This window comes from Rhyacophila brunnea, unplaced genomic scaffold (genome assembly GCF_057557595.1).
Source record: "Rhyacophila brunnea isolate RB1 unplaced genomic scaffold, BYU_Rbru_1.0 scaffold_23, whole genome shotgun sequence".
NCBI classification, from domain to species: domain Eukaryota; kingdom Metazoa; phylum Arthropoda; class Insecta; order Trichoptera; family Rhyacophilidae; genus Rhyacophila; species Rhyacophila brunnea.
In genome coordinates this window covers 15,565,820-15,637,908 of record NW_028232893.1, presented here as the reverse complement: position 1 = coordinate 15,637,908, position 72,089 = coordinate 15,565,820, and the positions used below count along the sequence as shown (strand labels likewise).

The window sequence follows — 72,089 nt, the reverse complement described above, 5'->3', positions numbered from 1 at the left end:
AATGTAAATCAGCATTTTCATGATCATTTAAATATATTATTAATGCTATCAAAGGGTAGATATTATTTAAAACGTCATCTTTATAAATATTGAGAATTAAACCATATTTTGATACATTAGCTGTCCGCAATTATAGAATTATTATTCTTTTATCAAAACGTGTATTATGCCCTTAATTTTATTATTAATAATTAATATTTGGAAATCTTTCCATTGAACTTTTCAACTGACTGTAATTTTTAAGTGACAACCGTTGAGGTTGTGCCACAAGGGCTTTTCTCTGGCGGAATCCAAAATACGTGAAGTCTTTCCTCATGATTACTTCAATGACCGAAGACTGCCGTGTCCACTCACGAACTCGAATGTTTGTTACTATCTTAGAAATCGAGAGCATTAGTTGTTTGTTCTCCCAAGAGGCAGAACTAACCTGCCATTGGTGATGCCAATTGGGAGGGCAATAACTCTGTTCAACTAAATCGCTTCGGATGTTGATATATTCCATCTAGTTGGGTATTTCCCGAGAAAATCTCAATCTCGAGATTCGGGATTTCCCGAAATGATGAAATTTTGAATTCTCGAGATTCGGGATTTCCAGAAAATAATTCTCGGGATTTTTCGAGATATCAGGAAATTAAAAAAAAAACCTGCAATCAGTATAAAAACAAATTCCAAAAAAATATGATTTTTTTATTTATGTAATAAGACAAACAAAATATAAGTAGGAAAACAAAAATAATTAAAAACATTACTTATTAAAATGGGGTTTCAAAAAACACAGACTGACAATCCCTGCGTCTGACAATCGCGTACGCGAGACACATTTTGAGACACAAAATTCCCTGAAGTTGCAAAAATTGCGCTCATTTTGAGTCGACGTTGGCTTTGTTAAATGCCCCAATCAGTCTTTAAACGTTTTGTGTTTTCTGCCCACTTTTTTCATGTAGAAAATCGCTTTTTTCAATTAATATTTGATAATAAAGAAATCCCGAAATGTTAAAAATTTCAATTCTCAAGATTCGGAAAGGAAAATCTCGAAAATTTCTCGAGAATTCCCGTCGGGAACCCCCAACTCTATACGTGAGGATGAGTATACGTGAACATTTTTTTATAAATTCTTAAAATAGGGTCTCCTTAACTCATCCGATGTACCAACTTCCTTGTACCTATATACTTTATATTTATTGTATTTACACATGTCTACTGTTGAATAACTTAATACTGATCTATCTCTTTTTTTCTGTACCTAATACTGTTTTAATAATATTTCTTTGTTTCTAAATGTCATGTTGTGAACCTCTTAAACTTACAATTTGTAATGTCCACAATATGTAAAAAAAAAAAAAAAAAAAAAATTGAAAATACGTGGTCGCGCCAATGTATTCCTAAGATTCGGCGGAGACATCGATTCTCAAAGCACAAAAGTCACCCTGCAGCATGCTACAAAATGCGATCTATGCGGTGCAGGTCTCACGGGGCGTTTTACGTGGGCGAAGTCGCGCGAAGCGTTGAGCGGCACGCGCAACTCAAACGTATAACCGTGTGTAAAAATGTTCGTAAACAGTATTTTTTTGGTTGTACGTTTATACGGTTATACGTTTGAGTTGCACGCACCGTTCATCGCTTCGCCGACGTCGCTCACGTAAGACGAGCCGTTACATGGCAGTAGGCGCGATACGTGGCGATGGTGCGAGGGTTGTGATGACTTGTTTTATACACCAACACTTGGGCGAGAAAGGGTGAAATATATAAGTCATTTCCCATAATTATCTAATATTATTATCACAAGACACGTCACATCGGTCCTTAACTATACTAAAGATGTTTACGAAAAACGTTATTTCAGTCGTAAGCAGATTGGGGTTTTGATGGTGTTAGACTGTGTTTTTCTTTATTAAAACAAATTTTAGAAACACTGATTAAAACATCAATATGAAATTAACGTTATCATTGAATATAATAAAATTGGAATATGACTGTCTGCAATGTTCCACGAACAACGTGTAATACTTTTATCTCAATACCACAAGGCCATCTCTTTATGATGGCTCACGGTGAAGTGTGATACGTATAATTTAGGTGTAACTTGTAAAGTTGTCATGTGTTATTGTAAGACTATCAAAATATGCATAGGCGATTGTAAACAGAGGATTAGAGCGGATCCTTTTGAGTTGCTCCACTCCGGGACCTAATACTTGCTCCAGCTCCGCTCCAAGGTCTACTCCACTCCGCGTAAAAAAAATTAATAGGTATTATATGTATATAAATGTTAAAAAAAAATAAAAATTAAGTAGTTTTGAAATTAGGCTTATTATTCGTCCTTTTCATTATTAATTCTATTAAACAAGACCGTCAGCAAGTCGTCTTTCATTATCTACCTCTTTTGTCAAAAAACTAAGGTTATTTATCACTTGGCAGTGTTGCCGCATTTTAAATAAGTCTAGTATGTATTGCAATGTGTCAAATATAATTAAATATTTTCATTTGATTTTAGGACGAAAATTTAATAATAAAAAAGCATCCACAGCGGTGGAGCACTACAAATTTTTGATGCTTCGGCTCCGCTTCTGCTCCGGGTAAAACCCCATCACTCCACTGCTCCGTGCTCCTGCTCCGAGCTCCGCTCTAACGCTCTGATTGTAAACGACCTTTCCAAACAATTGACATCGAGAAACTATCATACAAAACGTATGCTTTTTGCATGATATAGATTCAAACCGTTCTCTGGTATTGCCAGTATCAAAATTATTCCCAAACTTAGACAAAAAGCCAATAATAAACTTCAATTTGCGCATTCCACACAATGCACGGCAGCTGCAAACTTTTAAAGCGAAATCCTCCAAGAAGTCGAGTTACAGCAGTATCAATAACTTTCACAGACTCAATAATTTTGAAACTCCCTCCCGGATTATCCAACTCGGATTTATATATATGCGAGTTTGAGAATGTTTTATACATTGTTTACCTTCTGAATTATTAATTCAGTATTGCCAGTGTTACGTGGAATATTATTGTTCGACGTTTGTTTACAGAAATGGCAACAGTGTAATTGTAATTTAACCCAACTCATCAACTTATAAATAGGTTGGTTTGTATACTGTGTATCAATTTAATTAACACTGATTATAACATTATGAGGGTCCACATCATGGGACATGGCACTTTGCAAAAGGATGTTGCTGTCTGAATGGGAATGGCTGAAGCAACATTCAACTTGATGCGGAATGCCTGTCACTTCAAAGGAAATACCGCCTATTCGACGCTTGCATTCTGACAGTACGGAAGCGAGTCATGGCACCTTATACCAGACCTCAGAGCAACCATATACCGATCTTTGAGAATAGATTTTTGCAGCAGATACCGGGTGTCGTCTTCTTCTTCTTCGACCATGTCCGATCCTATTAGGATCATAATATGAGCTTCTACAGAGTAGAGGTTTTGTATTAACAGATTTTTTTACGAGAAATGGATATCAGCCACTTGCTTAACCTGTTAGGTCAGTACTCTGACTCATACATAAACTGAAAAACAAAATGTGTACACTTGGCAGACCCAGGATTCGAACTTGGGACCCACGACCAATGACATATTATAATTGTCCATGACGCTATAGGCCGGTGCTTAAACCACGCGGCCAACGTGGGTGTGCGGTAATAATATTATATCTTTAGAAGTAACGATTAGGTAAAGCGTCAATTATATTGAGCTACTTTACGAGCTGTTTGTTGGCGAATTTACAATCTGCCTGTAAAGTCGCCCAGTGTAATCATCGAACAAGCTAACAAGCAGATTGTAAACACTCTACCGAGAAAAGTTGAAAGCCGGTCAACTTTACACGCTACACGCCGGCGTGTGGGCCTACTGCGTCTGCGCAGTAGAGCGCAGTAGCAACCTCCCGTTAAAAAAACGAACTACGTTATGTAAAAATAGTCGCTGGCTTGTGGCTTCTCAGCGAATGGAAAGTTTTGTGTGTCATCATCATAATCGCAGTAGCTGAATCGCCCGCTATTAAATTCGCCAACAAACAGCTCGTAAAGTAGCTCAATGTAATTGACGCTTAAGAGACCAGACCAAGCAGCTTCTATCATGCTGAGAGTGAAGAGGTGACATTGGACCTGACTCAGTTACGTGCTACTAATTCCTTAGTATAATTTAAGTCTGGCTTGTCTGTTCTTTAAGCAAACCGGATTCCAGCATCATGAAAGGCCACTGAATACCATTCACAGATTGTATACTGAATATACAGTGGAGCTATGGGATGCTGGCTTGACCTGGGAAGATGCATAAATACTGACGAGTGACAGGGATTCTTGCAAGGCCCACTATTTTTTTTTATAATCAGGCTGTGACACGAGATTCTAAACTTAGATGGTAGGTAGTACTAGTTATTGCTTATACTTCGAATGCAATACGGTAAACTATTTTATAGAAAACTAGCTGAAGTACCCGGCTTCGCACAGGGTCGCTTCGTGTTTATATTTATCTTAGATATTTAAAAAATATTAAAAGGTAATTATTTTTTTAATATTAAAATATCTGTGTAATACAATATGGCAATATGAAAATAATTCTAATAGGAGTAATTGTCAAACAAAAGACCACTAAATTAAAATCGAATCCAAAATATGCAAACGTTATTAATGTTATTAATATGTAGTAAAAAAAAATCTAAATTGGATGGAACAAACAAACAACAAACTTTGTATTTTACATAATACTAATTTAGAAACCTTCGCAGGTGCGCACAACAACTGACAAAAGTTTCATCGCAATCGGATGAATGGTATAGGAACGCATACGAATAGAAGGAGGAGAAGATGGTTGTACTAATGCAGAAACCTTTGCGGGCGTGCGCACAATGACTGGTCAAAATTTCATCGCAATCAGATGAATGATATAAGAACGCATACGAATAGAAGAAAAAGAAGACAAAATCGTTGTATCAATTCAGAAACCTTTGCGGGCGTGAGCACAACACTTGGTCAAAATTTCATTGCAATCGGATTAATGGTATAGGAACGCATACGAATAGAAGAAGAAGAAAATGGTTGTACTAATTCAGAAATCTTAGCGGGCGTACGCACAACAACTGGTCAAAATTTCATCGCAATCGGATGAATGGTATAAGAACGCATACGAATAGAAGAAGGTAGAATAGAAGAAAAAGAAGAAGAAAATAGTTGTATCAATTCAGAAACCTTTGCGGGCGTGAGCACAACACTTGATCAAAATTTCATTGCAATCGGATGAATGGTATAGGAACGCATACGAATAGAAAAAGAAGAAGATGGTTGTACTAATTCAGAAACCTTCGCGGGCGTGCATTCTTGCTAAAAAACATAGTTGTTTAACAAAAAATAATGGTTGTTGATCGGGCCAACCTTCTACCAACACCAAGTACACTCTAAAACCTCGAAACAGTCGACGAGTTTGTATATCTGGGATCGACCATCTGTGGAAAGGGCGGATGCGAAGCGGAAATAAGAAGGCGCACACAGATTGCAAAAAATGCGATGACACGCCTTACCACTATGGGAATTTCGATTGCCACAAAAATGATGCTTGTGCAAACATTAGTGTTCTCGATATTTCTATACGGAGTCGAGTCGTGGACCCTGAAGGCAAGAGAACGGAAGGCAATTGATGCCTTTGAGATGTGGTGTTGGCGCCGAATGCTTCGCATTTCTTGGACGGAGCACAAGACGAACCAGTCAATCATCCAGAGACTGAAGTTGAAGGAACGGCTCTCGACGATATGTCTGAGAAGAATTTTGCAGTTTTTTGGACATATTATCAGGCGCGGAGCGGACAACCTGGAGAGACTGGTAGTTTTGGGTAGCCTCCAGGGAAGGCGAAGCAGAGGAAGAGCGTCTGCGCGATGGAGCGACCAACTGAAATAGCTGACTGGCGGCACCATCCATTCTGCCCTGAGAGAAGCGGAAGATCGAGAAAGATGGAAAGTCTTGGTCGCTCAAAGAATGGCGAAATTTAAATGTGGTCACGATCCTCAGCCATGAGTGCACGACCAAGAAGAAGAGTCCATAAAATTACTATAATACACCCAGACTTATTTTCAGTGACGTCCCTAGATAAAATGCCGCCCCTAGGCAGCGCCAAAATGCCGCCTCATTTTTTTATACATTATTTTTATCATCCTTTCATGAGTCATATATCTAAGAAATGTGTTGTATGGATGCATTACTAACAAAATATCAGACTAATTATTTGCAAATCTGCACGTGTCGTTTCTGGACCACCCAGGACGACGAAGGGCAACGGAATTAAACTAGATAATATCACGAACCCGATAAAACCAGTGAGCCGATTTTTGAAGTTATACTTCTTTTGGCGCGTTTAGTAGGGGTTAACTTGAGAACTGCGCGCGCACACCGTTACGAAAGTGCGACATGACGAAGTTAGCCGTGATCGGGGTATACCCAACGCGCATGTGCAAATCAGTCAGCTGTATACAAATGCAAGGTACTCAGCATAACACGTGGTTATTGTTATTTTATTTTGTTTAACTGTGTAAAAATAATTTAACTGTGTATAAATAAATATCATTTTAATTTGATTTTGCTTTTTAATTTCTTCAATTATTTTACCGTATTTTCTACTTGGTTGTTTTATTTTTGTTTGGTTACGCCAAAGAAGTATAACTTCTAATGCGCGTACGTAGTACACGCACCGATTTTTTTAATGGAAAGATACTTTCATCATTACTAAGTGTAGTTAGTTATTTCTATATATTCCAAATGATTTTCCTCGATTTGCATCCCTTCGAGTATCCGCCGCCCCCAGGCAACGCTCAATCTGCCTTCCCCCACGGGACGTCACTGCTTATTTGCAACCACAAAGAATATTTTTAACTGGTGATAAACAATCAGGGTCGTTTTAAGCAGACGGTTGCAGCGGACCCTTTTTTGAGTTGCTCTGCTCCAGCTCCACTCCGGGACCTAATACTTGCTCCAGCTCCGCTTCAGGGTCTGCTCCGCTCCGGGTAAATTGTAATAATGTATTAAGAATATATACAAATTAAAAATAAATAAAAATTAGTAGTTTTGAACTAGGTTTATTATTCGTCCTTTATTATTATTAATTGTATTTTAAAAAAATTCCGAGAGAAAATCGTCTTTCATTATCAGACTCTTCTGTCAAAATAGTGAGGTTATTTATCACTCGGCAGTGTTGCCGTATTTCAAATAATTCCGGTGTTACAAAGTATCAAAATATACCTAATATTTTCATTGGATGAAAATTTAATAATAAAAAAAACATCCGAAGCAGTATAGCACTACATATTATCGGTCCTCCGGCTCCGCTCCTGCTCCGTGTAAAACCCCATTGCTCCACTGCTCCGTGCTCCTCCTCCGAGCTCCGCTCCAACGCTCTGGCTTTAAGAACTCCATATAACCTAGGCACTTTTATATTCTATAATCTAGAGACCTCAATCTAAAAAAATAATAATTTTCAGCATAATGGAAGATCGAAATTTCCTCTTAATTCGTGGTGACCACGATCAAGTAGCAGTCAGTGCCGGGACAGTGCTAGTAATGTTTGTGGCATATACCTACTTGTATACAAGGTAAATTTAAAAATCTGATTACAATCCATCCCCACGGTCGGTTATGCGTCAATTACATTGAGCTACTTTACGAGCTGTTTGTTGGCGAATTTAATAACGGGCGATTCAGCTACTGCGATTGTGATGATGACACACAAAACTTTCCATTCGCTGAGAAGCCACAAGCCAGCGACTATTTTGACAGATTTACAGGCTTTACAGGCAGATTGTAAATTCGCCAACAAGTAGCTCGTAAAGTAGCTCAATGTAATTGACGCATTGGATTAACTGCATTGAAGTGTTGTTGTGAAGACAATCTAAACTTAAACAAAGTCATGTAAATCGGAACTCGCATCGTTCACTATCACGGATGAGGGTGAGTGTTCTCGAATCTAACCTATCGATCTGTATATGATAACTGAAGGACTTTCAGATTTGAGTTCGACTCCCACTTGATCAAACATAAATTATTGTTTCTATATTTTTTCTAGTATGTTATATTATAATCGATTGTTTGTAATAGCTCCGATATGATAAATTAAATTAGAGTTATTAAGGTCTTATTCATTTTTTTAATGCTAAATCGGAAATTTCTATGATTAACCTGTAGTATATTTATATTATACCTATTACCTAGAACATTGAAGGTTTTAACAGCTTGACAAAGTAGTGCTATGCTAAGTTATATGCATCACAAGAATAGATTTTTAAATATGTATGACATACCTACCTACGTAAAGCATCACCAGAATGGATAAAATCCCCGCTCTCTGAAACCTTTCAGAGTTTCGGACGAGGATTCGCTATAATATGCCGTTGAAAATAAGTTGACTGAATACCTTTCAACGTGGCTGTCAGCGAGGGTTTCCCGATGCCTCCTTCCCTCTCACTATTTCGTGAATCCCTGATATTTTGACAGGAGAAAACGGCCGATCGGTACCTATATTACTATGTAATGTTTACAAACAATTTACGCTCGGCTACTTAAATAGGCATTATGTGTGAAACTTTATAAAACACAATAGACTTTCAACATTATATTGCATATTATGAAAAGTTGATAGTTAAAAGGGTTATTGATAGGTTATTTAAGGGTGTCCTTTTACAGGCTCAGTTCTAGCATGAGTAATATACATAATGTCTGATTAAGACACAGGCGCAAGGCAATATGGATTACTAAAGGGCGCGAAGATTATTATATTCAATTTAAAAAACGGTTGAAGATGGAAATTGAGGATTGATTAGTATTGCAAATAATATCGTGTTACATGAAAGAGCTAAATTATTTGTAAATAATAACAACTTTTCAGGCCAGTTTGATGACTAATAATCGGTAACCGGACAAAACAGAACATGAAAAAATAGAATAGTGACGACACAGAACAGACAAGGTAAAAATAAAACATTCATTTTTGCCGTATCTATCTATTAATAAAACTTAAGTTTATAAACGAAATACATATAATTACTTTTTTTTAAATATATATCGTAATCACTGCATGTTGGGCATTGGCATAAAAACCTCAATTTATCTGCTTGATTTTGGTAATCATGCACAACTCCTAAGAATTATTAATTTCGTTGTACCTAGTCACCCAAGCATTTTGAACATATTACCTATATTGATCAAGACGAGATTTACCTAGCTTGGCGGAAACACCGAGTTGACTCCCATTTAATTAAGGCTTTTCAGCAATTATGAATGCTGAAATTATAGGATATTTTTTTACGGCGTATTAAAAACCTTTGTTATTAAAAAGCTATACAACAAATAGAGATATGACAGTTTAAATATTAAAGGTTGTATTGTTCTATTTATCGCTGTGAAAAAAAATGTTTTTTTCGCGTGCGGCGCTTAAAATCGTTGCCTGTCCAAATCTTAAGTAGTACCTAATGGGTAACTAGATGTCCAAAGACTGTTTTTGCATCTGTCCGTCTAATCCTAACGTAGATAGCAAAACATTTGTCACACTTTATTTTTTTCGGCACTCCGGCTCATAAACTTTTCTATTTCGAGCGCTGGCTTAAATCTATATACAAACGTCGAGCTCCATAAAAAAATATATTCGTTTCAGATACCTACCTCACATACATTTTTAAAAACCTCTGAAAGTTTGATAACTAAATCGGAGCTGGAAATAACATATCACGACTCTTATTCACGAGAATGACTCAATCATTCAAAGGGATTACAATGTTTATGTTTTATTCAGTAACCGTTTGCTTTGGAGTACGGGCTCGAAGATCTATGTACGATTTTTAGCTATTCATGCTAATACTACTACAGCCCAACCCAACCCATACAGACGTGGGTAACTTTATATTATGTATTATCAAATACTAAGTATCCATGTGGAGTTTATTTCAACGTATATAGCAGTGGTAACGAACCTATGGTACGCGATATGATTTTGCATGGCACGCGTTTGAAGAGAAAAAAATATAATAATAAGAAATGACAGATCGCATTGTATAAAAAATACCAGGCAAATGCTCTTCGAGAATAATTTAAATATATAATTGGATAGGTCGATCCTTAGGCATAAAGCCCACCAAAAGCGTCGGATCGGGGCGATCACTGCGAAGTAGGCCCGTGAAGCGTAAAGACAACCGAAATGACACTCCTCCCACCCGAGCATTACCTTTCACCTATGTAATAAGAGGCACGAGAAGCACAAAATAATAATTATTTTCAGCGCCTCACATAACAAAGCAATAAAATTATTATTTTATTTCTCGGCGGCTTGTAATTCATATGTACGATGACATAATTCTACTAGCAATATATCACATACCCAGCAACTAAACAATAACTTCTTTGTTATTAAAATAATGAAGGCGCCCGTCTATCGACAATGCGTCCAAGCGGATAAAATAAAATAGCGCGCGCCCCTTTTGCTTGCCGTGTTCAATGGGCTTTGACATATTTCACAACGTAGTATTTTCGTTAATTCGTCCCGCTGAGAAGCCAAGCAACGCGTGAATCATGGGGCGGGCGGGCACAGCGCTTCGTCAAAACCAGTGTGCTCTGCCATATTTGATCACGTTGTATTTTCGATGATTCACATTGAATATGCGCGAGCGCCCCGCACGCCCGATTGTATGTGCCTGGCGCCTTAGACTTTATGCGTTACATATAATATTATCGCACTAATATCATCAGGCGACAGGGAATGCCGAGCCGCGAACCTCTAATTTTGATCGATTTACAATGCTTGAGACCATTGTAGCTAGAGAATGCCTCATCTGATCGGAGCAATTATTCTGGTGTCAATTTGTGCGTAAATAATCAAAATAATTAATACATTAACAAACAATTTCATTTTTACCCACAAAAAAATACTGCACCAAATAAGAAACAAAAACTTGGTGAAGCTAATAGTAGTAATTCTGGCAGACAGTTTCGAAATTGGTGGACCGAAATGTATGGCGTAATTGAAAAAAGTGATTAAGCTATATGTGTGCTGTGAGTGGTATCTAGAACATCATCATTTTTTTAATAGAATTTTTAAAAACTACTTTTCCCCATAACTACGCTGCACCTCAGACAGTTGAAAAATAATATTTCGGAAATTTTGGCACGCGTACGTAAAAATGTTCGCCAACCCTGGTCTATTGGTGGAGCTGGTGCTGAAATACCTAACGGGTGTGGAGTAATAGGCAACCGATCTCGAGTATGGAAGAATATGGGATAAACTTAAACACGTGTCAATAATACGCCATTCTAAGCGTGTCCTTCGTCCTGACAACTGCTCTCGGGTTATTCACTGACGCTCATTCAATATTGCTGTATTTGAAGGTTTCAACCAGGGAACTCGGAAATAATGGGAACTGAAATACCCAACGGGTAAGGCGATAGCTGGTAACCGTGTCGAGTAAGGAAGAATCCGGGTTAAACTTATACACGTGTCAAGAATATGTTGTACGTCTAATACTGAAAACTGCTCTCGGTTTATGCATTTACGTTCATTTAATGTTGGTGTATTACACACGCTATTGCACGTGCATAATACGTGCTTCATTTTAGTAGGACACTCACACATTCAAAACCCCTGCTTCAACGTATTGAATATTGCCTATCGGTATTTTATTTATTATCTCTTCTTTGGTTTCAACACACATTAATACAATCATCAAATACTGGTCTATAATACCTATGTGGCTAATTTTCGTAGGACACTAACACATTCAAAACCCTGGGTCAAAATGTAGTGTATGTTTAACATAATAGGAATACTATTTATTAATCTGTTCTGTCATAGGTACGTACCTACATATTTAGTTTATAAATAATAGTAAATAACTTTATGTAAAGAATGACAATGACTGGGTATCGTATATGGTATCGTATATATATAAATAAAAAAACGATATCTTGTTATACACGTTTTTATTTTTTTAAGTATATAAATCGATGTTTTTGAAAATAAATATAAAAAACATTTTAACCATGAATTAGTTTAGGGAAAACTAAATTAATTGTAATAGTAAACATGACCATAAAATAATATGTAATAATATGATGGTATCCTTTAGCGAATTCACATTTATAACTTTTTAAAAAATGATTTTTTTAATGTTTTAGATACCTACGTATTTATTATCAAAAAATTTCTAAAATCGCAAGCTTTTGTGTTATACCAACTGCCCTTGGGCGGACACAAACATAATAAGTCATTTAATTACTTGCTGAAGATTAGGATATGAATATTTTTTAGCGCCGCAGGCGACAAAATCTCATTTCTACAGATAAAAAAGAGCATTATTATTTTATTTACCACCCATATGCAGTACACGGTCAACCTTACCCTACATACGTCACTTGTTCTTAGGTACTTACCTATTACATATTTCGATTTTAGGATAACCATAATATTGCAATATTCACATATCTAATGCTCCCTTCACAATGGCCTAAGCAAGTTAAATTTTGGTGCACTTTAATGTATGTTGAATACCGATACTGTGTCTATAGACGACGAGCATTTTCCGGCCATGGACCACGTACCGCGAATGTCACCCTTCACAGTGGTGACCGCGTACATTCACCTTGCTTTGGCAATTATGACGGGCAGAATAAAATAATAGCGGGTGTTCAAACCAATACACCCCGACAACACTGCCATCTATTTAGAGATTTTTGTATTTACTTTATAAAACATCGACTGTCTTGAAGGTGTTGATACAGGGTATTAAAAATGCATTCATAGATGTCAGTAAGCGGGATAAAATTAATAATAAATTACCTATTATACAATAAAAACAAATACATTAAATTTATTATACAACACCTACATAATTATTATTGAATAATTTGCGGTTGGTATTTTCATCAAACATCAATATTTATTACAACAGGTTTATTTAATCAACAAAAATGTTAAAAATATTCTTTGAATACCTAAACGTAAACGTCAAAGTCCATGTTTCGCATGTTTTATTGACGTTTCGTACGGCGAGTTGATGTTTTTGGGCGGCAGCAGTTGCCTGTTTCCTAATCTATTTTTGATACTGAAGTCAATTAACTGAAAATAAATCTATGAAGAGTAAATAATTAGAAAACATTCCAATTGTTCAATATTTCTTTCGGTTTTTAAATAATACATAGTTAATACAAAACGAAAACATTATTTCTTTCGTGCGCGATTCACAGGTGCAGCTGTCAGTATACATTTTTATTTTAAACCGAAAATATACCTACCGCACGCTAACTTGGATTATCACTGGATTGAGGAAATATATTAGTGCCTATAATATAATTTTATAGTTTGAGCGTTTGATGACGTAGGTGCGTGTACTGATATAACATTTTTTGAGAAAATTAATAAAAAAAAAAATACAGTCGGTTGTTTTCATTCGAGTGAGATACCTAGTGGTGTTTATATTGTGCGCAGAGGTCACGCGATATTAATGTGCATCGTGTTAATTATTGCTCAAGTGTTCAATTATTATTAGGCAGTTTCTCTGTGAAGTTATTTAAGTTTTAACATGGATAAAGGCGTGAGGAACCCGTTTCGCAGGCCATGGATGGACGGCACAGGCGCAGCATCAGCCGCTCAACCCGGATCTATTGCCCTAAAAGGAATAGTTGCAGGTGGAATCACAGGAGGAATTGAAATCTGCATCACATTCCCTACAGAATATGTGAAAACACAATTGCAGCTTGACGAAAAAGGTGATGACTAAAAAAATTATCGACAACTGCTCACCCAATTAATTTCTCACCTCATGCATCTCATTAATTGGTTACATTATAATGTGTCTTTTCCAGTAACAAAAAAAAGTTTAAAACTGTCAGAAACCAATAATTTCTAAAATTAAAAACAAACTAAAACCTAACACAACCTACTTATTTCTTGGTTACCGTAGGTTGTGTTAGGTTTTTATTTGTTTTTATATTTCAAAATACCACTATCATAAAAACGATAAAATGGTGTAGGTAATCGGTACTGTATATTTAAGTAGGTAAGTATCTAATATTCTAATATATTAGGTAAATCTTTCATGCCTCCCTAATTTTTCATAGCTTTTTATTGCCAAAAAAATTCTTTCCATCAAGAACTAAAGTGTGTTAATATTTTACCCATAAATCTTTCCCAATGACGTAGCCATTACAAAAATACTTCCGGGTGTTTTTAAAATAGATTTTCATCCAATGTCATATTTTATTGGATACCTATGTGTATCATAGACAAATAATCTCTTTGGATAACTCGGCCCACGTGTTATGTTTTAATAAAATAAAATTTTAATGAACTGAAGTGTTTGTCATATAAATAATTTCTGATGCTATATACGTAATGATCGTGTTTTGGTAGTTAACTAATGGGAGAAGTACATCCCCCTCTAAATTCGTCATTCAAATCACATGCTATTTTTCATTGTGTGTAACAGAATAGGCAGCTTAACAAATTAAGCGAATGGCTAACAACTATTCCTTATAAAAACCAATCCATGAATAGATTTTTAATGCTTATATTTGCCTCCCACTTTTTTTTTAATTTTCTCTACAGTCCGATACAGATCTTGGCCGCCCCGTGAAGCGGTTTCGTAACAGATTTTTTTTTTTGAAAAATTGATGTTAGCCACTTGCTCAACCTATTAGATACCACTCAGCAATCACAGGCGTTATGGAACTGGGGAGCAGGTGTTATCGTACCTTTCAATTCAAATTCCACAACCTGAATAAAAATCACATTTGGTTTTTCCAATAATTTTATGTACCTACATAGATACCCTAATATGTATTTGAATCCAGGCAAGGAGCCTAAAGCAATAAGAGCATACTTCAGTGAAATGACAAATAATTTAAGTCTGTGCATGGCTACCACACCGTTACAATTACACTGGTCGCTAAATGATCCTCAATCTCCCAGCAACACAAATGCATGATAATCTAAAAAAATTATTTTTATCTCAGTACTTAAGTAAGAAGTAAGTAGGTACATACTTATTAAATTAAAACTTATTGTGCTTTAATATCATTATATTCATTCTGGAACAAATATTCATTGGAATGTTTGCTTTTTCGTGAGTAAGAATAGACCTTTTAAGTCATGTTTTCAGAATTGTGTTATTATAATTATTAAGTACGGGCATGATACGGCCGATGTTAACATCATGCCGCTATCACTAAGACAGTCTGGCAGACTTCGCAGTGTATTTTTAATTGTAAGTAGTCCTGGCAAATTGAAATAATTTATTCAGCAATATGACGGTGGCCGAGCGGTTACGCGTCGGGTTTACGACGTCGTTAGTCCCGGGTCTGGCAAATTCACATATCGTTTTTCAATGTGTGTTTGAACCCAGAGTATGGACTTCATAGGTAAATTCATCTCTCGTAAAAACAAAAATCTGTTTAGAGCGTACATAAGTGAAACGGCAAATAATTTTCAACAGTATGTGGAACGAAATTTCGCAGTCATCGCCAATCGGAGAATGCCAGTCGAGGTGTGAGCACTTCAATTTGTTTTATGATGGTGTCGGAAAAATATATTCTTAAATCGTGTGATGACTAAAAAACGTTCCGCATGTACTTGAAAAAGAAAACATGTCAATGAATATACTATTATTATTACGAATATAATAATAAACATAACATGAAAAGGACGCATGTAGAATTTTTATGACAAATTATCTTTCGTTCAGCTCGCGTCATTTGTACAATCCGCACATTGCCTAGTCGCGATCTTTTTAGACCATGCTTAACATGCTTGCAGTACTTAATACAAACTTTTGATTTCATTTAAGTAACATGGTTTTTAAATAACTTCTGAATATTTGATAATTCTAAAATATTCTTAATACTTATCTTTCAAAAGAATCATATTTTGTTTCATCCATTACTTGAACGTCTGTTACTTATGCAAAAAAAGTGACTCGAAACCCTATGATTTCTTGTGTTTCACTGATGTTCACACTTAACCAAGTATACCTTGACGCGGTCAAGTATTAGGTCCAATTTAATCATTCTTTTACTTTGATAAAAACATCGTTATCACCAAGACACCTTTGCACCTATGTTTAACAAATGTATTCGTGTGATAAAATCCGCACAACTTTTCTATGATTGATTCCTATACATTGATAAGATTGAATGAATAGGTAATAGTTCCCAACTGTTTGTTATTGACAGTAATTATGACTGATGGGGTAAGAAAATAAAAGTGCACGGTTTTTCAAAATTAAAAACTTGTCAAGAAACATTTCAAAAAACTAAGTCATACTTATTCATGTACATTGTTTCTATATATTGAAAAAGAATATTTTGTCTTGCAACTAAAATCTACTGCAGGTACGACACCCTGGTTGTCACTTTAATATAGTATTACATTTATTTTATTGGTAAAATCAGTATAAAAGATTTCTCAGTATGTTATTGCCCATAATCTCTTGTTTGAAGTCAAAGTATGAACTTAATACGTTGAGCAAGTGGCTGACATCCATTTCTTGAAAAACAAAAAATCAGCACCGCGATTTCCTAACTCTCGTCTCGTGTGGCACCAGACGAGATGACGTAATTGTGACGTCACGCTCGAGGCATGCCGACCGCGCACAGAATAACCATAGAAAATTTTATTATGATACACCTATATGTGTATGGTGACAATGAATAGCGCCGCTGTCTGACCACTCGCTATTTTCTCGAATGCTATTATCACTCCGGTAGTACGTCATAATGATGTCATATGACGTCATCTCGACCGGGAAGCTTGCACTCGCAAGTTCTAACATAGGGCCCCTGTTGATACACCCCCCACTTTGTAAAGACCCATATGATCCTCTTAGAATCGAAAGTCATCGTTGAAACTCCAAAAATGCTACTTTACATGAGAGACAAAAAACATTATTGTTTCGCATAAAAATATATGGTTATGGAGTTAAATCATCCATGTTTTAACAATGTTACATTTTTTTTGGAATTACATGATTTGCAAGACGGGTAGCTATTAACAACGGCCACTAGATGGCTTTTAAAGTCAATTTTCGATTAAAACGGAGTTTCACATTTTTCTAGTATCAACGACGATATTATGTTGATTTTCAAGCAAACCTGGTATAGTAATTCTAGTTTTTTTATGAGAAATTTTAAGCTGCTGTTGCAGTGCGGTGTCGAAAAATGCTAAATTTAACGCAGTCTGCCAGATGCGTATTTTCTAAATAACAATGAGGTATGAATTTTTCACTGAAGTTGTGGAGACACCTTTACAACAAATATACAGTCCACGTTCAGTTTGGGATCACATGCATCATAGCAATCCATTTCATTGGGTGAGAACAGTTCCATACTAATCAACCGACACCTCATTGGCTACATACCAACTAATACCAATATGTCAAACATTGAATGACTCCGATTGCGTTAAGTACGAACTGTCAGAAATTGTATAGGTATGTATCAAATCTATACGAATTTGACGTAGTCCCTATGGTAGATAAATCAATGGTCACAAAAAATGCTCGATCTGACCAGAAAAACAATATGTTGGCAAGACTAATTGGTAACTAAGTATATCATTTTAGTATTTGCAAATTAATGTACATAAGTAAGTACTTACTTATTGATACCTACTGCGTTTGCTAAATAATTTCAATTGTCATAACAAAAATAATGTATAAGGCTCCATCTATTTATAGTTCAAAATCTTTGGTTCTATTACTTACTTACTTATTATAATTATTTTGTAGTTCAATTCAATCATTTTTAGTGCTATGCATTATCCCCAACATGGACTTTTCCATACCACGATGTTCTACTCTTTCTCTCTTAATATATTGTGATTACAGAAAGTACACACTCCACATTCCAGGCACAAATACATATCACAACATTTAATTTAAATATGAAACATTTAAATATAAATATTTGATTGATTATAAAAATATATACGTCGACACATGTCATAATAAAATTTTGCATTTACTTACTGCCAAAATTACTGAACACTGCCAAATGAAAAATAAGTTTTTGCAATAAAAAAAAAGAGCCAGATAAAAGATCAGTCAGAACTGAAAGGAAAATGATATATTTAAAAATCTAGAGCTATTTTTATTTACACGTGGGGCGGTTCAGTGTTCATTTTTTTCCTATTTAAGGAGTTGATTATTAGTGCAAATAAGTCATCTACCTGCCAACTGTGGAACAATTCCTCGTAGTCCAATGCGCAAGACACCGGCTTCTCATACCAGAAATTCTAGGTTCAATTCCCAGTCAAGTCACAATAAGTCATCTTCTTCTTCTTCAGCCATGTCCGCGCCTTAGCTGGAGCATACGGACACCACACGGTGCCTCCAAGTATCCCTGTCGCTAGCCAGTCTTCTTGCTTCATTCCAGGTTATGCCAGCATCCCACCATATACACTCTTTAGATAGTATTTAGCAACCTTCCAGGACGCCGGAATCCAATTAGCTTGAAGAACAGGCCAGCCAGGTTGAGGTTCTCTTCTGGTATCCGCAGCACGTGGCTGAGCTAGATTCAACGTCGCCTCTTCACAGTGAGCGTAATAATAGGATTTTGGCTCGTTCTCTTATCTCCTCGTTACTCTTAAAGTCATACCACTGCGTCGTAAGGTACCGTGATTCGCTACCATAAAGCAGAATACAATTTTGACTGAGTATAGTCGCAAGTCCCAGACACTGCATTGAGCTGAATGATGTTCCAGCCATTCAGATTCGTATAACTAGCTCTCATTGCAAAATGCCATGTCTCGAGGTATTTGAAGCTGTCGACGCTCTCGATGTTTAATATATGTCTTACCCCAGCCTCGCTCTCTCTAAACACGTTTTCACATGTCTCTCATGCGTTACAGATTATTCAAGACAAATATAATTAGTACATACTTAATTCTAATTATTTATTTGTTAAATTGGATAGTTACCTGTTATAACTTCATTAATTACCACATCAGTGGTGAAAAATAGCCTTATATGTTGAGTACAATTTAACTATCAAAAAAATTGCTATTAGTTCACTAAATTTACTTACTATGAACCACCTCACCTTTTTGAAATTTTGTATTTGATCACAAATTCTGTGCATTTATTTTAGTCACACTTTGGCTACAATATTTTGTATTTTTAATTTTCCATACCTATCTCGAGTATACAAGTAGGTATACAAGTCTCTAAACTAGTGGGTATCTTATAATGTGTTCCATAAATACTTTCATTGAACTTTGTGCCTACATTTTTTTTACATTTCCCACTTCAATTCGAAACAACCTTGGCAACACTGCTGCTCAACAATTTCTCAACAAATTTTAATTTATTGAAGCAAAAAAATATTAATAAAACATTACATACTTACTGTTAAATCAGAATTATTGTCATTAATTGGTAACATGCATTTTGTTTCCTACCACTACTATATGTTTCATCGTCATCAGTAGTGGCATCCCATGGGGGTAGGCAGGTCATGCGTTGCATAGGGACGGCAACGAATATTACAACTTTTGAGAGCCGATGATGCGGTCGCTTTATTAGAAAGTATCAACATCTTAGTTTGGAGAATAGTTGAGGCAAAAAAAATCTTGACAACATAACTATTGTATTTTACATGTACAGGCAAATTTTTCACAAGGGTGCCTCCAAACTTGTCAGCGCCACAGGCCTCCACGTATCTAAAATCACAACTGTTTGAGAGTAGGTGTGTATGTTAATTTAAAGATTTTTTTGTGTATTTGTCTGTATATTAGTATTGCCTAAAATATATAATAAAATAGGTAAACGGATAAATATGAAGTCTGCTTAAGGGGAACACTTTACCTAGGGACGTCACTACTGCTGGATGAAAGCCTCCCCTAGCACATTCCACTCTTCTCAGTTCCTAGTTCCCTAGTATGACGGCATTTGTCCACTCACCAAGCAACATGTCCAGTCCATTGCCATTTCATCTGCTTGGCGACCTCTAATACGTTGCGTACTCTCGACTACAACCTTATTCGTCGGTTTCTTTTGTAGTCTCCGTATTATACCCAACATGCACATTTCTCTATTTTTTTGATTTCTCTTACATTAAAGGTACTTGTTACGCATGCATACATGAGCACTGGTAATACACACACTTTACACTTAACCCTTTATAGGACAACTTTTTTTTTTAAAGATATGTGCTTAATTATTTTTTTTATGTATTCTATATTCATTTTGATGAACAGAAAAAATATTTTTTTTTTGAAATGTATATAGTTTTTTCGTAATTATCGATTTCCCAGCGGTCAGTTTTCTGACTGGTGTCCATTTAGGTAAAAAAAATATTTGTTCACAAAATTTTTTTTTAATAATTTTTTTTAGGAAAAAATTATAATTTCATTTATTTCTGTAACAATAATAATTACTTTATCAATTTTATAGAAATTTCTCAAAATAATAAACATTTCTAAGGCCTTGTTGGCTTTTTCTTTTGTTCAGATAATTGATACGGCATAAAACACGGTATGCAAAGGGATACTTTGCAATATGTTACTGAGCTTCGTATCACTTTCAGCATAGTGCTGCAATAACCACATCTACGAAGTGTACATTTTTCTGGATAATGATTTGAATTGATATCGTCAGGAAATGGAGGTCGACCAACCCTTTTTCGTGAAGTAAAAGATCCTATCAGCTGATCAGCCAACTTGTTTCTAAAGTGAAGATGTGTAATAGGTTTTTTTTTCATTATCCAACACACATTGGTATTCTGTTATTCCTTCAAATAATCTCAGGGATGCGTCTTTACCCATGTCTTCAAGGTCTTTCGCACTAAAACCTCCGCTTCTCCCATTTTCCATCCTCAGACAATAAAAACAAAATTTTGTTCGGCAATATAGGCTTCTACTTATACATATAACATTCCATAACTATTTTATTTCATTCTGAGATATGTATTTCAAAAAATTATTACAGTTTGAATGAAAACAAAAACAATTATTTTTACCCGCGATTTTTATGGAAAACATTTTTTCAAAGAATGACACATATCATCAAATAACTCGATAGCGACTAATTATCCACAAAAACTAACTAGTAATTGTAAAAGTTCACTATATTGTTATATGAAATTAGATGTATTGTGGTTTAGAAATTATTTTTAGTGTTTATATTATGTAAATCAAAAAGGATCCAAATTATACAATTTGAGGTTAGATTTTCGACATGCCACTCAATAATTTGATATTATTTTACTATACTATACATACAAAAAACTATATATTTGTATGTATAGTATAAATGTGCATACTTTTTTTTCAGTAAACAAGTCACAATTTTCAAAAAACAAGAACTTAAAAACACTGTTGTTGAAAAACTGGCAGCTATCATGTCGCTAAATGGACACCGGTCAGATAACTGACCGGGACACATTTTTCGTAATATACTCAATATGTGCGAACTTCAGGGCGATTGGTCGGCGAAGACCTCTGTGCATTATCTGAGAATGATTAAAACCCATAAGGGTGTTTATAACTTGTAAAATTATAGAAATATAAACCTTAATGTTGCCGGTCTCAAAACTATCCGTTTTTCGCTTATGACCTATAAAGGGTTAAGACACAATAGGTCACTTTTGAAGATACTATTCAGGCACTTCCAGTTTGGTTCTGCATGCAATCTCATCATACATAACACCTTCAATTGACATTATTGTACTTTGAATCTCTTGAAAAGATATTACTACATATCGTCGTTGCGCCTTCAAAACCGGCAATGTGTATTTTTCAAAACTTTACAGGAAAGGCTAAAAACAATACCTATCGCCGACAACATAGAAATATTTTTTAAAGCGATTCCAGAATACCTTTTATCATAATCATTATATTTTTTCCTTCGTATAGAAGGAATTATTATAAATTTTTTGGTGCAAAAAACCTATTTTGTGAAATTTATGCACATAGCCGATTTTGAAGGCGCTACGACGATGTTAAACACTGAAATTTAACAGTATATTATAATACATATTGAATTTTTTAACAATTTCAGGTAGTGGACAAAAGCAATACAAAGGAATAGCAGACTGCGTTCAAAAAACCGTAAAGAGTCATGGAGTACTCGGATTATATCGGGGCCTTAGCGTTTTACTTTACGGATCAATTCCTAAATCAGCCGTCAGGTTTGTAAAGCTACCTTATTAAATAGAATGTAATAAAAATAAAATGCAGAGTATGTTGAGCTCTATATTTTGGGCAAACTGGTAAGGATTTAGCTAAACTTGCATACATTTGACGCGTACATAATTTTTAACATTTCATAAGGCAATTATTAAAGTTCATTGGTCAGCCTTTTAAGTTTTATATGGTTAGGGTGCAGGTAAGTCAATACTGACAGATCATTGCAGCATAAAAAATTCAAATAACCTTATGTTTCCATTGTGCAGATTTGGAGCATTCGAAGCGTTCAAAAAGCGAATGGTGGACGAGCGAGGAAACCTGTCGGTGGCAGGGCGCCTCCTCTGTGGGTTGGGAGCCGGTGTCAGCGAAGCTTTGCTGGCTGTCACCCCCATGGAGACGGTCAAAGTCAAGTTCATCAACGACCAGTTGTCTGGCAATCCAAAATACAAGGGATTCTACCATGGCGTGTCCACCATCATCAGACAGGAAGGTGAGATGTAATTCTTCGTATCATTTTCACTCCATAACCAGTACATTCAAGGGTGTGTGCAAAAATTCCAGGCGTGCACTGCTAATAGTTCTTTAATGTAGAGAGACACATACTGTGGTGTAGTTGGTAGACTGGCTGTCTCTGAAGGCATAAATTGCGAATTCGATACTGAAATTGGAAAATGACATGCATGTTGTGTTTTTTAACGTGTGCATTATTGAATTGTGGAATATAAAAAGATAAGCTAAAATCTGCAATATTTTTCTGTTCTCTCCCAGTTCCAGTATATCCTGAGACTTGAAATTTGGTGTACAGGTTCTAATGCAGTAACAAAATATTCTATAAAAATTTTGAGACGGTCCGATACTCCAAATTTGGGATGAAGTCCATACGGTGTCCTTCAAGAAAACTTAACTTTTTTGTTACTAATCCTATCAATCTAAAATCTTCACTAATAGTTTCCTCGTGAACGGCTTCCAAAAAAAAAAAAACATTTTTTCATTATAGTCAATTTTTTATAACATGTCACTTGCCTATCTCTTGTTTACGATGAGAGCTTCTATAAATAATAAAATATTATAGGTACTTTTGAATAATATGGTATCCTATTTTTTACTTCCATAAATGTTACGTCGAATAATCCATGGAGGGAAAGTGACAATGATATTCGTGTTTGTGAAGTGACAAGCTATGTTGTGGGTACTATTTTAGTGCGCATATAGCAGTGGAGAGGGTTGGAGGTAGGCTGTTAACCTGATAGCTGCCCGTAACGTAACGTTTACGTCATGCACGGCGGTGATTCAGGCGCCCGTACCGTACGATATACGCCGAGCCGTTCTACGCGCTTGTATGAGTCAAATATTTATTTATTTAATTTTAAAACGTGTAACTACATTTCTGATCAGACCTTGCAAGCAAAAAACATTTGTACGGCGCATACAACGCGAGAATAAGGGAATTTCCCGAGAGGCCAAATCAGGGTTAGCTCAAAATTCCCCTGCACACTGGGATATCTTGTACAATAGAGCAGTTGGTATGATTCGATAGTGATGAGTCAGTTGTCGCCGGAATATCATTTAGTCGGGATGCTAATTCGGAATGCTTTCTTATTCAGATTTGCGTTATAATTGGAATGTTTTCAATGTTTTTACATTGAAATTTAATTTCTATTGAGTGACCAAGTGTTTTTATTTATATTTCATATACAATTTGCGTATAAAAAAGTGTTATATTTACGAGTTTTGTTTTAGATTTTACCTACTAAACTTGAATGAAAAGAAATATTTTGGATGTTTTTAGATAGAAATTGACAAAGAACTAAGTGTTGTGACTATTTTTTATTTGTATTTCGGATTCGATTTGCGTATACAAAGTGTTTTATTTACGAGTTTAGTTTTACAAATTTTATTATTCAAAATGGATGAGATCGACGAAGTTGGTGAAATCGATAACCTTATCGAAACAGTTGAATCTGAAGACGATGGAAGTGATGATTCGGATGTCGAACTTGAGGAAACTTTGGAAGTCGATGAAAGTGAAATTATCACACCGGAATCCACTGAAAGACCGACATTTGAGTGGAAATCGGATATGTTTGAGCCACGCGCATTTTCCTTCGATGCTAACGTTTCGGGATGCAAAGCTGATAATTTGACTTCGGATGCACTCGAAATGGACTATTTCAAATGTTTCATCGATATTTCTTTTGTTGAAATGTTAGTCCGAGAGACCAACAGACAATTTGTATTTGCCACAAAAAATATCACAGTTTTGAGTGATCGTCTACGGCGATGGGTAGACTGCACAATTGATGATATGTACACATTTTTGGGGCTGTGTATGCTAATGTCAAGGAATTCACGGAATAAAATATCTGAACACTGGTCTATCCACAGATTGTTATTTTCACCATGTTATTCCGAAACCATGTCCAGGAATCGTTTCGAACTGATGCATCGAATGTTGCATTTTTGTGACAATGAAACGCAGGTTCCCGGAGATCGACTATATAAAATTAGACAGGTCCTGAAGGAACTGAAAATTTCTTTCAAGCAGTACATGTGTCCATATCAGAACATATGTATTGATGAGAGTCTTCTCCTTTTCAAAGGCAGACTTTTATTCCGCCAATTCATCAGGACGAAGGCTAGTCGTTTCGGAATAAAAATTTTTGTAATGGCTGATTGCAAAACTGGTTTTGTCTTAGATGTAATCATTTATACCGGAAAACAAACTGAAATTGAGAAAAATAATTACATCGGTATATCGGGCAACGTGGTGGTAACGATGCTTGGACCATACTTGGAACTAGGGCATACATTGTACATTGACAACTGGTACAGCAGCCCAACGTTATTCAAGTATCTTTATGATCACCGGACGAATGCCTGTGGAACCGTAAGGAGAAACAGAATTGGGATGCCCAAATTTACTAAGAAATTGAAAAAAGGGGAAACCGATACATTCCATACTGACGAAATTATGGCTTTGGCGTGGAAGGATAAAAAGGATGTTACAATGTTGTCCACAATTCACAACAATACTTTCAAACCTACTGGAAAAGTAGACTATAAGACTAAAATTCCGATTTCCAAGCCGGAATGCATTGTTGATTACAATAAAAACATGGGTGCTGTGGATCGTAGTGATATGATAATTTCTTCTGTAAATTCGACAAGAAAAACTGTCAAATGGTACAAAAAACTTTTTTTCCATTTGATAGATTTATCTCTGCTGAATGCCCATGTATTGTTCCAACAAAAAACTGGAAAAAAACAACCGCTGGGTGAATTTCAATTGAAAGTCATCGGACAACTGATCGAAAAACATAAGTTAGAACCAAAAACTCTTTTGAAGCGAAAAGCACCCTTACCCTCTAGGCTAACAGAAAGACATTTTTTGGGTAAAATACCACCTACTAACAATAAAATTAATGCGGCAAGAAGATGTTATGTATGTGCCAATACAAAAAATCAGAAAAGACGGAAAGAAACTAGGTATTTGTGCAAGCAGTGCGACATTGCTCTGTGTTTTGAACCGTGCTTCGAAATTTTCCATACACAAGAAAGTTTTTAGTGATTTTAATGTGTTTAGTATACTTCTTAGTGCTATAAGTATTTATGGTGACATTTTACAAAAATACTATAAAATTTATTTTTCAAAATACTTATATTAAAAAAAAAAAAAAATCAACTAATTCTTGTAAGTGCAGTGTTGTGACAACCCTACCATACCTGAAAATTTTCAGACATTTTCACGAAATTGTGTATGAAAAACTTTTTCGCCGAACTTCAATTGAGGTCAATATGTAAGTGCATTATATTGGACTTTTCACTATTCTTTTAATTTTTTTATAATATAATTAATTCCTGGGCCCTGGGGAGTATACCTAGTACTTTCAGCTGGGCTGTTTAAAGGTTAAGATCAATATAAATAGTACACACTAAACTTTGTCAATCATACATATTTGTTTTCGTTGAACTATGATTACAATTTACAGATGGTGCTGGTTAGTTTTTTTTAGATTCATTAAAACACAATCACTGCTGACCTGTTAATTAAAATTTAATTACCACATTCATGTTAATTATATATGTAATGGCCAGTCGCGGTATCAGCACTAAAATAGTTAATCCCTGCCTAAACCAAACCATAATTGATGGAAATATTCTTCTATCTATAAAATATCTAAAATTTTGTAAAAAATACATAATTTTAGATACCTACTATTATCTACTATGGCTTGGATTAGGCAGGGTTTAATTGAATTTTAAAAAAACAACCTACACATTGCAGTCTTAGTTCAATGAAAACAAATACGTTTGACTATCAAAGTTTAGTGTGCACTATTTATGTCGGATCCTAACAGCCTACCTCCACCCTTTGCGGCTGGCGTATAGTGAAGGTAGGGTAGGGGCTCTGGTGAGAGAACGAATAGGGCAAGTTATCGGCAGTCATCTATAATGTCACACGTTTATAAAATATGCAACACGCTGTTCAATTCTTAGTTGTGATTTAATGATTTTGTATCGATATCAAATTAAATTGATCAATTCATTCAACACCAAACATACATAATATTATAATTTTTCTGCAGAATATTGTAAACATTTCAACACTTGTAAGTAAATAGTGTAATAATTTACCTAGCTATATTATATAATTTCCCTGAAGGCAATCTGTCATTGCACTGACCTCTATTAAGGTTAATTTGAAATATCCACATCGCTGTACCCAACATATTATGAAAATGGTCATTAGTGATTAACAGAATGCTGCAGTAAGGGAATAATAATCTACTTGTTATCTTCAATTAGAAGGAACTTGTTTTGTTAATATATTGTAGACATTAATGCATTTACAGAAAGTTTCCAAACAATTTTATTACTATTTGACAGAAATAATAATTAACACTCATTTGTTTCAAAAATTGATATTATGTCAGTTTTTTGTTTTCATTGTATTGTATTTTGAAATTAGAACAATGTGTCTATTTTTATTAGCTGAGCAATTAATTGCAATAGAATGATAGATATTATAAGCAAAATTAAAATTGATTTTTTTTGATTTATAATCGAATCTAGATTCGAAATGGCCACAATGTTGAACCTTTTAAATAAAATATAAAATACAGCAAAACTATAAATTACTTAATAAACATAAAGTAAATTTTAATGATAAACATAATCAATAAATAATAAAGAACATACATAATGTCGTTGCACCTTCAAAATCGGCTATGTGGATAAATTTCACAAAACAGGTTTTTTAACGGGATAAATATTTCATAAAAGAACTACTGGTTATAATTGTCATAATTAAGTAGAATGCTTGTATCTCAATTGCAAAAGCACACTGGCGCGAATCCAGCGGTTACAGGTCCATGTCTCGTCAGGTGTCGTATTTTTTTCAAAAAAGATTTTTTCCAGTGGTGGGTATATGCATGAGATTCAAATTATGTATCTTTAATATATAGAATGTTACATTCTCAAATTTTAATTTCAAAAAAATAGTTTTTTACATTATTTAAATAATAATAAAATTAAATACTTTAACGAAATCACATTTTCTATTATTTGTTGGTTTATCTTTGACTAAAAAATTTTTACATTTTTAAATATGTATCGATTAATTAAATCAATAAATTGTATTAAATTGCAAGCCTTGTATTTTGTTCATTAGGTGCCTCTAGCAGCCAGAGCAATCCAAACAATTGAGACACTCAAAAAATTGCAAGACTCCGAGATACTATTTTTCATAACTAATGTCTAATGTCTAATAAAACAAGATATTCTAATAATAAGTATCCAATCTTCACAAAAAAAAATTAAAAGCTATGTCAAACAAAATTTACATCGAGAAACATGAAAACAAAAATTTGAGCCAGACATTCTACGCCTCGCATAAGCGCAGAATGTCAACTACATAGCTCCACGTAAAAATTTTGATTGCGATGCGTTTAATTGTAAGCATAATTAGATAGTCAAAAACTATGTTTGCAATCAAAAATTAAAGCAAATCCGATGATTTATTTTTTGTTCTAATGTGAAAATAATGATAAAAAACAGTGATTATTTTGAATTTAGTAGACGAAAAATCAAGATTTAATAAACCATAATATGATATTGTGCATTTTATAGTCATACAATTATGGATTATTTCGCAACTAGATAGCCTTAAAAATTCTTAATAAAATTTGAAAACTGCAGAAAAAAAATAATGCATTTTTTATGCATTATTTGTGTTGTCTAAATCTACACCCATATAAGACGCTATTTAAGAATCATCTGACTGTATATTATTTAACTATCATAAAAGTCACAAATCTTGACACTTGACTTTCACTCATCCATTGATCTGTAGCACAGTAGCAGATCGTGGAAAAAACTAGCGAATTTTTCACCATAGACTTTCGGCTCGTCAATAAATCACCTGAACTTCTAATGGTGAAGATGTTAGTATGCTACATTGAGCTACTATGAGTGACCCACACGCAAATATCCAACCTTTATTGAATAATTCACTTCAATTCGCAAGAGATTTCTGTGATAGTCAATTTTTTTTATATCTTACTGTAATAAATTAATGTAATTGTGTATTGTTTGTAGGTATTGGCGGTGTGTACAAAGGTGTCGCGGCGACTGTGATGAAGCAGGGATCCAATCAAGCGATCAGATTCTTCGTGATGGAATCACTCAAAGACATGTACAGAGGAGGAGATCCCAAGAAGCCCGTTCCCAAGTATATCGTTGGTGGCTTTGGTGCTCTCGCAGGTATGTTCAATAATAATATATCTTCTGACAAGTTAAAATATTTAAAACTTCCATAATGTAGGGTGTAGAGGTATTCACTTTTTTTCTTTTACAAGTGCAATGCGAAATGACTAACCAATTTAATCATTAGCCTTATAATAAATTATTCCAATTATGTCCCGTGTGACTTTTTGATGTGTCCCGCAGATTTATGTGAAATCTGTATTATTTTTATTCTTCATATCGAATATTAAAAATTACATTGAAAATTAAATATTCTCTGGCAAGAATGAATGTTCCCATAAATATGCAATTTGAATTATTAATAGATTTGCAAGAAAACGTGAAAGCAAAAGCATCTTATCATGATAAGAATTTAATTGAATTCTACAAAGGACTTTCACTTGAGGTATATCCAAATATAGTTAAACATGCTCATCAAATGGCTTCATTATTTGGAAGTACCTATATTTGTGAAAAAACATTTTCTACAATGAGCATTAATTAATCAAACTTAAGATCAAAATTAATAGACAACCATATCGCATCTGTTTTCCGTATTCACACCACAAAATTTAAGCATAGATTGCAGGGTTTAGTTTCAAACAAAAAAAATTGCATAAAGCACATGGTGAAAAAAATTAAATATTATTTGTTAGTTATATTAATAAGTACTTATATCAAAATATAAGCTTACACAATGAAATATTTTTTTTATTTTTGCCTTAAGTTTTTTAAAAACAGAAAATATTTACAAAAGAAAAGCCCCCGCCAAATATTTTCGATTTCAAAATTGTCCCTTTGACGAAAAAGTTTGTGAACCCCTGCACTAAATGTTACATACAAAATGACAACTAAATTGCTTACCTGCATTAATAATTGTTTTTTTGACCTATTTTCTTAGTTGTAAAATACTAAATACTTTTTCGTTCTTTCCTCTTGTAAAAATGATATTTATAATAAATTGTGGGACATTTTTTTTGAAATGATGGTTTCTTGAAAATTTTCCAATTTTTAAAAAATCTAGCATTTTATACTGCCATCTGGCTTATTTTCTTACCCTATCTAATATTTATAACACTGATAAAGATGTTTCTTGAACATCTTTGCGATTTATTTTTAAACATTTAATTATTCATAAAATATATAGCTCTGTCCAATACATAGTTAAATGAATTTATTAAATTAATTCTTTTTCTCATTTAGGTGCCGCCTCCGTATTCGGCAACACTCCAATCGATGTGGTGAAGACTCGCATGCAGGGTCTCGAGGCAGCCAAGTACAAGAGCACCTGGGACTGCTTCGTCAAGATCTGGACGCAGGAGGGCCCCCTCGCCTTCTACAAAGGCACCGTTCCGCGACTTAGCCGCGTCTGCTTAGATGTCGCCATAACCTTCATGATCTACGACTCGTTCATGGACGTGTTCAACAAGATATGGCCTTAGACAGACGAGTTGAAACGATTACGCTGGTGGCAATACTTAACGTAATGATGAACTGGTTTTATTATTTTTAAATTACTATGGCGATATCTGACAGGCCGTCAACACACACACGTCTGAATGAAGTTCTTACTACAATCGCTGTAATACTGATAATTTGTGGCTTAGTAGGGGAGAGCAGGTAGGATTCGTACACTTTTTACTCTAAGCCGTATAAAAAAAAAACTGTAAGCTATTTTAAAATAACTTCAATGCTGCTATATACCCGACATATTTGGTTTTAATAATAGTGAAGTGTAGTTTAGATACAAACCAGCATGGCGAAGTTACGGTAACTTTTTTGAAAAATGGAAAACATATGAAACTACCCCACACATGGGGTAGCTTCGTACATAGTGTGGGGCACATTCGTACATAATGGGGAACCTTCGTACAGTCAAAGAAAATGCTATTTATTCAATGTAATATAATCATGTATTGAGATCAAAGTTAACACAGAACCAGCCTTCATGTAGTAATAATTAACAGTTGTTGTTTTTAAAGTGCGTATAACTACTTAATCATAAAAACATAACACTTTTATTTATTTTTTTGTTAATAAAAGAACGAATAAATCAACATTATAAAATTTACCATTAGAGTAATAAATCTTAATCTTATGTATTTAATATTTGTACTATCCAACATTATATATAGATAGGTCTTTTTCGAAGCTAAATATGTGAGCTGTTCTTGCTGTAAAAGCAGATTTTGATAACGGCAATATACATACCACATCTAATATGTAAACTGTTCCTTCATCTTTGGTAGTGGGAAAGACAAATTTCCAGGTATGAGGCTTCTTCCTCAAAAATGAAACTTTGTATTCAACGGGACTATATTTTTTAAGCACTTGCCCAACATAATATAAAACGGTCTTTTTTTCTCGAGCTTTGTTCGATGCGATATGAGCGATGTTCTCTGACGTAATTGGAGTTTCATTCTCAGTATCCGATCCTTCAGACGTCTCTTCGATGGGAGAACAAGAACTTTCTCTTAAACTCATACTAGCCTCATCCTCACAATCAGTCTCATCCTGACTATCAGTCTTTACAGTTTTATTTTGCCTCTTTGGTTTAGTTGTCCCTGAAGTTTTCTTCCGTCTCTTTGTTTTGGTTCTTGTATCTGATAGTAAATGTAATGATCGCTTCATCTCCTTAGCCCTTTGTTTCCTCTCTTGCTCTTGCTTTTTCAACTTTTTTGCTTTTTCTATTTCTTCTAGTCTATTTTTTTCAGGGGTATCTGTATATATTCTCAATTTACCTGGCAATGTTCCTTTCTTCGACTTTTTTAACACATTTCTGATCTCTCTGGGATAGGGCCGGATAATTTCTGGAGTTATTAATCCTACAGTTGATGAAGATCCAGGCGCAGTTGTAGGTAATAGCAAGGAGGCTGAGCTCCGTGGAAAATCTTGTTGACTAATCTCTGTTTCTGCAGGTTGAGTTTCTGGCACATTGGCATCTTGGCCCGCTGTAGGAGTTGATTGTCCACCTTGCGTGGATTCTAACGGCTGCATCTTGCATCATTGCATCTTCATCAACACCTCCTGCTCTTGTCCCCTTTTTCACATATATTCGCGGCATGGTTCTGTAACAATAATATTTTTGGTGAACAATCTTTCTACTGCCATGCAGTTAGGAATGGGGAGCATTCATACAGTACGAATCTACCCCACTCATAACTGCACAAAGGTACCCCAAACAAGCGAAATCAACAAATTAATTGAAAATAAAAATAACCGTTTTAGTTAGCCTAAAATGACTATTTAGATATCACTTCATAAACTATACTAAGTCACTTATATCATTCGTGCAAAACTTATAACAGCTAAGCGTGTTCAAAAGTGAATACAAAAAATACTTACATAGAGCGAAAACACGTATCAGCGTGCTCCGTCGAAGCCGTTGGGCGCACTGACATACACTATGCGTATGTCATGAGTCATGCATACAAACGTGAGTACGTCAATGAATTGGATAGTGAAGATATCACCACTGTACGAATGCTCCCTGTGTACGAATCCTACCTGCTCTCCCCTATATCATAATTATTCAAACAGATGTCAATGTGTGTTATTTTTTAGATTATGTAAAATCGACAGTGGCTAGATATTTGAGCTTAATTCGCGAAATCTCAGAGCGAGGAAACTCGCTGAAGGCATAGAACCGGTTAATACATTGGACGTTAAAGACGCGCCCAGCGCATAACGATTAGGTGGCCATTCAATATAATTAGCATGCTATTTAAATGTGGTAATTAAAAAGTAACAATGCTTTTTTTGATTGGTTCATAATAACACTGGCAAACGTTCGAAACTTTCTTACCTGTTGATAATGTATTTGTGGTGATTTGTGACATGGTTTGAGACAGAATTTATCTTATTTTCCGCAGTGGGGTTGGGGTTCACACTGATAAAATTCTATCAACCAAAAAAATAATTATAATTCAAAATTAAATAATTATTGACATTGTCATTCACTTCTGTTCAATCTTTAGTGTGTTGGTGAAGTCAATTGCATACAAAGATGTTGAAGAGAACCATCTATAGCAGTGGTGAAAGGTGGAGGTAGGCTGTTAAGATCCAACAGAAATAGTGCACACTAAACTTTGTCAGTTAAACGTATTTGTTTTGATTGAACTAAGACTATAATGTGTAGATAGTGTTTGTTATGTAGTTTTTAAAATTCCATTAAACCATAGTAGATAATAGTCAATAGATAGAAGAATATTTTGAATCGATTATGTTTTGATGAGACTTAATGAATTTTCAAAACCTAACCAACGCCTTCTGTAATATTATGTATTCTTAATTCAACGAAAACTACTTAATAAGTATAATTTCTTTTATCGTGTTAAATGTCAATTCATTGTGGAAGTGCATTGTATAATTGATTTCATTTAATAAAACACAATTTTTTTGGTACAATTTTGATAAAAAATACCTGTTTTATAAAGATCATTCAGTTGAAAATGTCCCTAAGAGGCGGACGAAACTGGTCCAGATTTATTTCTTAAAAGTGGAATAAGTACTAAAGGATTTGAAAAAAAAAGTTTTATTAAATTAAATCAATTATAAGTATAACTGAACAAGTGTGCACTATTTTCGTCAGATTGCCCATAGCATACCTGTACTATTATGGTTTGGTTAGGCAGGGGCGATAACGAACTACAATAAGCCTTTTGCTAATACATTAGAAAGCATTGAGTATTTTTGAAGACCTAAAGTTTAAATAATTACAAGATAAAAAGAACTTTTTATATACGACGTTTTTAAATTTTCTGTTAAATTATTATGCTCAATATGCTCAAACTTGTACTTGACATAAAGTAAATAAAAAACAAACAAATATAGAATACTGAAATGTCATTTCATTTTGATTTCCATAGTAACGCACATATATATTAATAATTTAGTTGCTAGGACCACCCCATTAGCAGCCAATAATAGTCTTTTACTTTTTACGGATTTTTCTGAAATAACTTTTCATAGAAAACAGAATTAACTGAAAATGAATTCAATTCTGCTTAAAGATGGCTAAAAGTATCAAAAGAATGCATTGGCATCGTGTTCTGATATATTCTAAAATTTTCAAATGTCTAGCTAGTCGCTTGAAGTTAGTTAAAAATCGATTGCAAGATTTGTACTGGACAAACAACCACCGGACAAACAAGAATACGAGCTAATAAAAACGTTGTAAAATAGTGATAGTTTTGATGCTCATACATTCACTACGAGCCATGGATGTTTCAAAAATTTAATGTCTGTAATAAACTACACAATATTGAAGTAACATGTGAGGCTGTCAGTGGAGATACAGAGGGAAGTATAAATGTTATCAAGAGTCTAGCAGAAACCATAAACAATGAGATTTAGAGGATTGTTTGCTTAAATGTATGCGCCTATGTAGGTCCATTTTATTTTTACCTATCCTTTGTAACTAATACATATTATTTAAATAATTGCATAATTTTAAGTTTTATTTGACTCACATGAAAATCTTCGGAATGAATAATTAATCACGTAAGTCGGGGACTTACTGTAACTAACTCTTGTTTAACGGTTGTCTGTAAATCAAAATACATATTGTGTGATTTGTTGTTATCTTGTCAACCACATAATTTTCATGAAAAAATCTGTGAATCGAATCTTTCAATTCCGTTACATATAACGAAAGTCTATATAATGAGCGTCCGTTATGCATAAGCTAAGTATACTCAATATCAGAGTTGTTTTTTGTTATTCGCTGCTTTAGCTTGTTATCTATCCCCTTCATTCAGACGGCAATCGTTCTGTTGTCCCAACCAGCATTGCCAATTTAGCATTTTTCTTGTCAGATCTAGCATTTTATCTACCTTGCAAAAAACGCATCTGGCTTGTAGCATTTTTTGATGCCTCACAACAGCTTTAAGTGTGCTGAAAATACGCTACATATTTAGTTTATTTATTTTCATGCGCATCAAATTTCTGACTATCGGATAACTACTTAATGCAGGTAGGTCTTTACCTATTTTAGTAGCGTGAGAAATAAAACAACATAATGAAACACTTGAAACAATAGAAGCATTCATGGCCTTATAGTGAAATGGTATCATATAATTCAATGTGTGCTTTTTTTTTTTTTTTTGTGATTTTACCGAGGCTTTGACTGCGACTCGCTGTCATATCGCCTCTTCTTTTCTAGAAGGGGATCCTTCGATCAGGTCCTCACTCCTATTCTGTTAAATGGCTTTATAATTATTTTGTCTAGCTCTTCCGTCTTTCTTTCTTTCTTCTTTAGACGCCAGTGTTTTATGCACCAGAATCGCTCTCCTCCGTATCCATCCCTTCTGTATTTTCGATACATCGTGTAATCATTTAATTTCAGATAGTCTAATTCAGACCTCAGCCAAGTCTCTGAGATTAATGCTATTGAAATTTTTTGTCTTATTAAGTAGAGTTCTATATCATCCTTTTTTTGCTTCATACTTCTGGCATTCCATTGTAAAATCCTAATTTGTTTTTTATTATCCATTTTGCTCCAGAACCTCCCCTAGAATTTCCTTTAAGTGTCCTTCTTTGAATTGTTTGCATACCCAGTCCACTGCTTTAATTATTAGTTGTTTAATGATCTGCTGCCAGTCTCCCCCTTTCAGCAAGACTTTCATAATTTCTCCCATCGCGTTAACCTCTGTCTTCCCCTTTGAATTTTTCTTATTTTTTGTAGGCTTTACGCTACTACCTGTAGATATTATTGTTGAGCCTGAAGCTTCTACCACCGCTTCTTCTTTCTTTTTGTTTTCCTTAGTTTTTTGAATTGTTTCGCTTTCATCTCTTCCTACGATTTTTTTTTGTTTTAATATGTCAGCATAGCTATTATTTAACATATTTTTTTTTGCTTCCTTGAAAGGTATGTTCATTTTTTTCATTGCTTCTTTGCAATCCTTTTCCTCTTGCCACTTTGGGCATTTTTGGCTGTTTGCCGCGTGGTTACCTTTGCAATTGATGCACGTAATTTCCTCATTTTTTTCGCAGGTTTTGTGGTTTTCACCACACTTAGGGCACGTTTCTACTGTACGTCCGCAATTGTTCGCGATATGCCCATATCGCCAGCATTTGTAGCATTGCATAACCCTGAATACATACGGTTCTACAGCAAAAGAGACTCCATATATCGTCACCGTTTTAGCAAAAGCATCTATGTGCACTTTCTCAAATTGTGCAGGAGAAGGATAAAACTGAATAAAAAAATAATGCTACATTTAAACATTAAAATTATGAAGAATGCTTTATTATAATAAGAAAATGGTCTAAGATTATTATTTTGTTTACAAAAATCTTTTATTTTTAATACAAAAATAATAAAAATACAGTTTGTGATGTCACATAAGTTGTTTTGACCGTTTTGTAAATACACATAGTTTAATTTATTCATCAAAATCTGAATAATAATAAATTCATGAAAAACTGTTACATAAATAATAGTTGAAATATACATAGTGCGTTAGTGATAAATTGCAATATCATTTTATTAATTATTAATGCAATAGTGAGATGATATTATATTTATAAGTTCGTTTACTTTCTATTAGCAGGTTTAAATGTTAGGTTATCGTAGAAATAGTGGTGATTCCTGAAGATGTATGTATTTCGACTGCGATATTGGCAATGATTCATTATATATATTACAAAGGCAGTCAAACGGTTGCACTAATAAAGTTGAGTTTGTAAAAGATTGTTCCATCTGGTAGATACTGTAACATTTTAATATCATATACAACAGGATCTCCGATTCGTTTTCCTGGTCTGATTGAACTTAATCCAGATTTAATCTTATCCATAATTCTTAAAAATTAAAAATCAATGACATTAATTTTATAAGGTTGTTTTGGTCTTGCTAGCCGCATACGTGCTATATAATCAGATGGTGAATATATTGGAGGCTTAAAATACTTTTCTTAGGTGGCATGTGCACCATCAGCCTCTATCATGGTGTGGCCTTTTTCCAGAAAAAGCTGTTGAATCTCGATGTTTTTTCTCTCTAAATAACTTAGAGCAGTAGCGAATAATTTATTTCGGTTTTGATATCCACACCCATCCGATATTAGAATTATTTCATTGTATTTTCCTGCTTTCGATGAGATGAGACAAATTCATTAGAAGATACATTATGAAGAATGTATATGGTGAAATTGTGTAGTTGCAGCTTTTGTTTATAATACATTTGTGCCTGTGTTTTGGACATAGCAGCACACTTTGGAGATCCATTGTGATTACTAACCGTCCAGTAATACTTCTGGTACTCTCCTTCATTTCATTTTTGGTCTTCTAGCATCTTTTTTTTTTTTTAATAATGTGGCTATTGTATTCCATTTCTGAAACATTCTTCATTTTATAACTACAGCAGATGGCAGTGATGGCACACTGATCTTTACGTAGTTGGTGGATACTGATTTTTTGGTGGTAAATATACTGGAGTATATTCTGCTGCTTTATGACCATTTTCCAGAGACCATTTTTTATATGCATCATGCATTTGTATTTTGGATCGGAAACACGATTCCACATACACCCTGGAGGTATTTTCTCTGCAATAATGGCTGGGAACTTTGGAATTAGATCCAACCATAATGTAACATTTTTCCACAAATCTCTCCGTTTTGAGTTTTGGTTGCACTACCAATTATTTATCTTCAGTCAGATTCTTATTACCTGTCATTGTTGCTTTCAATTGGCCACTGTCATCGAGACGTTTGTAGTTGTTTATCCAACTTTTAAATTAATTCTCGCCTATACCCTACCCTATTGACCATGTAGGCATCTTCCAGAAATTATTGAATATTTCCTGTCTCTCTTTTTGAGAAAGCATCTTTCAAACCGTCGTGCAAGACCATAATGCATAGCATATAACATAGAAACAAACTATGTGTAGCCAAACTGTAAAAAAACATTACACTCTCGATATCAAAATACCATCTTACTTATATGTTACTATAATATACACATAGTTGTTTTTGTGAACCGTGGTTTTTGAACCTTACACATAGCTGTTTTTTATTTTTTGAAATAACTTCGGAGCGAGTTTACCCAACACATAGATCATTTTACTGGCCTATAGAGAAAAAAATAAGGAATGACTTGGTATTTAAAAGTCATTTTTGATAAAAGTGACACATAGATGATTTTGCTAAAACGGTGACGATATGTAAATTGTTCTCGGCAATATTTTCTCCCCAAATTTAATACTGACTGACGAGGTCTTTGTCAGCTCTCCTGTATCACCTTTTCTTGTCAACCTCTTAAGGTTGATTACTTTTGCATCACTTTTGATTTCCATTTGCAGTTCTTGGAGGTCCATATCAATATCGACTTTTCTTATTACTCCATAAGAGCAGGAGTCATTCTCTTTGGTCACAAAACCGAGATCTTTGAGTTCTCCAGCTTGTTTCACTTTATCTGCTTCTTTTTCGTCTTCTACTTGGATGTACGTCTTTAAATTTTTATTGTAAATTTTCTGTACTTTTACTCCTGCCTTATGCAGCATCTGCGCTATTTTCAATTTTAATGGAATTTTACTTCCCGTCGCTATCATGACGATGTTTTGGTTTCCCTTTGGAGTGACCCCAGAGTCTCTTCTGGGTTTTTTTCCAGAGGTCACCGTCTGCCATTCTTCTTCTTTTTCTCCAACCACTTCCTCTTCATCATCGTTTCTTTTCTTCTTCGTTTTTTTGGTTTCATTCACTTCCATCGTGGTGTTTTCCATTTTATTGCTTTTGCCGTTCACGCGGTCTTGGAATTCGCGCAACAGTGTGAACAAAAAACAGTGTGGACAACCCCTCGCTTCACAGCGTTTGACGCACTCCCCGCACAAAGTGCACTATCCGTGCAACAATAAATATTTTTCACTTTTTCTCAAGCACTGGCACTGATTGTCAAAATCACATGGGACCACACATGTTGAGTTTATTGTCAAATTCATTTACAAACAATATTATTTTTGTTGTATCCCGTATTTATAACCGTTCGCGAGTATCCAGGCGAATAGCGTCCCGAATACGCAAGCGAAGTTGTACAACCTCACTCCACCGCTGTTGGCTTCCGACTGCAATGTGTGCTTATGTATGTGACATCAGTTTAACGATTATCGGAATGACATGAAACGAAACTTGAATGCCGTTGATACAATATAGGCGTTTGTTGTCAATTTTGAAATATATTTCTGTTAAAATGTGTGGTTTTTACACATATAAACTTTTTTTCAATTTTTGCACTTTTTTCGATACACGAAAGGAAATGTATTGACTTCGTTCTTGATAGAATAAGAAAATTTACTTGCAATTTTATTTTCACAAAATCTAGCGTTTTTCCTGCCAAATACATAGCTTGTTTTTGTACCCCGTCTGGTATGTTTTTGTCAACGACAGTTGGCAACACTGGTCCCAACGCCGAAATATAAATTCCTAATCGTCCCATTCCCATTCAGCAACTATTCCCATCTGATCCTTTTTAAAAAAATTAAATCCTTGTTCTTGATTGCAGGTGCCCATGAATTGCCGCAATGAAGACAATGGACAATTATTAATAAAACTCACCGAATCCGACTTGTGATAATGCTGGCCATCCATGAAATAAGACCTAATTAAATCATAAGGAATTTATGTACTATCAATGTTATCGGCAAGATAATGTTATATCGGAGAAAAACTACTTTTTGCGGGTTGTAGTCTTTTGAATAGAATACATTTTTTTTTAAATTCAATGTTAAGTACCCACCCTACATAAAGTTCCTATAGCTTGCATGGAGTAAAAAAAAAATATAAAATCTTCCACTGAATAATGGTACATATTGGTTATACTACATCATGCTATCATAAAAAATATATCAAATTTATATCCGCCAACTGAGTCTAGCAGAATACGCAACCGGTTGTAATCAGTTTTTATCTACTATATATTATGTGCAGGCATTCTAACAATATGTCATATCAGACATTTTTGTGAAAATTTATATTTTGCCAAACTATTTGGCGTATGTGCTAAAAAAGTGAAATGCTTGCTGAATTACAGAAAACAAACTTGTTTTATAAAAACATTCAAATCCTAACAACATAATTGGCTATTTGAATAATTTCTTCCTACATACATGATAGTATTATGTAAGTATCTGTATTTTAACTAGTTTGTACATTTTAACCTTTCCTGTCTTGAAAAATTCTGTTCGTTCCGGTAATGTCTCTTTCGGTTACCGTACGGAATTGACAATATTACTGTTGATAAGAGAGAAATTTAGTTAAAAAGTATTTACTGGATTGAGACATTGATTTTGAAAATGATTCTAAGAATAGTTAGAATATGAAAATCACGACGTGTATATTAACTGAAATAATTGCAATCAAAAGGGTTGCATCACCTAATGTAACATTACTGCAACGGCTAGGTTAAAACACACAGAATCTCAATCCAATTGACAAAAAAATCTTTTAGTTTTATGTAAATCAAATGTTTATATCAGTTTTTTGGTTCGAATGCCTGTAAATTCTTAATATTATTTAAAATTTTGAAGAAAATATAAAATAGTTAATTTTTTAACATTTTCACTTTGATTTATACACTCCCGAAAGATCAAGATGCAACGTGTACCTAAATAACAAGTTAATTCCTCACCGATATAACAGAATTGTACAATGTAAAAATGGCGAAGAAAAGAATTATTTCTAATTTTGAAAAATCAAAAATAAAGTGTCTGCATAAAAAGTGCGAATTCACCACCATGAAATCTATATACAAGCAATTTTTTCTGCTATATCAACGGTGCCTATAATTTTTATAAGAAGTTTTATATATGTCATTATTTAGTGATATTATTTTGTTAAAATTGTTTATTATTAATTGTATACCTAGAGTGAAGGCTTTGTGAATCAAGTAAATCGTAAATTCCATTGACAGTGTTGCCTGAATAATATTTAATCTGCGAATATTCCCCGTGTGAATGTAATTTATTAAATAATTGAAAATACATACATAGTAATACACTAGCAGGGCAACGGGCGATCGCCGGATGCCGTGCTAGTAATAATATATTAAATATTTTTTTATCTCTACCCAATACAGAAGACACTGTGACATAAGAATATTCCAATCTATAGTTATTTTTGTTAAATATTTTACTTGTTGTTGAATTTTTAGAAACTCATTTACATACATTTTTTTATTTTAAAACCATTGTTATTATAAAATATTCTATGCATTTGGATTTGATGGCAATACAACTCATTTATTTTAAAATAGAAGCTTTATTATGTACCTAAAGAAGCAGATTCCTTCATGTATAAAATTGTTCTGTTGATAAAACAGTTTCCTAAATTATCTTCCAATTTTAAACAATATTTTTTAATCATATTGTATGGTATTACATCAAATCCAAATAAAATATTATATTTCTTTGAAATGAATTATGTTTTATTAAATTTTATCTTCATTGCTATTTATCGTTTGTTTGTTAAGATTTAATAAACAGCTGTGAAGATGTAATTTTATTGTTTCCATTCTAAATAATGTTTACATTAATTATTTATTTTATTGTTTGTCTTTATTCTTTTACACGCATATCACTTTTTCATACATAGTATGACTTGCTTCCATTGAGGCAAATGAAACCTATTAACATTTGGACATTACAGATAATAAATTTTGCAGAATTAAGTTTAAACATGCTAATATGTAGCCTTTTTGAAATATGTTTCTCATTTCACTAATAACAAACTTTCAACATTGAAAAATTAATAAAAGGAACCAAATTTATTCAACATAATTACAATTCAAAAATGGGCCACAAAATGTTGTTTAGTTGTGTAAACAAAATAATACATGCAAGACTTATGTATGTATATAATTTAGTTTAAAAAAACATAGGACAGTGTTGCACTTGTAACTGTTGAAAAAATTAAATAAATCGCACATATTTTTAGACATGTTTATGGTAGAAAAGAACTAAATGTTACTAGACTGTAAAACACCATTAGTGGTTTCAAAATAAATTTAAAAGGTATACTCTAGCCATTTTAAAATGACGTGAAATACTGCCATAGATAATGTTATACATATAGTAAGTAGCTCCACATAAACCAAATTTTTGTCACCCGTGATGGTCAAATTCAAGATGGGGACGCAAATCAGATAACTACTTTTATATTAATCATTTAATTGGCCACAAACCAGGGTTCAATTATTGGGGACTTCCAATTACCATATAAACATCTTGTATGTGAGGTAATCACCCATTCATTTCACTTTTAGAAGTCAGAAAATTAGATATTGCTAGAACAAAACAGTTTTTATAAAAATATTGAAAGTTTTTGATAAAAAAAAATACATGTTGGACTTACACTGTTGTTGAAAATATTAAATTTTTTAGAAACTTTACTGCTTTTAAAGAAATGATAATGTTATGGGTAATGATGGAACGTTTGATTTTTTATTACGGCTTACTACTTTTGCTACATGGTATTGAAACGCCTAATATTTATATTTATGGATTGTTATGTCAGAATGGATATTAAAAGTAACCACTTTACAAAATATGTAAGTATTATTGTTTTATTTTTCAACCGATCCTCATCATCATCATATTTTATTGCAATTTTTAACAAAATTCATTAAAAACAAATCTGTTGTAAAAATGGTAAATTTCAGCATAATGTTCTCATGAAATATTTCACTGTCAAGTACGTTTTTGTTTTCTTTATGACGTCACATTTACTACACTATTGGCTTCATCACATTATATCAAACCCCATCCCATCTGTTACAGCGTTTTTTCCAATCCAAGGTCTGATGACAAACATTTCCATCCGGATGACAGACAACACATTGGAACCAATATCATGGTAGAAGGGTAAAATTCTCTTCAAATGAACCTGTAATGTGAAGTCACTTGTAACTGACTTAATCAGTAGACCAGAGACCATTTTGCTTTAATTTTATACATTTAGGCTCCATCTATAGAAGAAGGTTTTTTGAACATCTTTACCTGTGTCACTTACAGTATGAAGGTCTAAATTTATAGCATTTCTGATAACAATAGTGCATGGTACAATTCGTTTGGAATCCTTTAAAATTATAATATTGGCTTAAAATTTATATATAGTGTGATTAACTATTTTACATTTTTTTGACCAACAAACGTGGATTCTATAAGTTCCACAAGTTCTATGAATGTAAATATATCGTAATGAAACGTCATAGCCAAACACGTGTATTCGACACCTGCCGAGAAATTTTCGGACTGATCAGGCGGTTGATTCAATGTAGCAAAATTCTTGTATGCCCGAATGACTGACATTTGTAGACAAGTGGCGATACAAATGTGAAAGCTGTCACACCAAGTCATCATCACAAATTTGGAAGTTTGGATCAAACCCCTAAGATATGTGTATAACGATTGCCCATTCCTCCAACCTCTGTTTTTCGGATCAAATCTTTCAGTTTTCTTGTAACTCTAGCAGAAAACAATATGAGACGTGTATCCTTGGAGTAGCTACCTAATTGGAGAGAAGCCACTATGTGTAGGGTTGGCGGCAGTGGCGAAAGGTGGAGGTAGGCTGTGGAGATTCGACAAAAATAGTGCACACTAAGCTTTCTTAGTCGTACTTTTTTGTTTTCATTGAACTAAAATTACAGAAGGTGTTGGTTAGTTTTTAAAATTGAATTAACCCTGCAAAACCAAACCATAATAGATAAAAAATATTCTTCTAACCGTAAAATATCTAAAACTACACCATTAAATCATACCAACATATTTTTGTAATCTTAGTTCAATGAAAACAATTAAGTATGGCTTATTAGCACTCACTATTTTTGTCGGATCTCCACAGTGTACCACCACTAATGGGTGGAGATGGTAAAATTTATGCAATACCCATTCGTGATAAAAAATAATGTAACTACCTTATAAAATATTGTTGTTAAAGTAACTGCAAAATAAAATGCTGAATAGATTGCAGCACGTTTGTATTTATATCACTGTCATAACGATAGGCTTGAATGACCGACTACTCATTTAACTAATCATATAGATAATAGCGATCAATGACCTTATACAGAGACAGCATGAATTTCGACAACGTAAAATCAACAAGTCATTTAACTATCAATTGCTCCATCTAGCATCAGCGTTTTTATTACAGGCAATGACATAGCAATCGGCTTTCTCATACTTGCTCATCAAAACACTTCGTAATCGTTAGACATTACGATCAACTGGTTTCTCAATATTAACCTTTGTAGATAAGCGGTGGATCGTGTAAGGTATTGATTGCTTTTATATAAATAGCGAAAGACGATTGATAAGAGACACAGTTACTTTCACTCCTGAGCCCGTCCCGATCATCATCACAACTGGATCGCGGCTCGGTCTGAGCACCTAGCTCACCACGATACTCTGCATCAAGACAATAAACATCTACGTCCATCTCTACTACCGCTGCCTTTATCTACTCATCACCTCCACCTCATTGATCCCTAAATAGAAAATATTCCTGGTAAAAAAATCTATTAATGCAACGTCCTCTCTGTGGAAGCCATATTCTCTGCTTAGGAGTGAAAATAGTAATTTACTTTACCTAATTGCTACACTCGGTGGCTAACTTAAATAATGGCATAGATACAATATAGAGTTGATAACTGAAAAATAGTCCTTAATAAAATTTTACACAGTAAGTATTGTGCATCAAACCTCCACTGTATGGAGGCCCATATGATCTTATTAGGATCGGAATTTGACTTAATAAGGTAGTATCTATTTATTATACAATAACACTTTTAATATTTATCTATTCCAAAACGTTTAGTCAGTACAATTTCTTTCATAGATTCAATTAATAAAATCGGTAGACAACACCAGAGCTGTTAATTTGTATGATTTGAAAGTTATTTTTGTCAAGCTAAATATTAAAATAACAGTAAGGTAAACGTACTAGTAGTTGACCACTTATGAAAAAAAATCAACAAAATGTACATCTTGATTGGTAGTAATAATATATATGTATTTTTAATGATTAATTAAAATATGTCAATATGTTTCATACATGTGCTTAGATAATATTACAATCTAATCATAATAATGCATAATATACATTTTTAATGCGAAAACCCATGAGTCATAATTCTAGAATATTATGTCAGATGGAAATAGAAGTTATGAGAAGAATAGTAAAAAAGTGGCGCGCCTTTTTGAAATGAACCATTTCCGGCCGCCGTGTCTGTGTCTATTGACGCCATATCCGGTGCGTTGCGTCACGAAGTTGGCGCTTGCGCAATCATCGTCAGTTTCTCCAGCAGTAGGGCACCAAGTTGGACGTCGTCGGTAGCACTGTCCGTGTGCGATTAGTTTAATACAATTTACTGTATAACAAAATGATTTATAAAGAATTGTAAGTAGTGATTCATTAAAAGGACTCGACCGACCGCTTTTAATTTAGCATTCCGTCCGTTTTTAGTTACAAAGTGTCGAAAAATCAATTGACTCGTCTCGAGCCGAGTCCTCGGTCCCGCCGTCTATCTACGTTTCCCGACGTTAATATCTGTCAAATGTCATTAAAAATTAATCAATTCACTTTTAATTTCATTGTTACGTTGGTTTATTGTGGATTTTTTACTATTTAAGGGATATATTCGAATCCAGGATGACAATCTGACACTGACAGATCGACGGGTCAAGGATTATATTTCAATGACATGCCAATTTCTTTCACGCGATCCTGCATAGCTGCCGCATATTTTTTCGCATGCTAATATAATGTTTTAATAATTATAAATGTACGCAGTTGTCATGTCATTTATTTAAGAAATTCTTTTATTTCAGCCGCTTGGCGCTGCCTTTGACAGTGGAAGAGGTGAGAACGTGTTCAATTCAATCATACCATACTACTCGTAATATGACATCACAGGTCGCTCTACTCCACACCTGATTCATAATAGTGGTTCCGATGCAGAATTATTATTAAAATCAAATCAGACCGCAGAGTTGCAAATTTATTTTGCACAAAATTAAGTATTTTATCGCCATTAATTTAGCGATAGACGAAAACTTATATTGTATATTTCCTGAATAAGCAGAAAATACACCTGACATTGGCGAACTTTTTTGTTCAAATTTCATTATCGACGTCACTATTGTTTGACAGACTAGAAAAAACAGATCTATTTAAATTATTTTTAATACTTGCAAACATTGGAATCAATCATGTGTAAAAAATGTTTTTTTTTTGTGGATTTCTTCTAAGATCAAGCTGTGAATTATTATTATTTGTTTCGCGATAAATTTAATAATCAAATTAACTTTTTATCTGTTTCAACCGACTGACGAAATTAGACAAAAAATAGTAAAAACAAAACAATTGTTTTAATATTATAATTACAGCCATTTCAGTATGCTTTCACAATACAATGAATAGAAAGATGATCTATTGATAAATTTATCTTAACAAAAAACTGTGTTCTACTGTTAATTTTTTTTGTTGTAACATAATTTATTTGGTTTTAGTTTTTTTTTTTAAATACAAAGTCTATTGTGACCAAATATGGCTATGATGAAAGATAATTCATGGCCATTAGTAGTTTTTTTGCCTCGTTGGTTCTTCGCTTATGTATTTAGTACTAGTAAAATGCCACAAAATTTTTAACTTCCAAATATACCTACTACATTATCAATTTTCTTATTGTTATAGCGTATTTAATAAATTATGTAAGTTATCAACATGCAAAATATCCTCGAGTTTTACAATTTCTACAAACAATTATTTGAATCTAGAAAATATTATTTTAGTGTATTTATAAGTTGGTTCCCTCTGATTATTTTTAGAAAAAAAAATGGCCAATTGAATAACTACCGATCGATTCCTCTAAAAATACTATCGGAACCTCTCTACAATATAACACAAAATCATAGATAAAATAATAAAATATCTGTAGATAAACTCATAATATTTACACGAGACTTTACGGTACAGTTCGGTTATGAGGATTACAGCGGAAAACACATTTTGAAAATACCCGATATTCTGGATTATTTGTTAGGTTAACCTAACCTAACCCAACCTAAACTTACCCAAACTAACAAATAATCCAGTATATCGAGTATTTTCAAAATGTGTTTTTCGCTGTATTCCTCATAACCGAACAGTACCGACTTTACTAATGTTCTCCTGAGAAAGAAACACATTTTTTTTATATTATATACTGTTGTTTTCTCTTATTCAGTACCAAGTTGGGCAGTTATGGGCTGTAGCTGAGGCGTCAAAAAATGAAACGGGAGGTGGTGAAGGAATTGAAGTCATCAAGAATGAGCCCTTCAGGGATTACCCGCTACTCGGTGAGATTATTTTTTTCCGCTTTATTTTAAACCCCACCCAATCTGGGAATATGTCACCAATTTTCAGTACTGTTCGGTTATCAGGAATACAGCGGAAAACACATTTTGAAAATAGCCGATAAGCTGGATTATTTGTTAGGATAACCTAACCAAACCTAACCTAAACGAACCCAAACTAACGAATAATCCAGTATATCGGGTATTTTCAAAATGTGTTTTCCGCTGTATTCCTGATAACCGAACAGTACCCAATTTTCTAATCTTACGCCAAAAAAGATTAATAACATAGATTTATATTGATAATACTTAGTACTTAGTACAATTTTTTTTGTATTTCTATACTACTCTGCTGTGTTTCGCATGCATGTGTGATTATGGAAAATACAACATTTTCGAGCATGTTCCGTGTTAGGCACAATGGCAGGTCCATTTAGAAGAGACCATTCAGGTGGTCAAAGGGCATTTTTATGTGTCACAAAATTCTAAATGTATGAAATTTCAGCAAATAGGGGACCTCTGGTCTACTGATTAAGTTGGCTACGACTGACTTCGCATTGCAGGTTCATTTCAAAACAACTTCACAGTTCTACTATGAGTATTATTTTCATTGAACTAAGACTACAATGAATAGATAATATTTTTGTTAGTTTCTAAAATTCAATTAAACCCTGCATAATCCAAGCCTGAGTAGATAATTTAAAAAAATATTCATTTATCTAAAATTATTAATGGTTTGGTTGCATAGAAGATTTTTTTTTTTATCAATTATGGTTTGGTTAAGGCAGGGCTTAATGAATTTAAAAAAAACTATCCAACACCGTTTGTAATATTGTGTATTCTTAATTCAACGAAAACAGACAAGTGTGACTGAAAAATTGTGCACCATTTTTGTCGGATCGCCCATAGCATAACTAAACTATTATCGTTTGGTTTAGGTAGGGTTTAATTTAATTTTAAAAACTAACCAGCAACATCTGCAAATTGTATTCTTAGTTCAATGAATACAAATAATTATGATTGACAAAGTTTAGTGTGCACTATTTATATCGGATGTTCACAGCCTACCTCCACCACTCGCCACTGCGGAATGTGTATAAGACTCGTACTTCTTCCAAATACTTGGCTAATTTTCTCATTTATTTTTTTACCGATTGCAAAAAATTATGAAAATTATAATACTCTGCACAAAAAAATATTGTAATTGGATTCGTTCTAAATGGATTATTGAATGGCATCTGTACAAATATATTATTTACTCAACTGCATTTTTATTTGCTTACTGAGGTTGACTTTTATTGTCTTTTGAAATTGTGCATGGCAGGTAGTATAATATATTAAGTATGCATATAATATTTTTTGATATAGCTTTAAAGTAATAAATTGTAAAATCGAATAGAGGGAACTAAAAATAATCATATAAGCGTTATCAGTTCTTTATTAACGCGGCCCTCGCAACCAATTGCGTTAGGCATTGACTTTTCCCACCAGGGGAGGGGTTTCAGGTTCGATCCTGATAAAAAAGAAAAACTGTTAATACAACCTCCACCTGTCTCCATATGATCTTATTAAGACCGAACATAGTAATAAAAAATATATGTATACTAGAGGTGAGTTGGAAATACTGTCACCAGTTTGTATACTCAAGTCTCGGATGAAACTACCCATATTCAGTATGTGCGGCCCAATAAACTTATTCCAAAAAACTTGTGATGATATCATCGCGAGTCGCTGTTCTGGGCGCTCGCCAGTTGGTAGACTTTCTACACTATTGACATTAAATGCGCGCGAACGAGATAGCACTTGAATATAGGTATATTTTAATTTATCAGTCTATTGCATTTAAATGTATAAACAATATGTCATAAATTTTGTGTCGCAGCACAGTGGTGAGATGACGAACAGGCTTAGGCTTGTTATAATTATGACCGCTCAAAACATGTTTAAAATAAAAAAAAATGACTGTTTTTCATTTTTGTTAACAAAAATATTATAACCTAACAGAAAAACAACTCATAAATTTAAAATGTGTTTAAAATTTTATAATAAATGGACATTTCGAAAAGCGGAGCTCAGCGTATTTTGAGCGATTCTCTTGAAGACGATACACAGTCTGAGTTCCCTGAGCCGATATGTATTTCAAAAATACTAATATGGAGTTGGTTTTAGTTCCAGTTGAGTATGAGACTTGTGTCGCATACGCACGCCAAACGCTCTATATAGTATTCCGAATACTAGTAAGTATTTTGAAACAAGTTTCGATACTAAGTATTTTTTTATACTGGTAGTAAGTATACTTAGTCTTCAAAATCGACCAGTTGTCCCACCTCTAATATATACCTATATATATAATATCGTCGGCACTGACTGTGGGGTTTAGCTGCTTCCAGGAAAATTTGCATTATCAAAATTCAGCAACCTTTTCCAACGTGAAAAGATTTATGCAATAAGCTCAGAAGAGCTTACTGGCCAGGCATGTGTTTTACCATGGCTTGATATACCTGGAGTCCTATTTCCTCTACACTGAGACAAATACCTCTTGAAAAGCTAGCGTCAATCTTGCCACTGTATCAATTTCATCAGTATATCAGAGAAGTTGCACAGATTTGCTATGAGTGACACCTCGGAACTAGCTTACCAATCTCAAAACTCTCACTTACGAATCTCGAAAGTGGAAAAATATTAAATAAACTTATACACATGTTCTTTATACATAATAGTTACATCCGTCTCATAATATGCATTAAATTTGACACGTAAACGTAATGCACTTTCAAAATTTAGGGACAGTCGTGTGATTTCTTTACTTGGTTTTTTATGGTCAAATATGGTTATAAAACAATGGCTTTTACCCTTTTATCTTATTAATCTGCTCTGTAGATGACACATGTTTGTTGTCTTTTTCCATGCTTATATTAAAGAGTAGATAGCAAGGGCATTGCCTTGTCTGAAACCATCATCAAATTTACCTCAGTTGGCCAAATGTATCAATAATATAAATTAGATTTTTTTTAATTTTGACCGTTAGAACCATTCAATGGAGTTTCGTTATCAATCAAAATTAAGACAATATGTGTACAAACATACTGAGAGTTTTAACTTTAATCCAAACAAAAAAAAATTAATACCATCAGAATCTGATTAATATACATGACAACCAATTAATTGATTGTAAATTGCAGACACATTTGATATATTATAACTCATGCGATTGTTATGTTATCTTCACATACTATCAAATATGTAGATAAGACTTCTGAAAGATATAATTTAATGAATTCTCACCTGTCAAAGGTGTGATAATTATTTCTATATCTATTTTTGTTGTAACATTTAAATGCCTACATAATTATTGGTCTTTTTATGAACTACTTATCTAAAGTACCAATTGATGCGTCATATCTATTATTGTATTGTACATAATATATCGGCTGCTTAAACTGCAAACCAGCTAACTGCACTTTTGACCAAAAATGAGATTTTGATGGCATTTTGTTATAAAGCACGTTTTCTATGCTTACTCAAAATTTCACACTCCTAAACCTATAAATATATGCTTTATCGTTCTTCACATAAAACAGCTAATTGCAGGTGCCAAATTTTCAATATCATAAATGGAACAACTCTGGTCTTTATATAAATTTTCTTTATACATAAAAGGGAAGCTATAATAGTGTATTAATAAATAGTGTAGCTTATTTGTAAAAAAAAAAATTCCGATTGGAATTGTTAAATTCCGCTTGATGGTTAAATTATTAAGTTTTTTCTCCCTCCTGAACAATTTGCCCAAATGGAGTTAGCCGGTTTGCAGATTAAGTAGTCGATATGCATTTTTATCCAGAATCAAATGAATACAAGTGACATACCTATAATCAAAAAATGAATTGGGAGCAGTTACTATGTAGAATTTACAATCGCATATTTCAATCACCCATAGTACTTCAATTGTTTCGAAAACTACGATTTTACCGTCAATACGTGGGTAAATGTTGTTTATCAGTTATTTCGTTTGGTTTCATCAAATATGGGATGCTAAAACATTAAAACTAGATATCTAAAACACTCATTAGTCGACTCCGCATCCTTTCAAATCGAGTTCAAAACAATTTTATTGAAACCATAAAGAATAAAAAAATAATTTAATTGATTCTGGTCACAATACACAAGTATTATTGGTTGCAATTATAATCTAATTTGTTTTATTTTTTTTTGGTTTACCGTTGTTCCGTAACATAGTTTTCCATGTATTTATTATCTTATTTGTTTATTTTTTATACTCTCCTAATCTATAATAGTCTCTGAATACCTTATTATTAAACTACCGAAACGTTGACTCCTTCGTGAATGCAGCATCTGAAGCTCAGAGCTATATGAAACATCATCTTGCTTCTCAGTACGGTTGCCACATATAAACAGCACAGTTAACCATCTTTTCTACTAAATTAACTAAAAATATTTACCACCAACTTTACATTTCGTACAAAACCTATATATTTCAACAACACATACTGCCAGTGTTTGTCTACCTCATGCACATCTGTCAAAACTCTGAAAAATTAACTCTGACAATCATGTGTCGTTTATCTTAGTCAAACGCATATTGCAAAGATTATACGTGTGCCGAATATTTTCTAACTCACTTATAGGATGTGTATAGATTTACTGACATAATATTGGTGTGTAAATTAAACTATAGCGATAATAACTGTTTATATACAAAAATCCAGAATGTTTGTGAAAGTAGCAATTTACTTAGTCATAATTCTGTATTTTGCAGGTGGAAAGTATTCATCGGGTCAGTACACGTATAAGATCTACCATCTGGCTTCGAAGGTTCCCAGCTTCATCCGCCTCCTCGCCCCAAAGAGCTCCCTTGAGATCCACGAAGAAGCGTGGAACGCGTACCCCTACTGCCGGACAGTACTCACTGTGAGTATCCACTGTACCATTCAATTATAGTGTTTTAAAGTCATCACACGCCGGCAGTTCTTAAAATCTACTTCGAGACCACCAGGAAATAAGATTAAACTCTTATACAATAATTTCCACCAGTAAGTGAACCAGATACGCCAGTCGCTGTATTGTACATTAAGTACATCTGTAAAGGTAAATCATTATACAGTGACTCCGTGGACGATTCGCAGATGTATTGGTATCATTTGCTACAATGCCTGTTTCAATACTAGCAAGAAATACCAACACAACTGTGAATCGCTTTTACCGTACCCGTCGTGCCACTGTAGAATGATTTATTGAGTGTCAGCACTATTGAGATAGCTGATACTGCATGCTAACAATAATTATACATATTGAGGTTTGATTAAAATCTCTGAGATTATCATTCTTCAAGTTGTTGCCATGCTGTGCACAATTGTGTATCTGTTTCGGCCCTACACTGAAAGAGACATAACATGCGTGAATGAGGTGGCCCAAATAAATGAAATAGATTTCTGAAAAATCTTCTAGTATCCTACTTAAGGTTGACACAATAAAATGGAGACAGATTCCTGCAGTGGTCCAACCTTCAGTCTGAAGAAGAAACCTGACAATGAGATGGTTTATCAGAGAAAACCGATCGCTTTCCTTCACAGCTTCATTTTACCATGAGCGCATTGTAGGAAAATAATTATAATGTTATTCCTATATGTCGGTTCTGACGGAAATGTTTTGTTTGCTTTTTTCAGAATCCTGGTTACATGAAGGAGAACTTTATCATCAGTATTGAGTCATTACACGTTGAGGACCAGGGTGATCAAGAAAATGTAAGTCAAACCTTTCATATCACTCACTTATGTATCCGTATTTCAAGAATATAATCTGGGATTATGACCTGACTTCTTTCAACGACTCTCTCCAGTTGTCCCTATCAATTTGACCACTTTCCAATTTGATACTCTAAATGTACAGCAATTCGTCAGTTCATTTTTGTTCATACGTTGCGCATGACCCAGCCAGTGCAATCTGCCAATCTTAATCTAATGAACGGCGCTGGAGTCTTCGTGCGAGCCATAGCCCTCAGCATTGTATCTTCTCTTTCAATAGTTTTCAAAAATTTAGAGACTCGCAACAGCTTTGGTTTCAATTCGCTCATCTGTAATAAAGCATGGTGATTGGCTAACACCGATGAGTTCGATCGAACACGGTTAATACATAGTTTGATGTTCAAAAAGTTGGATTAGCTGATGGATGGTACACGGTATCTTCCCTGGTTATAAATGCTCAAAGCCAGTGGCAGTTTTCCTCAAACCACAGGTGGCAGTCAATTAATCATAAAGTGTAAAACATCGTTCCAATGCGACTATTACTGTATTTTTAACACTCGGTGTAGACTTATCATCACACAGTTTAAATTTCGCATAGGGGCCTTCGAACCTGTTGTAGATTATGAACAAATGAAACATTAAATTAAACATTAATCAAATTTAGTCAATGGTTTCGTCATTCCGCAGAATATTTTGAATGATCACTATCTCTATAAATTCAATGATAGAGAGTGCCAACTCTAATGTAGTTTTTTGAATTATTATTCAATATTTTTGCTAATTTCAATTAATTTTAACAGTTTCTACGTGTGTGCGTTAAAATTACTTGCAATATTGCATCCATAGATAATAGACAACATTCTTATAGAAAATAGTGCCAACCGCTAAAAATAAAAAACACGCGATTTTGACATAAGTCGAAAATGTGTAGGCATATAGAAAATGATAAAAAACGTTCATTGAGTCATGCAGGTGTCGATGCAGCGCAGTACGCGTGAGGTGACCTTATTGTTCTGGTGATTTCGGCAGATTTTGCTAACTGACAATGTTCATTTAGAAGTTCAAAATGTGCTACGGGATAGAAGAATACCAAGAAAAATGACATCACACACTTTTTTCCCGTAGCGGCAGCTTACGGTGACAGCACATAATGTGATCAAATCCTCTCTGTTCTGGCAGAACACACTAACTGGAGAATATTAGTTTTGAGTAATTTGACTTTGAAGTTGTTAAAATGTTGGAAACGGTCTATCATATGAGTTATTAAGTAATCGTAAAAAGGATGACTTTAAAATAAATACTGTTTATTTATTAAGAAGGTTTGCAGACGGTAAAGCTTGAAATAAAGAACATTTTGGTATAACTAACTCAATATGTCATTTTTTCGAATTAGTGTCTTCTGCCAGAACAGTGACGAATTACACTTATATAATATACCTTTAACCGTCACTCTGCATAATGCCATTGTGCAGTACTTAAAACACTCCTATAAATGGTTAAATTTTTTGAAGAACAGTCTGTAGTATTTTTTTTACTTAGAACTTTTACAAAGTAACCTAACGCCATTATTACAATATATCGATCTTAGTTGATTGTTGTTGTACTACGATTTCTTATGAGTACTAATAATTATCAGATGAAGCATTTAAGTATTGCATGATGGCAAAATTAATTAGACAATAATTATTGGCTTGTAAGAGGTCATTTAATAGCTTCTTACCGTATTAGATATTTTATTACTCTGTTTTTTTTTATAATGATATTATATTATAATAAATCCAATATTAGCTGGTCTATTATATTGTTTATTTTTATTTACGGTCACGCTATACAATAATTGAAGTGCTAATTCAATGATAACAATTACTGATAAAATTTAATTTGCACTATTTATGTCGGAAGCCAGTGCATGTGTCTGCTAGTTCAGAAATAGGATATATGAATTTCTCCATGGAGTGATCGTGTGGAGACAGTGACAAAATGCTGATCGGCCTGCGTCTTTATATTCTCTTGTATAGGTCCTTTTTACGCTGTCGCTTGTCACTACATAATGTTGTGGACGGCGTCTATATACATATACTCCACCATTATGCTATGTCATTAACTGCGCACCACAGTAAATAGTGCACATTAATCTTCGTTAGTCATACGTATTTGTTTTTATTGAACTAAGACTACTATTTACAGATGGTGTTGGATAGTTTTTAAAAATCAATTAAGCCTTGCTAACCCAAACCATGAGAGTTTTGGTATATTTTGGGCGGTACGACAAAATTCTGCACACTTTTTCATTCATACTTATTTGTTTTTGTTGAATTAAGAATACATATTACACATATTATTGGTTCATTTTTTTAAATTCACTAAGCCCCGCCTAAAGCAAACTATAACAGATAAACAATATTATCCGATCTATAAAATATTCAAAGTTATGTATGATTTGATTGCATAATTTTAGATATTTTATAGATAGACGAGTATTTTTTGACTATTATCTATTATGGCTTGGCTTTCGGAGGGTTTAATTAAATTTTAAAAACTAACAAATACTATACACATTGTAGCTTAGTTTAATGAAAACAAATACGTTTGACTGACAAAGTTTAGTGTGCACTATTTATGTTGGATCTTAACAGCCTACCTCCACCCTTCGCCACTGGCGCACGAGGTTACACACTATTCTGACACGTGTGGTGAAAATTCATTCTTTATTATTGATTACAATTTTTTAATATTAACAGCACATAAGCGTGTAGTTCGGTAGTTTTTACAGAAAATATGACTTAGTTAGAGCTACGCCGAGTGAGAGAAAACTATACAATAGGCTTCATGTAAGAGCAGTCGGAATTAATAACGTTAATGATAATTAAATTTAACCTATGTAATTCGTCCGCAGTAGAAAAAATCACAATCTGCGCAATTTCAAGGTTAAGTTGTTCCACTATAAAAGTAAATGAACCATAAAATAATATTCCTAATCATAACACACATGCACAACACACTGTGTTTACACATGTCATATCAGTCAGAGTACTGATCGTACTGTTTTGTTTCTACTAGTTATATGAATTTTGAATTGACTTTATTCACTTCAAAGTATATAATCGGTCATACTGACTTGTATAGTATAAAATATTTTTTAATTGAATTCTGCCAACCTGTTTTATTTTATTTTTCAACTTTGTCGATCATTGTAATATTAATGGAGGCCGTTGATTATATTAATATTTAATTGGCGGGTATTAAAGAAACACTAGTTCACCATGAAAAAATCTTCAATAGCGATGGAGCATTTATGAATAAAATGAAGCAAAAAAAGGATCTTTGGTCTACTGATTAACTTAGCTACAAGTGACTACATTGCAGGTTCATTTGAAAAGAACTTTACACTTCTAAAGAGTTGTCAAATTAGTAGGTACTATGGATTTTTAAAACGTCATAGCAGACATTTTTTTCTGGTTCCTACCAAAATTTACATTTATGTTCAGAATTATTTGACAAAATGAAGCGCTCACTTTCAAAAGCGGCTAAAATAGTTTTATGCAATTTTGAGATAAATTGAAATAACATTATACTATATTTTATTACCGTTTTATCCGATTTTGAAACTAAGCTAGATTTTTAATAATTAATATACGTATTTAGCTGAGTTTTGAAATTAAAACTCAGACCATATTGCTATGGTAGACAAATATATCGCACCGTGAGTGGCCACCAAGGCATCTGCAAAAGACATAGTTTGGATATATTAGGGTTTGAAGTCTTCGTTTTGTTAGGAGAAATACAGTTTCTAAAAAAAACTATAATATTTGGTTGTTATCCACATTATATAGCATGTTCTTTCAGTTACTTCACTTTTACATTATCAAGTTCACGACTTTTGCAGTTGTTCTCATTTAATCTCGAAATTGAAAAATTGGTTTTACACTCACGGTGGGATATATTTATCCAACTCAAAATACCTGAAAAACCATTTTAGCCGTTTTTGAAAGTAAGCTCTTCAAATCATTATGGAAAGATACACAGTTGTACAGCATATACGAATTGTTCAAAATATTTTTAAATACACTTTTTGACGTTTTTTTTACATGGCTCTGCGTTTGTGCATTTAACTTTTGTACACATTTTCAGTACCCAATTATGTATGAAAGTCAAGGACTGCCTCTAATATAACATTTATACTGAGTACATAATTTTAAAACATCTCATGCATATCGTCGCTTAAGAAACAACACCGCGGAAGTCATTTAATTACAATTTTCAGGGGCAAACGAAAACCCTCTCAAAAAATTGAAAATTGATACCTTTTAACTTATTTTTTTTGTGTTTAGTTAAAAAAATGTTTTTTTTAACTAAACACAAAAAAAAATAAGTTAAAAGGTATCAATTTTCAGTTTTTTGAGACGGTTTTTGTTTGCCCCTGAAAATTTTAATTAATTGACTTCCGCGGTGTTGTTTCTTAACCGACGATATGAAGAAAAGAAGAAAGAACTATAAAAATGCGACAAGCATTTCATGTAACAACTACTAGTTAGAATCGTCGTATAATTCAATAAGATGCCCATAGCTTAATTGGAAAAGCATACTGCGCGAATCTAGCAGATACAGGTTCTAGTCCCGTCTGGTGTCATATTTTTTTTTCTACAAAATGATTTTTTCTAGTGTGTAGGTATATGCATGAGATGTTTTCAAATTATGTCTATTCAGTATTTATAGATTGCTACATTCTCAAATCTTGTGTCTTATTCGTTGAATAAAATAAATAGTTTATTATAGTATTTATACTCTAATGTTGGGAATAAAATTGTTATATCCTTTCATACAAATCAGTTACATGTTTCACACATAAATATGGTGACATGATAACTGCTCCTAATTATTTTTTTAATTATACATCACTTACTCGTTTAATTCTCAGCCTCTCAATTATTACTAATATATAATGCAATTATGAAATTGCATTCATTAATATTCAAATTGATGCTTGTTGTATAGCAGAGTAGAGTTTCATACATCACGTAACTATATTCTTTATCTCGATAGATAAGATAACGTTTGAAACTAATAAAAGTTGACCAGATTATCCATAGATAACTACCAAATTGTATTGACTTATTGTTTAATAACAAATAACTCTGTTGTATATACCAATCCAGCACGTAGGCTTCAAGTTATTAACACCAGCACATCTATTCCAATTATGTAACGCCGTAACAACTTTTCATTATTCTTCTGCATACAAGATAACACTCACATGTTAAGTATGTACATTTATTAGGAATTGCAATATCAGTATTTCAAAACCGGTATCGCAATATTTTTGAATACCGAAATACCCGTATTAAAAATAATACAAAACCGATATATTCGGTATTGAAAGTTAAAACAAAATGTATTAATTAACATAAAATATTTATCAGGACTGTAATTTTTTATCGGCTTACGCGATGTCTAGTTTACTCCCGTTGCCCTTCGATGTCCTTGGTGCACAGTGCAGATTTTCGAAATACGTTTATGTAGTTACAGTACTCTCTCAGTAATCCGCCACTCTAAAAACCAAACAAAAACCGTAAATTACCTAAAGTCCCAGTCTGACAGTAGGTACCTACCTAGTATAGAATATAGATTAATCAACAACAAGCTTGAATCCTCTTTTCTGTTCAAGTACAATTAGTGAAAACGGCGGATTATAGTACATAAATACAAAATATTGTAAAAATTAAGACAGGTATTTCGTAAAAATAGTTTTTATCGAGAAATTTGTACTAGCAACTTACGGTTTTTTTAATGATCAAAATCAATTATGTGGGTTATACATACAATTATACATATTAATTATAGACTAACAGCCGTATTCATACAGTTTTGAAGCGCACTCAACGCAGTCACTGGTTTATCGGCCGAATAAGAAAGCTACAAAAAAATGAGATGCGCACGGAAATGAAACATGGCGGCCGGGTTTCCACCTCCTGTCAGTTTGACACATGACGGAGCATACTTATATACATACGTAAAGAGTCGGCAAAAATGAATTCATTACACGTTTTTGTTGGTTAGAATTGTCATTATACTATAATATATGTAATACATCCTAATTATAATTGAGAACCCATCAATTTTGTAGATTCGGTAGAGCATTTGCGAACTTTAAACAGTAATTGTGCCGTTTAAAAAACGCATCATGAATTTTAATCCATAGTCTAGCTAGATACAATGCTCCCGTGGTTCGATTACTCACTAAAGACGTCATAAAAAATGCAGTATTTCCCATGGATAAGATGGATTTACGTAACTTTACGATAAAATAGGTACTACATAATAATATGAGCCTACTAGGTAGTTACTGCTTTATTTAAGATATTATTATATGCAATTGGAAGCAGTCTTCATTGTTTCAAAATATCACCTAAACTGTAATAAACAAGATTAAAATCTCGAAACACACTGGTAAGACTGTCATAGGCTGATTGGTATATGATAATAATTAGATCCTTTTTCATATCTGTATGGTACATTAACATTAGGACAGATTCTCGCAGTCAATAAAATGTCATCTCATAACATAAATGAAGTTAGCTGCGAGACAAAAGTGTGGCCACTCGATTCCAAAAGTAAATATTTATATTGTTAGAAGTGTAAAATAAATATGATGTCATAACTGATAAATTATTTAAAGTACATGATAATTATTCATTTATAATTATTAAATTTATATGGTACCGTTTGCACATTTTTACACCAATTCACAATTTCAATATTTTAAATTAATTATCGGGGTATCAAAATTTAAAAATTGGTAACATTAGTCTCGGCATGACGCGTATTACGTCAGAGATGTGACGTCACTATTCAACAGAGTCGTGTTTAGGTTATGCATGCAAATTTGCATTAAATAGCTTGAATGTAGTTTGCTGTTCTATGCATACGCCAGTAAGTTTATTAACTACATACATATAAAACAGTAAACCACTTGTTTTTTCTGAATATTGTTGGAAGATTGTGTTATCACAATTATTGCCGTCATCCTCAGAACTTTCTGCTATCCATTCTTCTAAACAATCGCGTTAGCTCTTGAGTTTTCAGTCGCCTTCTGAATCAATTCTTCTAATGGAACTAAGTCTTCCGGTTCCTAGTTTTCATCATCTTGAATCATGGAGGGCCACAGCTTTTTTCACAGTTAAATTATTGCTCGACCTGCCTTAGCCACGTTAAATACGACGGCGGACAGCTGATATAGACACGCGGCGGACTATAAAATTTTACATATGAATTCCGGCGAATTATAAAGCTAGATTTTGTGATTCTAACTAGTAAAAATATTTACAAGATAAAAAGAACTTTTTATATACAACGTTTTTAAATTTTCTGTTGAATCATATAAACTTGACTTGACTAGCTTAAACGATCAAAAAAATTGTACTTGATAGAAATACTGAATAATGAAATGTCATTCCATATATATTTCCATAGTAACGCACGTATATATTATTTATAATAATTTAGTTGCTAGGACCCCGTAGCAACCAATAATGGTATCGAAATAACTTTTCATACAAAACAGAGTTAACTAAAAATGAATTCAATTCTACCTAAAGATGGCTAAAAGTATTAAAAAAATGCATTGGCATCGTGTTCTGATATATTCTAAAAGTTTAAAATGTCTAGCTAGTCGGGAAGTAGCAAATCGATTGCAAGATTTGTACCGGACAAATAAGAACACGACCTAAGAAAAACGTTGTAATAACGGCGGATTATATTAGTTGTCGCATAATCGAGCGGCGGATTACCGAGAGAGTACTGTACTTCCTTGATTTTAAATGTATGGTTATCTACTAAAGAGTAGTTTATACAGTAATGGAGAAAACTAATTTTGTTGAGAACAAAAACGTGAGCAACATCTTGTTTGATTTTACTTACAAGAATAAAGTGCCAATAGTTCATCTACTAGGTATCTGTAAACATCAGCATCTCCACCATATCTTACCTTTTCCTGTTTTCAAAGGTTTACATATTATATGTACCTATTTGGATATTTTTGCTATAATATCGTCACTGTTCTGGCAGAAGACACCAATTCGAAAAAATGACATTTGAGTTAGTTATACCAAAATGTTCCTTATTTCAAACTTTACCATCTGGAAACCTTCTTAATAAATAAACAGTCTTTATTTTTAAGTCATCCTTTTTACGATTACTTAATAAACTCACATTATAGACCATTTCAAACATTTTAACAACTTCAAAGTCAAATTACTCAAAACTAGTATTCTCCAGTTAGTGTGTTCTGCCAGAACAGAGACGATATATTAAGGCGATACTTCAAGTGAAACGGCAAATAATTTTCAACTATAGGCGCGACGAAATTTTGGACTCGCTGTCAGTCGGAGACCGAACGTCGAGGTGTGAATATGTCAATTTGTTTCGTGATGGTGACGGGGGTATTAATTCTTAAATCGTGTAAAGATGATTAAAAACGTTACCCATTTACTTTAAAAAGAAAACATGTCAATGAATATATTATTATTGTTACTAATAGAACAATAAACTGAACATTAAATGGACGCATGTCGGATTTATGTGACATATTTCGTTCGGCATGCGTCATTTGCACCCGCGACCCGCAATCCGCGCATCACCTAGCCACGATCTTTTAAGACCATGCCTCAACTGAGGTATAGCCTTAATATTTTGAAAAGATTTTTATATAATATATCGTCGCTTAAGAAACAACACGGCGGAAGTCAATTCATTCAAATTTTCAGGGGAAACAAAAAACGTCTCAAAAAATTAAAAAATAAGTTAAAAGGTATCAATTTTCAATTTTTTGAGACGTTTTTTGTTTCCCCTGAAAATTTTAATGAATTGACTTCCGCGGTATTGTTTCTTAAGCGACGATATATTGGTAGATACTGTTTTTTCCATATATTTCACGAATACCGTTATTCACTAAGAAATACCGGTATTGGTATTTTCATTCAATATTGCAATCCCTATTATATATCCACAGTGTACGAGGGTTATTTAAATCTCAATGGAATACCTGTCAAATGAAAATGTTCAGTTACTAAACTAGAACTTACCTGAAGGGTGCTACGTTTGCACAATGTCATTGATTTTTTTTCCATTTGACGAACCCCCAAAATTATAATGCATGAGCAAGATGTGATGTGAGTTGACGATTGAAAAAAGAAACAGCCAGTCTATTTAAACAATCATCTGTTGCAATGCTACCATTTTGTTCAATTTATTTGTGTTGAATCAGACAGTTTCCGATGTCACATATAATAATGTGCTATTAAAATATGAATATAATTCCACATAATTACATCCATGTAAGGTTAATTACCATATTAATAATGGAAAAATTTTAATACTATATGCAAAGTAAAAAGTTAACTCTCATTTTCACTCCTAAGCCGAGCATATGGACCTCCATAGAGTGGAGGTTATAGTAACTATAACCGCAGATTTATTTATTATATACTGATATATCTTGTTTGAAAAGACAGATCCTGTCAATTATTCTACATAATATGCAGCTAAATACCGAATATATAGATGAACATTAATTTGTTATGAGCTTTAATGCTGATACATTGTTCATCTTTATCCACATATCGCAGGCATTCGTGTTTGTAGGGTCCACGTCTCAGCCTTGTATGACAGACTCAGTCTCGAGAGTGTTTTGTATAGCCGTATCTTTGTTTTTCTGTATAGTCGTTATCAGAATCATTCATCATTCTCTTGGCTGTATATACAGTAAAAAATATCTGATGAATATTCTGTGTTACAGGTCCATGAACTGCCCCCCGAGAAGTTGAAGAACCGGGAAGTAGTATTCATCGACATTGCCAACGATCCCGTTTCCCAGAGTGACTACAAACCCGACCTTGACCCCACGACCTTCAAGTCAGTCAAGACTGGCCGCGGACCTTTCACAGGCCCAAAATGGTGGCACCGGCAGAAGCCTGTCATGACCTGCTACAAACTCGTCAGCGTTGAATTCAAATGGTTCGGTTTACAGGTAATACCAATACTACATCATCATCCAATATCTCAGGGCCAAATACTTACGCAATCTAATATAAATCTGTCATGATCGTGTATCAGCGCATTATTTTTTAACAGCCTGTGGCACACACTTTCCGCTGCTTTAAAACAGCGGTCCCCAACCTTTTGGACCTCGCGGACCACTAAACCCAAAATCTTGAATCCTGCGGACCACTACCACGTATTTTGTCCACACTTGTTAAAAATTCGATATATCAATATAATGATAAAAGAATTATAATAAATAAACTTATTAACACAGATATTCATCACGAAAAATGCAAAAAAAAACATGTTGAAATTTTATTTTATTAAAAAAGAATCAATACATAATAAATGTACAATGTAAACAAGAGTTATTGCCATCTTCCTGTTTCACATTATCATCAAAATTAGGAAACATTTGCAGATCTTCTTCAGCCAACCGCGTTTGCCACAGCAATATCTTCCTTTGATATGCATCAATTTTGCCTCGCAATGTGAACACGTCCGTGTGCAGTCTTTGCAAGGACACGTTCAACTCGTTTGACAGAAAAAATGTCTGCCAGGTATGCAAGCTTCGCCAGCCAATCATCGTCAGACAAGAGATCTTGGAACTTCGAATTATTTTGCTGCTGAAAGAATAACTTGACTTCTTGGCGTAGGTCAAACAATAGGGTTAGTACTTTGCCCTCACCTCGGTGTGAAAAAGGATATGAGTATGCTGAAGGCCCATTTCTTCACAAAGTGCTTCAAAGATTTGAGAATTTAGCGCTTTGTGATGAATTTCGATGACAATTTCAATTATATCAGATAGTACTCCATGCAGTTCTGGAGGTAATTTTTTTGCAGCAAGTTGCTCACGATGTATAATGCAATTAGAGATTGCAATATCGAATGAATATGTCAATACCCATTTTTAGGTATTTCTTATTGAATACCGGTATTTCTTAAAGAGTTTCAGGGCATTATTGGATTTTAATTTAATGAAAATTACTATGCGGACCACCAAAATTCTCTCACAGACCACCGGTTGGGGACCGCTGCTTTAAAACATGTGCCGAAAAATCCATATTTTCACAGTTTTAAACCATTTTCATTTTTACCAATGAAACTTTAAATATTTAACTGGTCAGTTAATCCAAAACATTGAATAAATTAGGATTGGATAATCGGGAATTTACCACACGGGTACCCTTGTGAATTCGTTTTAAACTTAATTCTTTTTTACAATGTAGAACATAATTAATGTTATTTTTTTAGTTTATTAATATGTTTAGTGATTTCATACTTGTTTTTTTTAGATGGTGAAATTTCGCTTATCGTGACCATGTCCCCAAAACGTAACCCTCGCAATGGCAGGTTACCTGTAGTTGTAAGTAATCTAGTAATGCATTGATATATTTTAATACATATTGGTTTTGCTTTCTCGTTTCAGAATAAAATAGAGAGTTTCATCCTTAAATCGGAGCGAAGATTATTCACCACATTCCACAGGTAATTGACACTTACTTACAAATTAGATTATTGGTACATAAATTATTGCAATTCGCTGGGACTACTTACAAGTAAAAAAATACTCGTCAAGAAGTCATGTCAGACTCGTCATAGTGGGATGACGTTAATATACGTAATACACATTTTCATATTTTGATTTTAATATTATAATAATGTTATTCATGACGGTAAAAAGTCTATGCTTGCATCTGAAAAAGAAAATATTACAAAATCAGTATTGTCATTGAAAGAAAGTATTGATTCTTTTCGGTGGATCTATTCTACGCAAGGCGGCTATCGACGGTAGTTTATCATATTTATGTATTGAGGTATTATACAGTAAAACCTCGTTAGTAAGAACACTGATAATTCAAAATTTGCCGTAATTCTAAATTTTCCCGAAAAAAAAGTCCCTTGAACATTATTTTCAAATAAAACCATACCTTTAATTCGAATTTCGTAATTCAAAATGATTTCAGAGTCCCTGGCATATAAAAATATTCAATAAATCGTAATAAAGTACACTATTTCATGGGCCAGTCATTGAAAATTGTGACAGACTTTCCTTAAAACATCAAAAATTACTTAATTTATGATGGTAATAAAAATAATCCTGACATTTTATGACCCAATTCGGTAGGCACACCTATGATCAGAAACAAAATTAATACTTTGGACGCTGAAGACGCACCTGGCGCGTAATGACCAGGCGGCCGATCGATGTAATTAACGTGTATTTTAAAGGTGGTAGTTAAAAAATCATTATCTAGTCAGCAGCAAATGAGTTAATGAAAATCAAAATAAAAAAAAAATTTCAAAATTTTTATATTTTTCCCCCATACATTTCGTAATTTGTACTTCGAATTTTTTTTCGATTTTCGGTACCATGGAATTCGTATTAACGCGGTTTTACTGTAATTCTTACAATAAATTAGCCGTCAAAACTGTCTATCTTGCTCTGAAAGTTGACACAGCCAAGAGAGGGGCTGTTAAAACATAGCGCTTTTTGACAGTTTAGACCAGTCCTTCTCAAAGTGGGCGATAACACCCCCTTGTGGGCGCTGGAGGCTCTCAGGGGGGCAGTAGAAGGCTCAAAGAAAATTAGGGAGCGTTAAGGAAATCTAGAGGGGCGATGGCAGACGAATTTTATCAATAAAAATCAGACGGAATCTAGACACACCACTTGAGATGCCATTTACTACTCGAATGCTTGGAGTCCCGTGTAGATGGTTAAATTAGAGTAGCTTACGCATGTAATAATGTGGATACAGCTTTATATTTCATGTACGTAGTCCATGTTTAAGTTAACTAAATAAAATTGTGATTCCCGATATTTTTTATATAAGTTATTTCTTTTAATGTTAAAAAAATACTTCTAAATATGATTAAGTTTAATATGAGTTTTATTTCCTCTTATTGAAACATTCTTTGATCTCAGAAATAGGATATGGGTCACACCCTATCTATCCTATCCATATAATAATGCATGTTTAAAAATTATACTTTCAATAACTGTTTTTAAGATACGCAACAGATGGTAATATAAAAAGGTAACTAAGTTAAAAAATATTGGGGGCACTAGATTTTTTTTAAATCTCAAAGTGGGCGGTGGTCGAAATAACTTTGAGAACCTGTGGTTTAGACGGTTAACTTATTGTGACATTTAACCGCCTCGATTCATAAGAGTGCTTCACAAGCATAGTAAACCAAGTCCATTCTGGTTATTTTTGAGTAAGCTAGGTTCAAACATAATATTTGAGTATTTCTTATTCTGTAATATGATAAACTACAATAGTCTAAACTAGATAGTCGCCTTATGTATAGAATAAACCCACTGATGGCCCTAGCCACAATACACATCAACAGCAGAAGGGAAGAATCAGTACATCCTTAAGTACAAACTAATAATACGGTGTTGTGTTGCAGGCAAGTAGTCTGCTGGCTGGACCGCTGGCACGGCCTGACAATGGCGGACATCCGAGCCATCGAAGAAAAAACCAAAGAAGACCTGGACAAGCTCCGAATCCAGGGCGAAGTTCGCGGTATGGTCTCCGACGGAGAGTAAACGCGCCTCCCCTCCACCCTGTTACCATAGACGGAGTCAATCTAGGAGACATTCGCAGGGAGACCGTAGATTATCTGAAGACCACCACGTGGTTGCTCACAGTGATACCCTTCAGCTCATTCATCATTTATGCATCCGTATCGAGTTGTATGAATTATGTATTGAAACCGCTTCGACTATCGACGGTTCATTTTGTCAATTGAATTTTTGTAGAATTCCACACATTAGTAAATAATATTATAATTCTACACGGTATAAAATTCTTCCATAGCTACCATTGTCAAGACTATCAACTTAGTAGTAAATTTTTGACTTATGCTGAAATAGCTATCGACTAATTTAATACTTCGTTGAATTGCAAGTGTATGTCGTATTTATTAATAACGATGTTAGCCTACTTTCAGACATACATTTTGTATGTAGGTATATATCTTCCAGATTTTCTAAAATATTCTTCGAAGAAATATATACTGCATACCTAAGCTACAAAATGTAAATCAACGCTTAATTAATTAGCACATCGAAAGTACCTAATCAACGCGTAATCAATACAAAATTTATAGAACTCAAATCCAATTAAAAGGATGAAGACATAGAAATTATTCCTTTTTATGTTTATTTTACGAAGGATTATTAAGTTAACAAGGAAAAATTTACTGTCAATAATTCTTATGTAGAACCGTTTTTGGCTGATTATTTTCTGCTGAATATTTTGTTTATTAAAATTTTTGGCATTAGAAATTAGCATTGTTGTAAATAACATTTATGAGCCTTTGGGTATCGCGTCAAAATGTGTTTGAGCGACATCAGTCACTCCATAGATTAAGTTGACTAGAAAATTGTCTTTAACCTTGCTGAGCAGTCACCATAGACACAATATTTTATTATCTGCCCGTTCATTTCCTAACAAACAGAAGAAAATCTGTGTTATTGTCGGTAAAACTGTGATGCATTACAATACCCATAGTTTCCATGTTGACACGGTTTTAAATATTATTATTTTTTACCGTGGTGGTACGTACATTGATCTCGATATTTATTTTTGTAGTACACTATAACAGAATGTCTATAAATAAAAACACGGTAGTTAGTATCCCTATATCTCCAAAAATAAATAAATATATCAGTTAATTTTCTATAAAAGCCATTGAATTATTATTGTTTTAACATGGGAGCTACACTAAGGTAAACTTAACTAGTTAATTATTAATATTGCATAAATTTATTCATAGTATGTATTATTATATCAAAATATTTATTCTTCATAGAGATCTGTCAAAAATGTATAAATTATGGTCATTCATGTTCCAAATTTAAAATATATCTTATGCCTACTTAATTTAAATGTTTTGGAATACTTGATGATTTTTATTTGCAACATTTCGATGAAATCATATTTTACCGGCGACATTGTTAGTTTTGATTGAATGCTGTGTACAGGATTTGCAGTGGGTCGTCCATTTTATTTTTAATAGGAATTATATTTTTGAATTGCAAAATATAGTCTATTTGATAATAAGAATAATAACAGTCATCCAATTTATAACTATATGCAGGCATTTGGAATCTACAACAATTGAAATCGGGTATTTTCGTTATGTAGTAGAAAATAATAGATTTTGTTGTGAAATTTATCCAATTTCAAAAATACTATGTTGTAATTATAATTTATATAATGAGATATAAATATTTTTTAAAAATACTAGTTATAAAGGTGCGCTTTGATAAAATTGTGTTAAAAAAACGCTGGTGTTAAGTTATTAATTTTTTTTTTTTTGAAAGTGAAGTGTGGATGCGTAATGTATAAGTTTGAGAATTTTGATTTTCATTGCGTCCTGTGACAGCCATGTCATATTTATGTCTTTTAACCTAATTTTTTCCTTGTCTGTTGAAAAAAATATATTTACTAAAGACAGCATTTGAAAATCACATCTGAAACAGCAAAAAAAAACATCATCGCAGTTCAGACAAAAGTCGGTAACAACAAAAATATTTTATACAACTTGAAACTTTTGTTGGATATGCTTTTTTGCCGAAATGGTGACGATATATTATGTTCTTTCGTTTTTTTGTCTCTTCAGAACGTTGGATTTAATGAATGTAAATAAATTAAGTTAATGCCATACCATAAATAATATCTGAACGTCAATTGAGTTTGGTGGTTTTATGTAAAATTTACTCTATTTAATTTGTTGCATGTTTCATTTCATACAATGTAGTATTTGAAAATAATTATTTATGTAAAATTTTACCAAATAGATTTCTCAAATCTGATTCTCAAGTAAATATATTATTTTTTATTGTTTTTTTTATTTTAATATATACTTTTATTAAATTTGTCAGCAAATTTTGGAAGAAAATATTATTCCCTATGTTTTTGATATAAATATTTTACCACCCCTATTGCGTAAAATAAAATATATGAATGTATAAAATCAAACTAGAAGTTTTACTTTTTGCACATGTGTAAAAAAATCCTCGATACCTATTCTATAAAATAATATATAGATGGATGTACACAATGTCCCATTGGTTGTAGTGCATGGAATCTAACTTTTTTTTTCTTCTGTTTATTCATGGTGAGAATTAAAAATATAAATTTATCTTTCATGATTAATAGGGAATGTATTTGGATGACTTAATAAAAAAATAATTTAAGACTTTGCAAATATTATTTATAATATTACATTTACGAGAAGGAATGTTTGATATGAAAAAAAAACGTAAAATAATTTAACATTGCAACAGATCTATTTCAACGTAGCTCTTTACATCAAAATCTGATTAGTTATGCTAAAATGTTCTGAAATATTAAATGTCAAAAATAGTCAGCTAATAATCACTTCTCTCAAAATAATTTCAGCAAATGAGAATGGCATTGTACCTTGCCATGGGCGTAATTATATTGAGTAACATTTATATTATAATTCATACAACATTAGAATTTATATGATTTAACTCCATCGATATTGCAATGACTTGAACAAAATGGGAGCATTACAACAGGCGTGTGCTTAGGTGTTTCTTAGGTTAGTCAAAGTAATTTTGACTGTCAATTAAAAAAGGTCAATGGCGTTGAACACGCGCAGCACCGTTCTGGACAAATTTTACTAAATTAACCAAACATTTACGTTTAAATGGTGCTATGGTTTTAGTAAGTTGAAATAGATCTGTATGATAAGAATTCCAAATTTGAATTTCTTCCTTTCTCTGCTTTTACTTTTACCATAATAATTAGGGTTGACAGCTTTTTTTCTGTCAAAATTGCAGTGAAAGTATTCTTAGAATAATCTGGTTATAAACCTAGTAATGGAAGTTACAAAAATTTTTCATTTCCTCTATAATGGCTGTTTATCTTGATTGATTTATATCGTGTAATTAACATCTTTAGTTATAACTTAGAGAAAAACTTTTAGATAATTTATTAGTTGACCGTAAATTAAATAAATTTTAATAATTTATTTTGCCATGAGAAGCCTACAATGTCAAAAAAAAAAAAAAATGTCCTATACTATAAACATTATTCGTTCACTTTGCCTAATTAATTTAATAAATTATTTCATAGTGCGATACGATAAATCTATTTTCTGTTTAAAACATTCCAACCAAATCATTGAATTCTAAAGAATATTTTTTTAATTAAATTTAGGCAAAACCCCAGTAATATATCATTAATAAACCACAATGGAATCTGCCGCGTAAATGCCATTTCAATAATAATTAATAGTAATTGATAATATCTATTATGTATCATCAGTTCATTGGTCGAAATGCATGTGTAAATTTGAAAAATCACACTTTCACCGAATCATATGTAAAATATTTTTTAGTAACTTTCAGGGTGTATAAAAAAAAATATTAGATATATCCCAAAACAGGTACCTACACAATGTATTACGTAGGTAGTTCTATTCTAAGCCACCAGTAGTCAAAATAAATAATTGGATCGCTTTATGCAGATTTATACAACAGGTCGAGTGATGTACAAAAAAACAAAACAACGCCATCTATTAGTAAAAGTTTATATAAGAAAAATTTGAAAATACAAAATTAATATTGATCCACGTTATTTTGAGTGAGTTTTGAATTACGTGCCATTGCGCAGATACTTAGATATGTAAGAGACAACTAATTTTCTGTTTTGCTATAATATTGCTTTATCTATAAAATGCATAATGCCATCCAATTGGCTTATAAATAGGTAGAGACAGGGCGGCGCAAACATCTTGTATTGTCTGTGTACGGGAGATTGTGTTGGTGCGCTTATTACTGGTACTCACACGGTCTAGTGTAAACAGAAACTGCAACAGTTTGTGTATCTGCTATAGTATTAAATAAAATTTGATATCAGCAATAGATTGGAAATGACTTTTTATAATCAAGTGGGGCTTAAAAAATTATTTGTATATTATTATTTATTAATGTATTTTTAAAAAAATGAATTACAATTTGAATAGCGCATACTGAAAAATTATTAAAAAATATATATCATTCAATACTTAAACGAAAGTCCTTGTATTAATTTTCAATGTTACCATTAAAAGTTAACTAGTAAATGTTACTATGCTTCCATAATATTATTAGTAATGATCATATAATTGGCATGTTTTTTTTTTTGTTAACTTGTGGCAGGTGAATATTATTTTTTTACAGTATATTATTTTTTGTAAATTTTTACTGTACGGTGCTCAACTAATCATTAGATTCGAGTGAATGTTTTAACAACGATTGTATTTTATATAGTTCATGTATCGAATTAATACAGTGTGGCTATATCTCATTTCAACGTTGTAAAAATACAAGAAGCAAAACATATAGGTTATGTTTTATTTCTTGTATTTCGATAATAACGATAGAGTGAAATAGTGCTATGCTTTATGTATTCATTGGACTACTATAGATGTCGTTAATTCACAATAAAATTGGATTATGCCAAGGTGCACTATAATCAGGCCATAAAACTAATATCGATCGTACTACTAGTTATTTCTCATTCTTTGAATATGACATGGTAAATTATTTGCAGAAAATGATGATTGTTGCATATTGAAATGGTAATAATTTTAACGAAATATGCAATTGAAGATCTTCATTTATTGCAAACATGTTACCAAATTTCATTTGAAGATAATCAATAACTAGAGCATTACCATCGTGATTCGCAATTTAGCCTAAATATAGTCGACCTTGGGTTATGAAAGGATATGTCACTCCACAAAATATTAAATTAAACATATTTCCAATAATTATTAAACAATTCTTTAACGTCTAGTATTATAGCTGTAAATTTAATGTAAAAAATATCATTCGAATGAATAGATCTTGTTTTGTGTGGGTTGGCTTATTTTTACATAAGATTCAATTACTTACATATTCACATAAGATCATATAAATATTCAAAATGACATTGTGTTATAGAGTTTGAGGCGCATAATAAGATACATAATTGAATAAAAAAACTTTTGAAAATATTTTATTTTGATTTTTTTTTTAAATACGCATGAATTTATCAATTTTTATT

General features: G+C 33.3%; 2 protein-coding genes across 3 annotated transcripts; both read left to right on the top strand.

Moving 5' to 3' along the window:
- The first annotated feature begins 13,003 nt into the window (after positions 1-13,003).
- On the top strand, positions 13,004-40,571 carry sea (mitochondrial citrate transporter scheggia). Of its 2 annotated transcripts, none has more exons than XR_015071212.1 (6): positions 13,004-13,736; positions 22,019-22,148; positions 22,413-22,636; positions 28,744-28,908; positions 30,094-30,510; positions 39,388-39,653. XR_015071212.1 is itself a non-coding variant. In XM_085950887.1 (6 exons), exons 1-5 carry the CDS (start codon positions 13,550-13,552, stop codon positions 30,330-30,332), a joined length of 945 nt encoding a protein of 314 aa, XP_085807013.1. In that variant the 5' UTR covers positions 13,004-13,549; the 3' UTR covers positions 30,333-30,373; positions 39,388-40,571. The 2 variants fall into 2 exon arrangements, 1 of the variants encoding a protein (XP_085807013.1); XM_085950887.1 differs by having other exon boundaries at positions 30,094-30,373; positions 39,388-40,571.
- Positions 40,572-45,172: 4,601 nt separating this feature from the next.
- Positions 45,173-67,704, top strand: vib (phosphatidylinositol transfer protein vib). The gene is made up of 8 exons (XM_085950646.1): positions 45,173-45,278; positions 45,710-45,740; positions 47,107-47,218; positions 51,993-52,144; positions 52,900-52,977; positions 62,771-63,001; positions 64,445-64,503; positions 66,430-67,704. The coding sequence occupies exons 1-8, from the start codon at positions 45,262-45,264 to the stop codon at positions 66,566-66,568; spliced, it is 819 nt and encodes a 272-aa protein (XP_085806772.1). The 5' UTR covers positions 45,173-45,261; the 3' UTR covers positions 66,569-67,704.
- Positions 67,705-72,089: the final 4,385 nt, after the last annotated feature.

Coding starts and splice junctions, on each gene's coding strand:
- sea (XM_085950887.1), top strand. CDS start 13,550: ATGGATAAAGGCGTGAGGAACCCGTTTCGCAGGCCATGGATGGACGGC. Junction 22,637..28,743: donor CACCATCATCAGACAGGAAG/GTGAGATGTAAT, acceptor TATTGTTTGTAG/GTATTGGCGGTGTGTACAAA. Junction 28,909..30,093: donor TGGCTTTGGTGCTCTCGCAG/GTATGTTCAATA, acceptor TTTCTCATTTAG/GTGCCGCCTCCGTATTCGGC.
- vib (XM_085950646.1), top strand. Junction 45,741..47,106: donor TGCCTTTGACAGTGGAAGAG/GTGAGAACGTGT, acceptor TCTCTTATTCAG/TACCAAGTTGGGCAGTTATG. Junction 52,145..52,899: donor ACTGCCGGACAGTACTCACT/GTGAGTATCCAC, acceptor TGCTTTTTTCAG/AATCCTGGTTACATGAAGGA.